The sequence below is a fragment of the Epinephelus fuscoguttatus genome, linkage group LG7 (genome assembly GCF_011397635.1).
Source record: "Epinephelus fuscoguttatus linkage group LG7, E.fuscoguttatus.final_Chr_v1".
Lineage (NCBI taxonomy): Eukaryota > Metazoa > Chordata > Actinopteri > Perciformes > Serranidae > Epinephelus > Epinephelus fuscoguttatus.
Genome location: NC_064758.1, coordinates 15,040,325 through 15,112,413, shown reverse-complemented (window position 1 = coordinate 15,112,413; position 72,089 = coordinate 15,040,325).

Sequence of the window (72,089 nt, the reverse complement as noted above, 5' to 3'; positions counted from 1 at the left end):
CAGAAAACATGTTGTGTGACTGATGGTGAAAACAAACTGAACTGACATCATTCCAGACAGAATGTTAGTGTGTCTGTGACTTCCTGTACGGACTGAAGGCTGCTGGAAACTGTCGGGAAACTGTCCGACTTCACTGCAGCTTTTTGTCTCCGCCCCCCGATGCAGCCACCTACTCTCGTCTACTTTTCAGGCGAGGCGCAGTTCATCTCGAACGTGCCTATAGACATATAGTGGGGATGAGCAGACCAAGCGGACATATTGCTGATTGAGTCGATAACTGGCAAAACTAAAACTAGTGGTTTGTATAAATTTAAGCAGAAGTCTGAGTGTGAAGTGATGGACCGGATCCATGGACCTGTGCGCCAGGAGTTTTAACAACTTTTGGCAGCGTCTTGGTGAGTTGAGCCGAGCTAAGCTAATGTGGCTAACTGCAGCTAACAATGGTAGCAGGTCTGCGTGCCAAGTTCAATGTGTGAGGTCCTGCAGAAAGTTTGTGTCCTTGCTAAAATGTGAACTTGACTTTCTATACACTACTATGATACGAAGAGTGTTAAAGCTGCATAATTTTTGCATTGGTAACCTGATAGAAAAATATACAATAAGCATAATAGGTCAATAATTTTCTGTTGATGGTGGATTAATTATTGTTTGTATTCTTTTTATGTTACACTGGGTACAATTGCAGTATGGCTGTCCTGTTATGCACCACCAGTGCTAATAATATGCGGTATGGTTAAGAAAAACTACTGTGTATAACATCAGTGCTGATGTGCTGTCATTCAGCTCATGATTGAAAAAAGATAGATACATGTCTATTTCATGGATAAAATGTCAAATAATCATAATTTAATGTGTGAAATGTTATGCTGAACAGTAATTCATGAAGTTGATCACTATTGTGTTACAGTAGTGTTTGAAGAATTTTGATGTGATTTTACTATGGCCATAAGAGACAGGAACTCAGACATAACCCAGAGAGTAATAGCCTTGTTTCTGCACAGGCTAGGTTTTGAGATTCCCTGGAGAAAACCCCTAGATTTGGATGTGGATTCAGATTCTCTTTGACGAAGGAGATGGCGAGTATCTCCTCCTCATCCGAGGAGCTAGAGTGACATCACCCTTGCCCCAAGGAGGAAACCCCCCTTCCTGTCTTTTCCCCTTTCACCTCTGTGGAAGGCCTAAAGGTCACATCTCACTACCTGACTTGACTGATATAAAAAGCGCTTGACTGAAATTGACTGTCTGACTGATGCTGATGCATTTTCTGTTATTTAAAGTGAACAATTTTATGTGATTTGCCTTACCTGTTCAAAAGGGTGAAATATTGTTGATTTGTTGCATTGAATGCGCTTAAAGAAGCAACAGACAGCATTTTTGCCTATATATATATATATATCACTATGAAAATAATGTGGGTTGCACAGGGTAGTATACACAGTAAAATCAGACTATCAGCGTTTACATAGGTTACTTAATGGCTTTGCAATCTTAGCAATAAGCTTCTGCCACTGGGGACGAATTTTCGCGGAAAAAATCTGCTTTATGGCAGGAACTGCGTCATGTATTGCCAAACTGGTTGGTCAGCCAATCAGGGACTGGAGCTGGTCCTTATGAGGAGTTGGGCATGAGATAGTTGAGTCACGAGCACAATGGCAGACGGACAAAGTTTGGAGATAAGTGAAAAACGGCCTCCCAAAAGAAAACAAGCTCCTCTGTCTGAGGAAGCAAAGAAGAGCAAAAAGGAGAGAGATAAAAGAAGAGGAAAAACAAGAGTAAACCTCAGTCAGGCGTTCAAGAGATGGAGGGAGCTCCGTGACCAAAGAGGCTTCACAACCGATGTCCAGCTGGCTTTCTTTCTAATGGATCAATAAGTAACACGGCTAAATGTTAGCTAGCCGAGAGAGGACTGTACTGTACTGGCTGCTAGTTCATTCCTAGCTGGCCAGCACCACAAATCGCCGCAACCAGGGAACGGGTAGCGAGTGTTGGTCAGCTGACATTCTCGTTGCCATTCTAAGGCAGCCCTCGGACAGTGATTGGTATCATTTACTGTGATCTGGAATTTTTTTTTCATCAACTGCAAACCTTTTTACTTCCCCCATGAGTTTGCTTCATTCATTCTGGTCGGTGTTTACATCCCACCGCAGGCCAGCGTGCAGGAGGTAGGCTACAGCGCACGCTCGCCGACCAGATAGGCTACTGTGTGTGGAGCGGACTCCTTAGTTATTGTCCTTGGCAACTTTAACAAAGGTAACCTCACCCATGAACTCCCCAAATACAAACAGTTTATAAAATGTCTGACCAGAGAGAAGAATATTCTGGATCACTGTTACACAACTGTTAACAACGCCTATCACGCCGTCCCCTACGCTGCACTGGGCCACTCTGACCACAACACCATCCACCTGATTCCCTCATACAGGCAGAAGCTAAAGCTCTGTAAACCTGTTGTGAGGTCATCTAAGAAGTGGATGAGTACACAGTAGGGCCGTCAAAATTGCTCAAAAATGACGTTCGAATTATGTCCACAAGAGGGCAAACTAATACAAGGAAACATACTTGTATATATATTAATACAAGGAAACATAACTACTTGTAGGTATTTTTATTTCAACATAAACATCTTTGAAAACATTTACATACCTACACATTAAAACACATAAAACAATTATCTATAACATTACGTTATAAATGGCTGCGGACCTCTCGCTCGCACCCCCTCTCTGACCCGTGGCCACACTGCCCGCGGAAGCGCTGCGAATAGCCTCGAAGCACCGGACCGTGACCAGCTCGCGCCCTGCAGCGATTGTTTCGGCATCTGGTCTCTTTTCTGCGCAAGATGCGAGCGAATGTGTCAAGCTGGGTGACGTGTCTGATGCCAACGCCCACTCACAAAGAGGACAGCTGCGGTGTTTTGTTTTTTTTTCCTCCACAATCGAATATCAATTTTTACATTCGAAGGTCCATTTTTTTTTTTCAATTCGAATTTAGAATATTTGTTGACAGCCCTAGTACACAGAGGCTGTGACATCATACATCAGCTTCTCCGGGGATTGCTGTATACACCATCACGCACTACAATGAGGTATAATGGAGTTAAATGAAATTAAGTTAAATTAAATGAAGTTTTATAGACATTCTCTCTCTCTCTCTCTCTCTCTCTCTCTTTCACTTGGGCCAGTAAGAATATACAAGGGGCCAGTAAAAATGTTATGTTGAACACTGCCCTCCTATGAATCTAGACACTGGTCCTAACTATTTAACTACTCTGTGTACCCTATCAGAAGTGGGTTACAGACAATTATATTATTGTTGCAAAAGATAGAAATTTTGAAACTGAAAAGAAAAAAAAGGCTATCAATCTAATTCATCTTTAACTTCGTTTTCTCTGCCTCGTGTCAGCCTGGAGGAGATCATATCTTTCGGCGTGTGTGTGTGTGTGTGTGTATGTGTGTGAGTGAGTATCTGTTTGTCCACAGCTAATCTTGCAAACTACTGTACCAATAAGCCTAATATTTTGTATGCACATGTGTGACTGCATGCTCAAGGACCTCTCATGGTTGCAGTGGTTTTCAGTTGTTGAAAAAACTGTTTTATTGACTGTTTCATAACTTCATTGACTGCTGATTCATCATTCTTTTTAACCTGTTGGTAGGGGCCACAAGTCATCAACAAAATCAAGTTGCAAAAGCATGGAGCAAAAACTATTCCTAGAAATCATCTTGGCTAAAAACAAGACTCCTTGCTATTTGTTGCAGGCCACATTTTGGCCTTTGTTGTGGCTCTATCTCACCACTTTGACACTGCCTCACAAATAACCAGCAGAGAGAAATAATGTGAAGTCCGGTGCCATGATAACTTAGCTTTAACACACACAACTAAGACCTTAATGTTAACATTTCCAGTTTCAGGGCTACCAAACTAAGGTGAAGGTTGGTGAACAGGTTGGTGGTATTTCCCCCTTGTGGTGGTTACTGTTATGTGTCCAACAAGCTGTCTGTTTTAAAGAATCCAAAAAAGTCCTACACTGGCAAGCTACCTTTTTTGGGTTAGGGAAGAGTGTCCTGGTCTTGCCTTATCTCCTCCAATCAGACTTTGCATAGCGGTAGTAGACACACACTGTAGTAACGGAACGAAACAGAAATGATTTAAGAGATGCTGGATTATTAACAGGATATTATCATATATACGTTATGATCATAAAGGCTGTATTTCATTTTCTAGATATCACAGTTATCATCAATAGAGACACCTCTAGTTAGCATGCTATCAATGATTAGAACCAAACAAAACCTCCAGCTGAGTCTAAAATGAATTTTTAACCTAATGAGAAGTCAGAGTATCACCAAATCAATAATATTTAAAGCTTTCTGCTGCGAGTGAAGGATTGACAGGGGAATAACTTTAAGTTTTCATCTGCTTCTCACGAAGAGGAGTCTCATGTTATCTTTGTTTGCATATGAAAACATCAAATTTACATATAGTAATAAAAAAAAGCAATAAAAGATGATGTCTTCGACCTCCTCCATATTTGTTGTGCTGGTTGCATCAACATGCGTTTTAGATTATTGCTGTCTGTTGTTTACAGTGTCTATTTGCTACCAGTGTACCCTGCGCAGAGATGGCCTCATACTCTCTTCCAAAATTACATTTTCCACATGCCTCTGTTGTAGCCACTCTGCAGTATTTTACAGGATCAGGGTTATCTTTCAGTATAAGATAAGGCCCACAAACACACTGTTAAAGAAATTCAAGAGTGATTTTATTAGCGGCATAATGTTGAATTCCCTTCTTGGCCCCAGTCAGCAGATCGAAGAGATTTCCTCGCTCAACTGAAGTACAACAATACTTGCCTCTCGACAAAAAGAAAACTTCCAACAAGTTCTTGAAAGTCATGTAGTGTAGGTATTTCCATTTTTTTTTGTCTAATCCCTAAATGGGACTCAAAAAATATTCAAAACTGTCCACCATAACTGCATCGCCATCTCTTTGGGTATCCTGAAGTCAGCTTTCCCCATGTGAGACGAATTACAATAACCCGTATCAGAAGTGTTCCTAACATGCACTGTTGAACTGCAACCACTGCACTGTTCCTTCAGTTTACCTTACCTTGGGAATCTGCAAAGGACGGATTAGTGGCTGAGATGAAGGGGGCGAGCAGGGAGGACCACAGGGAGAACGAATATGCAGTTCTAAGCCTCTCCAGGCCTCATTACAACAGAGTCCTCAGACAGACATACAGTATAGAGGCCGGCACTTAGAAAGTTCCACTGCCTTCAATTGAAACCAGAGTTCATCTGGGTCTGTGAAGGCCATTAATATCCCAGTATATCAGGGCTAAACATGGGCTGTAAATGCAATATTGTCAAGCATAAAGCTATGTATTACATTTATGATAATAAATAAACCTGAAATAAATAAATCTCAGTGCCTGTGGATACAATTTCCAGCTTTCTGGACTTTGCTGGACACTTGCTGTTGCAGTTAGTTAGTGCCTGTGCTCTCTCAAATGTTCACTTGTAGACTGAGTAGTGCAGAGGCGGACTGGGACTGATATTCAGCCTGGACTTTGAGATGGAGAGGACCATCATGCAGAACGATTTTGGCAGCAATTTTAACACTAATACAGTTTTTGTGGTATAAAGTGAATCTGATGATGCGGAAGACCTTAAAGACACTTTAGGATGCCTTGCTGACACCTGCCTCCTCAGTTTGGATAACAAGTCACCACTGCACTGACTCAAAACAAGACCAGGCCAGGCAAGCCTCAGTGAGCTGGAACACTAAATCACAGCACACTGCCAACTACTGCTAACTGCTCTACCAAATTGTGTATAGTCACTCAATAGAGTGCTAAAATAGTTAGTAATGCTCCCACATGCATGCACACTGAGATACTTAGTTTTTGAAGATGTAATCAAAAACTACAAAGCACTCCCATAAAAATAGAGCAAATTAAGTGTATGTTATTTTTTGTGATATAAAATAAAAACAAGCATATCATCAAAATATGTGCAGACTTAAACAACCAACCTCCAAGGTATACAGGCCTATACCTTCTCAAAACCCCAAAACAAAGCAAGACTGTCCTACCTCACATCCCTGGCAAGCCTTGGAGTAGTCCAGCAGCTCTCTGGCCTGGCTAACAGTGAACCCAGCAACCTTAGCCCTTCCACCACAGGAAAGATCTGTCAATTTGACGCATTTAGCTGCAACTTGCACTAACATTTTTTGCTTTTAAGCTCATTCATTTGCTGCCCCACACATTTCTTTTTCAGCTCCTGCCTTCATTTTGCTAACGATGTTTACAACAAAAACCTCAGAAATATGAAAACTCTTCACAATGAAAATGACTCAGCAAATCAGATTTCAACAATAATCTGGATCAGTGTAAATTGGGAGTCTGACAGGCAACTAGGGATGGGTATCAATATCTGGTATTAAACAGGCCCTGAGGATAAATTATTAAAGACTGTAGTGCTGATAAGCTCTGACATTACTGGCTCTTTCATCTGTATCTTTTAACATTTTTGTGTAATTTATTATCATGCTGCAGCCTCTCACGTGCTGTCTGTGTCGGGGCTGACCTTCTCCTCACACACACAAACAAACACACACACACACGACCAGCAGAATTCTCAGTCCAACCTTGTCACATATTGACATTTGATCATGGGCTTTCCACGTCCACATACGATGTGCAAGGTACCCTGGGTACGTGGGTTGTTGACGTTTTGAGACGTGTCACGTTGTGCTTGTTACATGCATTGTCTTCTTTCAAGACACTGTTTTCACAGTGTAGTATCTGACGTGCCACAGGAACCATTTACATACAGTCTCTTTCAAAAGAAACCCACTACGTCAGTACAACACCGCGATTGAGTTTTTTTTTTTTCCTTCAACAACAAACTCACATGGTTTGGTTTAGGCAACAAAAGCATGTGGTTGGGTTTAGGAAAAAAAGAACAGGGTTTGGCTTTAGAATTTTATGGGACTCGAACACAGCTCTCCCAGGTGAAAGCTGGTGTTTGTTGGACCCATCCACGACTCTGGCCACCTGCCCTACGCAGACTTTTGATGCCTCAGCTTTCGTTCTTGTCCAGCTGACTGTCCCACGACAGTCAGCTGCGCTACTGAACTATATTGGCAACCGGCTTTGTATCATACCAACTTTAAAGGGCAGCTTTTTTTGGTGGTATCTGATGCCACAACTTACTGCCCAAGCTTCGGATTTCAGTGACTTCAAAATGAGACTGGGTTGACACAACGCAAACAGCAGAGACTGACATGACAACCGCGCTTGTTACTGTGAGCAAGTAAAATAAGACCTTCGCAAGTAAAAAGCCAATACTTTATTATAGTAATACACATATTAAATAAGCATAAACATGTGAACATGTTAACATGTAGTCTCTCATCCACCACCGCTAGGGTTATGTTTTACACAAGCACAGCGCGCTAACTCGGCTAATAGCAAATTGTTACAAATAAGCTAAAATGACAGCTGTCTGTACGTTGTCTGTTTAGCTCAGTTTGCCACTTATCTGAAATTTGGGCAAATTCTCCAAAACTTAGCTGCTGGCTAACACTGACAGTACCTCCTCCTTCTGCCAGCAGCACCTGCAGGCAATGAAGAATGACTGATACATACTGATGAAAATTAACTTCACTCAATATTGATGGCAGAAATATTATTCATATAGTAACTTTGCCGGTGTAAACATTACTGTCGCTGATCTATAAATAGCATTTAGTCATATTTAAAATATTCAACTCCAAACCATCCATTTATTGATTTTCAACCGCTTATCTGAAGCCGGGTCGCAGGGGCAGCAGGCCGAGCAAAGTATTCCAGACATCCCTCTCTCCAGCAACACTTTCCAGCTCCTCCTGGGGGACCCCAAGGCATTCCCAGGCCAAACAAGATATGTAATCCCTCTAGCGTGTTCTGGGTCTGCCCCGGAGCCTCCTATCAGTTGGACATACCCTGAACAACTCTAACGGGAGGCACCCACACATCCTGATCAGATGCCCGAACCACCTCAACTGATCGCTTTTGATGCGAATGAGCAGCGGCTCTACTCTGAGCTCCTCACCCCATCCCTAAGGCTGAGACCAGCCACCCCACAGAGGAAACTCATTTCAGCCACTTGTATGCACGATTTCATTCTTTTGGTCATTACCCAAAGCTCATGACAGTCGGTGAGGGTTGGGACATTGATGGACCAGTAAATCAAAAGCTTTGCCTTCCGGCTCAGCTCTCTCTTCATCATGACGGTCTGGCACAGCGACCTCATCAATGCAGACACTGCGGCAAACTGCCAATCCATCTCACGCTCCATTCTGCCCTCACTCGTGAACAAGACCCAGAAATACTTGAACTCCATTGCTTTGGGCATTAACTCTCTCCCAACCCGGAGGGGGCAATCCACCTTTATCCGGCAAAGAACCATGGCCTCAGACTTGGAGGTGCTGGCACTAATTCAATTGCTTCACACTCGGCTGCAAACCGCCCCAGTGTATGCCGGAGGTCACTGTGTGATGAAGCCAACAGAACCACATCATCTGCAAAAAGCTGTGATGTAAATCTGAGGTCACCAAACTGGACCCTGTCCTCCCCCTGGCTGTGCCTTGAGATCCTGTCCCATGAATATAACAACATATTTGGAGACAAGGGACAACCCTGGTAGAGGCCAACACCCACTGTAAATGTGTTTGACTTTGTGCCAAGTTTGTTGTGTATTTTCTAAAAGACAAAATATTTAGTAATTAAAAAGAACCAGTAAGAGTATCCATAAAGTACAGAACTGATAAGGAGTATCGATAAGCAAAGTAGCATCGATACCCATTCCTACAGGCAGCGTTTTGCTCTGTGCTGTCTGCAGCTGCGAGGGCCATGCTGGCCCATATACAGCCAAGAACTATAACTAATCACATCAGAGATTGAAAAATAAAAACTCTATGACCGCCAGTATGTTCGGCCTGGAATGGACCAGCCATTTGGGAGTCTTCCTGAACTTCCCGATGGTCAGTCTGCTCCTGGTATAGTGTTCTGAATTTGTTTGTAGCTCTCAAATTTTTGTCATCAATATATTTGCACCAGTATCTGAAAAACCATTCCCCACCAGTGCAGCCCCTTTCGTTTTTAAAGCATAATTTTTTTTCTTTGGTCTGAATGTCCCCTAAGTAAAGTAAAACAATCCATTTCAATCATCAGCTAAACGTAGCTATATAAGTTTCCTCAATATTTGGAGGCTAATGAAGCATAAATTTCTTTCCTTCCCCTGAATACCAGCACATTCTGTTGGCAGGCCCTGCACTCCTGTGGCCTGAAAAGTGCACAGTGCCCAATACTTAAAAACCCAATAGCTTCACAGCTGCAACATAAGACTCAAACTTCCTTGCATAAATTTAAAGAAAGTTAATGTTACTTCTAACATCAATAATAATGTCAACAGAATCCAAATGTGAATCCAATAATATAATGCATTAGAATACATTTATTTAAAGGGCTTCCAACAGTGAAATGAAACAAACTTTATAACACTAATATAAGAGACAGACACTGCCCTGCTGATATCTGACTTTTAATAAAAGTTTAATTTTAGTATTACTCAGTAAACTAATATTGCAGTCTATCTCCAGCTCACATTGCCTTTACATTTAGAGAGCATTTTGAAGTGACTGCACATTACAGTGGCAGCAATAAACAAGCATACATCAGTCCACAGCGCCAAAATCCCACTTTTTTAGATGATTATTTATCATAACAAGGGGTGTCAGATATCTCTTGAACTGGCTCACATGCTCGCTGCTGTCTAATTGCCTGGTAATAAGCGTGTAATGAGTTTCTGATGTACAGACTGCATGTCTTGGGAATTTGAAGTATCGTTGCATGGGAATTTAAGCGTGACAAATGAAGTGATTGTTTTTGTGTTTCAGGGCATCGTAAACCACTGCGAGTTTGCCTGCCAATTTAACCTCCATTTTGAGGCCCGTCAGCACAGTTGAGAGTCACAGTATTCAGCTGGTTTCCAAATGGCTTTAAAAGTTGATTAAAATAAACAATAGATAATACCATTACATGACTGTTTTTATTATGATCAGTTGGCTTTTGAGGTCTGAGCAACTATTTGTTCCTGAATAACATGAAGACATTAATTTAGGATTTAATTTAAGGCATTCAAATAATTTCTCTTTGTAGATCCACAATAAAGCAAGGATAATTAAATGTAACCAATTTTTCAGTAATTAAACATAATGTTATTGTACCATATTAATTTACTTTAGGGTCCAGATTATGATGAATAAATGCCCGAGCTCAGTGGAATTGCTAAAAAGACTTAGTAGTAATAAATCTCTTTAACATTGCCAATTGATTTAATTAGATTAAAAAAAGAAATTACAGCTGGCAAGCAATCAGATGACGGCAAAGTCCTATCAGGATCCAATCAGTGGCTCGATGAGACTCAATTAGGATTGAAGCGAAGGAGAAAATCGGCTTACACCATCAAAGTCTTTGGACGTTCTTTCCTTATAACCTGCTGAGCACGTAATTGAAAAGGTTGAAACATATTAACTTACCAAGACTGGACATCTGCCAAAGTCTGAAGTATACTTATTAAATTCAAAGAGAAGTGTGAGATGAAAAAGTTATAGAAGACAGGTGTTTCTGATGTAGAAAATGAAAGAAAGAACCACTTCCATGTACAGGTTCCACATGTAAATCCTGGTTTCTCTGTTTACTCTTTCTGCTCAACATTCATTCCAGTTGTACTAGTTTACTGTTACTGTTCACTGTAGGATGGAAGGGATCTGAGGCAAAGTTGTGTTTACATGCCCAGCTTAAACCTTCCCAGGATTAATACCATTTTAAAGCTGCACCAGGATGTTGTGTGTTGACAGCCTCAGGTACTTAGTGACTCCTTTTCCATGCTTTTTATTTAGTAAACTTCCCCTAACAGTGTAATAGCTTCGGAATATGAAGGTGATGGATATAGCAGGATACAATTAACACATACCACTGGGTCATTGCTTATAAGATGTGCCCTGATTAGAAGGAATACAATAAAACAAGTCAGCTTCAGCTGGACTGTGAATACAGCCTACCAGAAATATTGTTAAACAAAAAAACTCAAACCTTTGACCCATGACTGTCTGTCCATGGTGCTGGACCTTGTAGTCATGTATACATCCTGCCTGCTGAAAGTCAGTGAAAACATACGGTAAGCTTTTCAGAGTGATCGAGACTATTCTGCGCCCTGCAGCGGGTGGCGAGGGTCACTTTGGGCCTTGAAATATGCATCAGAGTGCTTTGACTATACATTCAAATCTGTGCAATTCTTTCCATATGACTTTTGTAACCTTGAGGTACTTTTCACAAACATACTGATGTCACATATTGCATGAATGGAAACCAAGGTTACAGCAGATTATTAACACGCAATGTCTGTAGGCTGAGACAGCTCATTTATTAGTACCTGTGTGTAGAGGTCAAGGCCAATATGTTGCTAAATGGCAAAGAAAAAAAATGCACATGTGACACAAATCAACAAATTTAAACATAACATTTAAACAAATAACAGCCACATTGAAACTAATGCCAATAACATCAGTTTTGTTGCAAATTTTCATTTTTAGCAAATGTTAGCATGCTAACATGTTAAACTAAGAAGGATAAGATATTAACATTACCTGCTTAAACATCAGGTAATGTTTTTAATAATGTTACAAAGTGGTATTACTTTCCTACAATGGCATGTTAGGGCAAAAACAAACAAACAAAAAAAAAAAACAGATCAGGAGGAAGGGGGAAGTATAATGAGAAGTACTCAGAATTTCAGAGACTTAAGTTGTACATGTATAAAAAAAAAATATATATATATTCTGGGATATTGTGAGGTCATAAATTTGTGGGAAAAAAAAGATTCTGAAATTAAAATCACGAATTTATGAGAAAAAACAATATTAAATCTAGTGGTGTTTTATGTTAGGGAGCCACATCACTTAACATTGCAAGGTTGGATCAACCTCATCACACCACAGACACCGCCGCTTGCCATGTATTATGCCTGCAGTGAATACTTTGCAGTTGGATTTAGCAGTGCTTGTAGTTTTAGCCCAGGACAGGATCACCTTCAGGGCTCTCTGACAGAAAGTCAGATGACATAGTGTAAAAAGCAACAAAGTCAGTGTAGGTAAAATGTTTGGATGAATGACAGGGCCAAGCACAGGACTTACATCTAGGAAACTTGGGTTTGTCTCCCATGTGAGTGAATTTTGACTTTTTTCTTTTGACTTAGTTGACTTATTATTTTCAGTTTTAAGGATGTATAAATCTGCTGAATGCACATTGTGTACATAAACTTTAGCAACAATAGCTGAATAGACAACATATTCTCACTCTGACCTCGTCACACATCAGTGTTTAGTTATGGATTTGCCATGTCTAGATAAGTGGTGAAAGGTACCCTGGGTGCATTGGTTGTTGACATTCTGGGACGCTGTGTCAAGTTATGCCTGTTAACATGCATTGTCTGTTTTCAAAATACACTTATGTTGGTACAATATGGCAAATTGACATTTTTTTTCTTTCAACAACAAATGCACGTGGTTAGGTTTAGTAAACAACCCCTTCCAACAGTTTTGAGTTTTTCAGGGAAGGTGAATCAATTCCCGTAGTCAGCAAAAGACTACGAATTAGGTCATTTGTCACAATATACCTGCCTGATGCTGCTTTAAAATTCTTTAAATTCCTTTACACATTTTTGGGGCAGTTAGTTGCCGTGCAGCTATTTGTAAAAATATCTGGGGCAGAACTAGATTGAATCTCTGCCTTTGTGTCTTTGCTTAAAAGTGGTATTTTTCTCTATGTGACCCTGCAGTGCTAAGAGATACTAAAGAAGCTTTTACTCACATTATCATTGTTATTCATGTGGGTAATCCTCTATGTGCGCTATTAGTTTTCTTTGAAACTCCAAATCCAAAGCCTGAGATTGATCTAAATCTCATCATTTGAGTTCACCTCACAGAGATCTCAATTAAATCAATGTCAGTGAGGGATTCAAATCTGACACTCGGCTTCCCCCCCTCCTCCCTCCTGTCAGCTAACAGCAGGGTTCCCTTTGTGCCAGTTGATTAAAAAGACACTTGAAAGGGAAAAAAAGTCTCTCCTGCTGTCCCCTTTGACATCAAATCGTACTTGTATGCTGGACTTTGAGACAGCAGGGGAATGTTTGGGGGTATTGTATTAATTCAGATAGCATCTGTCATCTTTCTGATTCGATAGCTCATCCATCAGTGAGGCTGGAAGGCGTCACAAAAAAATCTACTGTGAGGTGATTATCATTCCAAAAGTGCACCGCTCTTTGAATTTCAGCCAAGTGGTCGCCTGCCTGTGAGGTAGACAGACTCTGTTGAAAAGAAGAGTACTTCTGACATCTGAGGATGTATTATGGAGTCTTTTTTTCCATCCTGAATGAAAGCAAAACAAGTGGCCAGAGAAAGAGGAGTAGATGTATCTTAGCGTCGAGAGCTGGGGAATACTCAAGCACAGCCGCGGTGTCATCAGATCTCCCTTTTGGGGGAAGAAAAAAGTTAACATCATTTCATCTGACAGAGAGATGACTGACAAATGCGTGGTCGTACTGCTAAACCTCTGGGCCTTGGAGATATGAATGACCTACCAATATTATACTGTCCTCCAAAACACCCACTTAAGCTTTAAAAGGAGTCTATAGATTGTAATATATATGTATATGTATATATATATATATATATATATATATATATAAACAAGCTGGATGCAACACAGTGCTTTCTTCAGGAACACAGTATTCAATTTGGCACCTGATTTTAATTTAATTTTAGTGGTGGTGTTATGTCATAGAAAAGGTCAACTATATCACTGAGAAAAAGGTAGGTGTTTCCTGTTTAGTTCTGGTTTGTTACATGATCAATTTGGATTTAGATTTTTACAGACAAACCAAAAGGAGCAAATGGGATGTGGACAGATGGGTCACTCAGTGGAGTGTTTTGGTGATATGAAACAAGAAAAGACAAGACCAACACTCCAATTTGACTTTTTAATGCTGCCACATAGATGTTTCAGGCAAGATGCCCATCTTCAGCATGTATTCTGGCAATTCATGAGACAGCACATTTCCTAAAATTGCCAAAAGCTGTAGAAGCATGGATCGATTACTGAACTACTGGGCATAGGCTCAGGGGCTCCCCCATGGCCTTCACCTGCAAAATGTCACTCAAATTAACATGTACAGACCAGAAAAAGATCACAAAGAGACCACAAAGAGATGCAAAGGAACTGTAAAGAAACACAAAATAAATACAAAAAAAGGACCAAAAAAAGACACAAAATGTCCTTAAACACAAGAAATGGCTACAAACAGGCACAGAACTACCACAAGGAGACACGAAATAGTCAAGCACAAAATCACCATGAGAAACAAAACCATAATAAGATGCATAGAAACTACTAAGGCTTGCAAAACAAAAAAAAAAGAGGTAAAACCATCACAAAATCTGTGTGTCTTGCTCCAACATAGGACAGGTAGTAGGGCCTTCTGCATATCTGTGCCCATGGGCCTATTGTCTCACGATCTGCCCACATGTAGAAGGGTAAGATTCATGCTTTGTCTTCTTTTTATGAATGGTTTTAGTGATCTTTGCATCATCAGTGCTCCACAGACCTGCTGATTCTGAGTATAATTACTCAATATCAGAGATGTCCTGAGCCATTTTCGATCCAGTCGGCATATTTGAATGTATCAGTATAAAATCTGATCCTTTCTTGGATTATTTTTGCTGTGTTCTGTCCACCTCAGCCTGCTTGTGTTTCAGCTCTGCTCTCCTTTAGTCTACGGTGCGAGCATTTTGCTGCACATGCGAGTGGAATTTAGTGTGTGTGAATGTGAGAAATTATTCGGGCAAACCAGTGTGAGCCACTCTGAATTCAGTTGAAGTTGGCAAACCAAGTCGCCACTTCAGTGCTAACGAAATGCACGAAGCTGTATATTATTGCAAAAAGTCAAGCAGCTAAATTAACTTCTGAAGACACTGGATGTTACTGCTATACCAATCAGGAGAATACAATGTATGATTCTGTGGGTGCAAACTGGATCATTAAATGAGTATTGCACTTTAACAGTAATAAGCTTATTTTTCCTGGCAATCTTTCACATTATGATTTCACTATATATGCTGACAAAAACTAATAACTTGTGTTAATGTTCTCATTTTTAAATTCTATTTGATCATAGCCTAGTTTTTTGTTGTAAAAGAAGGTCATCAACAAATAGTTGCACTCTTCAGAAGCAGGTTCTGTTGTTTTTACTTCCATGCCAGCAAATATCTGCCAAGACAAGTTATCTTTTTTTCCCAGTGGTAAATCTCCAGTGGTGATCTTTACTTCAATTAATCACTATTGCTCTGGGGCGGCCCAGAATTGTATGTTTATCACTATGATGGCTTCATGGCAGGATTTGACATACGGTATGCCTGAGCCTGGTTTAAGATAAATGCTGTTTTGAAACTAGTGCAAGGCCAGAGAGTAAGCAATACATCAGTGAATTTGAACTGTTCAAAAACTTTTCCAACACTTATCTCTCCTAGGTCTGATATATCATTTGTCTGATGTTCTGTTTCCCCTCAGGCACCACACTGCATCTGCCAAAATCTATTACAGTAAACTGGTTCAATATAGCAGAACTTCACAAGCTTTTTTAGTCCCTCATATTAACCTAAAAAAGTTTTGTGAAGAAAAACTGTTTATATCTTTATGACTTTTTCTAACTGGATTTGCAAGATCTGAAGATCTTGTATTGTTTTCAGGTAGGAACCAGGTTAAAACATGATATTATGCATCAAAGGAGTTTAGGTTTCCCCTAAAGCTGGGTGCAAACTATGGCTGCATGCCAAGTCAGTCAAGCATCCTTTAAAGTCCACATTTAAAGAACACATTACACTATTACAAAGGCTTTGATAAATACAGCCTTCTTTGGCCAAATTTGGTCGACAGTAGCTATGTTTCCATCCAAAAGTGATTCGAATCATTGGGAAATGCGCATTAAAAGAAATACGAATCCTGTGTGTTTCCATTAAATGTACGGACTTTGGTGAAAACTGCAAACTCGTGTGAGTTTTCCGCATAACCGGAAACAAAACAAGTCTTACATTCTTCTTATTCTACGTTTTCTGGCAGTTGGCAACCAGCTTGTAAATGCATTACCACCTTCCCGACCCGGAGTGTGGATATCACCATGGAGAGAGGTGCGCTACGTCAGACTTAATTCCAACATAACTGTTTCCATTCCCCGTTTGCGAATCAACATTTTTTCGAATCAACCAAAACCCAGCTAAAGCGAGCGTATTAGTTTGTGCGACTCAGGGGATTTTAATTCTAATTTTGCTGTTTCCATCATAATTTTCCGATGCGATACTTCTAGATGCGCATCTAAACAGACTGATGGAAAAATAGCTAGTGAGTCCTCTGAGGCCCTGAGTGTACCGTGGTCAACAGTGAACACTAAAGTCAGGAAATACAAAGCAAACACCTTGTACTTATCATGTACTTGGCTTCAGATGGCCATCAGAAATAACCCCGTCTCTTAACAAATTGCATTCAGGATTCAATCAGATTAAACACTATAGATACTGACAGGTTTCTCTAAATGTTCACTTTATTCTTTGCCAAAACTAGGGCACTTCAGTATTGTGTAATTGACCCTTTGCTAAGTCTCGCCCCTGGACGCAGACTGGCCAGTCATAATGGCTCAGACCAGTGTCTGACAACAACACAGCTGTGCTCCATTGATTCTAATACAATCGTTACAGACATCCTTCATTTTCAGGCTGGTTTTGTGGATTTAAAGCTAAATGTTGTGCCTGGGGCACGTTGTGTATTAATGATACTCGTTAGTACCTGTAGAGGGTGGAAAAAGATATACATTTCTTCCCTGTTCCAAAACCAAAATCAAACCCTGAAAAGTGTAGGATTGGCTAGCTAGCTACTGAAGATATAGCCTACTGAATGTATACACATGCTGCTTTTGCTTTGTAATGATTATAACTGTGAAAAAAAGACCGACCCTGCTGTACAGGAACCAGTGCAGATGACCATTGTTTGACTTTCCCCAGAGATCCCTGCCTGTGTGACAGCGGAGGTCTGGGTACTGGCAGTGGCACGGGGGCGAAGCCAAACACTGTTCATCTGCCCACACTGCGATGCCACACAGCTGGTTCAATATCGGCAAAGTTTCCCTTTATATTCATTGTCTTCTGTGGCAATCAGCAGAGATGTGGTGGTTCACTTTTAAACTGTGATCTGTAGCCTATAGTTCGGCTTTAGCTTCTAACTGGCTGTCTTTTTAACCTGTTTTTGCTGCCAAGTCAGTTTGATATCCTGGATATATCCTTCAAACACATACTGTAGACCCCTCTGTCTGCTTCTCTCTGGAGTCACTGTTTCATTTTTCCAAATATATGATAATATTTCTTCAGGGAGTGCAGTTAGTTACAGTGTGGGCTCCATGCTTACTCCAACAACTTGCCAGACCATCACAAAGGGGTGGGGCTTAGCGAAAGGTCAGTTTTGTGTTCTTACATTTGTTTTCTTAGCGTCACCAGCTTTATCAACCTATACTTGCCTAAAATGAGTTTTTAAGCTTCAAAAGAGCTGATATTAAGTTTTAATATTTTTCTTGTGAGAAGGTAACCATTTAAATTCCCAACAGGTGATTATCCACATGATGTACATTTGGAAATTTTTAGAGCTGGTGGCTTTGTAAGACCAGCTGGTGGGCATAACATTACAAAAGCATGTGTCAGCAGTTTTGTAATCTCTCTCTGCTGGCAAAAAATGTTAATGTTGAATGTCAATAAAAATGGTGATGATGGTCTATAGCTGGTTGCTATTATGAGTGTGAAAGCAGGCTTAGCTAAAGCTGGTGAGGAGGCTAAGTGGGCAAGGGTGCTTGGTGTTACCATTTGGCAACAGGCTAACAGCTGAGCTACATTTAGCTGTATGGTGGCAGTAGCATTAGTAGAAGCGTACAGCACTTCTCTTTGAAACCCCTGAATTTCTATGGGGAAGGAATCAGGAAGTCCTACACACTATCTGTGGACCAGATGTTGCGCTAGACTTTTTCGTCGCTGGTCATTTTGACCGACAAGGCTATAAAAATCTGGTCAAAATCTATTTTTACTGGTCGTTTAAATTTTCGCTTTTAAATGATAATAAAGATATTCAAAGACATTTAGTTTTCATTCATTCATTTTTAATAAATCCAACAAGGAAGTTATAAAGTCTGCATTAATAAGGACATGAACGAAAAGATGAACAGACATCCACACACCGCAGTGCTTCGGTTCGGCGTCTGGTCTATTTTTCACGCGAGCCGCTTCTGTCAAGCTGGATAGAGCGGATCGTACCAAACAGGAAGTTGGACACAGAAAAGACAAGAGAATTCAGACAATTTTCAAAATAAAATAACAACAGCATGCACGATGAACGTGAGGAGAAAATACCATGTTTATGATTTAAAATAACACAACGGTGCATAACCAAACACATTTTTCAATACCCTAATCACTTCATTACAATTTTAATTTTGTGTCACCGAGCCTACAGGCATAACTACATGAATTAAATGGTTAGAACAATATGCCCTATTCATTCAGTGTTTATCCAACACGCTCAATACATGGACATGTAATGACAAATTGTCATTAACTTATTACGTTATAAAAAACGATTAAAATATGGACTTACCCATGTTTAAAATGACCTGTTGAAGTGAAAAAACGAGTACTGACGGGAACAGACGAGTGGAGTCGATGTTTAACCGGAGCGGAGAGTGCAGGAGAAATGCGCTGCCTGTGTGGACAGTCAAGCGCACTTCTGCGGCACTAACACATCTGGTGTGTCCAGGCCGTTATGTTAACAACGCTACATGAAGCAGATGAATGACTTTTTCTCTGCGGTGTGAAAACAGCAGCCACTTAAACCACTGACTGTGCACTCCGCTGCCAAGTGGGCAGGGGTGGTAATTGCAACCGGTCCAAATGACCGACGGCCTTCAGATTTTCCGGTCGTTGTTGTAAAAAAAAAAAAAACGTCAGTGACCGAGAATATCCGGTTAACGCGACCCCTGCTGTGGACAATTAGCATTTTAACTCCTGTTACCAGTTGAGCTGAGATTGATTTCGGTTTCTCATAGCAGAGCCTCCTACACCAAGCCCCACTACAAAGTAAATAAATTGCCCTCATGCAAAACTGGAAAAAATGGGTGTGGTAACAAAAGATGAATACTGGTTGGATTTCTTCTTAAAAATCTGTCCCTGAAAAATTACATTCATATCATTTGCTATGGCAAACACATTTTGCAAGAAGAAGCTCTGTCTGCTTTTCCTAAAAAAATCAAAAAAGCACATACATACAAATTTGCAGGTTTGAAGTTTTCAGTACAATTCTGTAATTGTAAAACAAGACATCAGTAAACATGCTGTCCCTGACAAATGATGTCGTGCCAAGGATCATGGTGCATGAGTTATTACATGTGAAGTATTGAGAGACAATTAAAGAACAAAAAGCTTGAATCTTGAAGGAGTTGAGCTGGGTTAGCCAAATACTTGTGAATGTATTTAGCACAATGGCCAGTGGGGATCCCAGTGGGAGTGGTTGTAAAGAAGGAGAAGGGAAGAACAGGGCTAAGAGAAGAAAATTCATTATGTAGCACAGTGGCCATGTCATGGTCAGTGCCTCTGGGAGAACAAATCAGGACAGGAGGAAAGGAAGCAGGACAGGAGAGGATAGAGGGCAGCAACAGAGAGGTGTGATCTGAAAACGCAGGACTGCTGTGGGTGGGTATGGGGCTTGGTTTGCTGTAATTAGTGAGACAAGCTACTCAGAGGGTCTAGCGTCCACCCTGAGAGCACAAACACACACAGGAGAGCCTTCCAGGTACTTATCCCAGCTCTGGGCAACTCTACTTGAATTGTGAAAGTGAAGGATGGGCCCTGTGGAACACCATATGGCTTCAGCCAGCCTGAAGTAGATCACTCACTCTCGGTACATAATACTTATCCTTCGGCATCGAGTAGCAATTTCAGTTTATTTTGTGAGCAAAAGGATTAGTAGTTTTATCTTCGCCACTGGGAAACATCTTCAGATCCCTATTGCAACTTATTGGCTGAGTGCTACTGATACTTGGGGTGATCTAGGCTGGATGCAAGCTGGAAATGGATTCTCAGATCATCCAGCAGTTGAATAAAGCTTTTACTGAGCAATGCAGATTTTGGATCATATCAGGGACTCTTGCATGGCGAGCCGAAACGTTTTGCCACAGACCTAGAAGCCATCTGCCAGAGCAAGGGAGATTAGATCAATTTGATAGGCCGGAGGTAAAGAGAGTCCTGCAACTTCGTCTTTCATCCTGGCACTCTGAGCCTGTTGCAAGCTGCCGGAGCTGCTGTCTTTGATGTTAAAATGTCGCCCGTGTTTCCTCTTTGACATGCGTTACAACCATTATTACTCAGTATTATCATCATCGTTGATGCACACGATTTGATGGCCAGCCAACTGTGAGATTTAAGTTGCAGCCACCGATGCTTTTGATGTGCTTTTGAAGCTGGGAAATTATTTGAGACAGAGCACAAGGTGGGAGAAAAAAAAAAAACTTGCCTGGGAATAATTGTATTGCAGTGTAGCTTTAAGTATATTCCATGTGTCAACACAGGATCCATTCCCTTTACACTTCCAGCATGCATACCAATTAGGATATCAGACAAACTCAACATTACAGCCAATTAGTTTTTTTTTTCACTTGCTATTTACATGGGGGATTTTCTACGATTACCTCCTGCTTACATTGCCTTTGGGCTATTTATGTTTGCTGGATTATAAAATGATCCTGTTATAATTGATAACAGTAACACATCGCCATAGTGACCATCCGAAGCAGGAAGATATAGGACCTGCTGTGCCCACCTGCTGCTGCGCTTGTAGAGGCGCTCCTGCAGTTATGCAAGAACACCGTGACATTACTGCTCTCCGTTCACCTTCTTTTCCCCATTTTATACAATCTCATGAAAAATATATTTAAGCACTTCTGGAATGCTGGATGCTCTGTTGCCCTGGCAACCGAATTCACCCACCAGTATTAAGTGCCTGAGGCCTGGAGCTGGTACAATATTGCTTCACTTCTTTTTTTCTCCTACTGTTCTTTCATTTAGGGATATTGTTCTCTGTGCCTATACTACAAACCACATCCAGTGACATCACAGTGTTGTGTTATTTCATTAATAAGTCATATAGTCACAAATAAAGTTTATTGGGATGGTGCATTATAACTAGCCTGAGACAATATCGGGAGGCTTTGCAATAAACGGATGATGTGCACATACATCTGCACCCCTGGGTGAAATAAAGGTTATAGAAGTTACAGTTGCAACTGTAAGGTCACAGGTTCCAATTGTTGGTTCAGCTGTAAAAATGAAGGTGGGTGATGTGAATAACACCTACGCTCTGTGTCTCGCAGGTGTCACAGAGATGTTTGCGAGGCACTTAACCCCCCCGAACAGAACTAAGGTGTTCTTGAAGCGCTCACCCCACCAGCTGCCAATTCCTAGTAGGACTGTGTAGCAAGAAAGCTTGGAGGTGTGAATATATGGAGCTGCGTGAATGTGAAGCAGGGTGTTAAGGGTAAAAAGGGGCCCATCTTGTAGTGCTTCTTCTCTTGCAAACATCGACCCAGCATGCTCTTATGCCTTAATTAGGGACAGTGTGTCACACTGTGGCAGTCCTCAGAGACAGAGGGATGGAAAAACAAGCAGCAACACCCACATTGCCCCCGCACATAGCTCCAGCCATCAGGACAACATGCACTCTCTGAGAAATTTAGCACAACACTGAACACACACAGCACATCTAAAATGGCCTCCAACAAGCTAACGGTGCAAATGGACTGATGGCTGAAGATGTTTGTGGCTTTTAGAGGTTGGCTTGGCCATAGGCATGCCCCTGGAAAGCCCTTAAGTCAGGCAGAGGACATACAGTATTTAGGATAAAACGACTGTGTTGCTGTTGTCTTACGGCAGATGCAGTCACTTTGCATTGGCACACATGCACTCTGTCTTTTTAAAGAATTGAAAATGCTCCAAACAGCAAAAAGACTTCATCTTGTATCCAGGCATATCAAGCTTATTTTAGAACATATTAAATTAGTAAATTTACCTCACTGCACAGGGTCATATTTGAGCAAATTCAAGTGATTTTCACTTTGTTTGTGTCATTGAATGTGACTCATTCAAAAAATCCTCAAGAAAAAGCACAATGAAGTGCTTGTTTCCTTTTCAATAAAAACAAGGTTGGTAGTATTATTTTGTGAAATGGAGCATTATTTCTTTATTTCATTTTCATTTATAGCTGTAAATGGTAAAAGTGCCTTGCTTTGGTTTGTTGGTTCGTCGGCTTTATTGGGTTGTAACCCCAGACTGTGTAAAATAATGGAAGTAGCTACCGTAACATCACCCACTGGTCAGTGGACTGCTGTTATAAAGCCTTGAGTTTGGCATTTTGGCCGTTGCCAACTTGATTTTTTTGGAGCCAGATGTGACTGTATTTTGATAAGATGGTCAAGCTGTGGAGTAGCAAGGGGTTGATCCAACTGTAGCAACACCTGGAGACCATAATGTTTTTTCTTTGTTTATTTTTTCTTTTTTTGTTTCCTTTTGTATGATGCTGTAAGCATGTTTATTTCTGCTGTACAGCTGGGCATTTTAGCATGAGGGTCTGTTGGGATTAATTCCCTTCTGGAGGTAGCCTCAAGTGGCCATTCGATTCGAACTGCAGTTTGTGACACCTCACCATTGGCTTCACTTTTCAGTCTTGGGGTTGCCACTTCATTGTGATGGATCATAACAGTACATCATTACGCTTTCTCCGCCAGGTGTAAGCCTGGAGGGGATCATGCATTTGGTTGTATGTGTGCCTTTGTATATCTGTCTCTCAGTGGCTTATTTTGCGTACTACTGGACCAATCAGCCTAGGAATTTGTGGGTGTGACATCCACATATAACATTACAGGTGTCTTCTGCATTGTAGGGCATGAGAGCAAGCACATAAGCGTTTCCTTTAAACCTCGCCTCCAGCCACTTTGTCTTGGGCTCACTCACGTAAATGACAGTTCATGAAAACTCACTGCATTTACCTTTTAGTGAATTTTACAACTTTTAGGACATTCGTTCATTCTGTAACCACTTATTCTGTTCGGGGTCAAGGATGGGCTAGAGCCTATCCCAGCTGACACTGGGCAAGAGGTGGGGTATAGAGCCCTGCGCGGGACTGTTTTCTTCATCCTGCTCCTGCCCGCTCCTGCTGAATTTCTGACCATTACGGCTCACAACTGCAACGTGTGTGTTACACTCCCGCCCGCTCCCGCAATGTGTATGTCCACTCCCGCCCACTCCCGCAAACTCTGAGAATTTATGCCCGCACAGTAATAGAGATGCATTGATTTCGTGTCTTCTCCGGTCCCGCAGGAGAAAACACGTCATTTTATAGGCTATTAATAAAGAGATTCATGGGGTTGTTTGTTTCGTTTTCCTGGCCTGCATGTCTTTTGACGCACTGGTCAGAAATATTTCATTTTCATTTAGTTTTTAATGAAATAAATGCTGTTTCATATTTTATTCTCCTCCTCTGTATTTTATTTATTTTTCTATGTTTATATAATCACGCAGTGATTGAGGTTAAGGTCTCTTTTCTAATAGAGACCTGAATAAGAAACATAATGAGATAGATTGTCCAATGTATCAGATCAGCTATACAAAATTGTATTTACTGACGATACTAGTTTGTTTTATTCCCATAGAAATCCTAATGTAATTATGAAAGTTGTCAATGAAGAGTTAGACAAAATCTCCAAATGGTTCAAAATCAATAAATTGTCACTAAACATTAAGAAAACAAATTTTATTCTGTTTAGTTACAATCACAAGAAGCTCACCGAGAATATAACAGTGTTGACTGATAATGTTTCAATAGCTAATGTTGAATCAACTCGCTTTCTTGGTGTACTAATTGATAAAAACTCGATAAAAATTTGTTATCTTTTAAACACAAAAGTTTCCCTCAACCTTTATTATTCTATGATTTATCCCTTTATTAGTTACTGCAACATTGCCTGGGCCAGGACTCACCAGACAAAACTGCAACCAGTTTTCAGGTTACAAAAACGAGCTATGAGAAGTATTGCCCTTTCAGCTCCAAGAAGTCATTCATTACCTTTGTTTCGTAAATTTGGCATCCTCAATATTTATCAGATTAATAAGCTCCAAATTACTCAATTTGTATATGGTTCTTTAAATAAAACACTTCCTACTTTCTTTCACAATTTCTTTTCCCCAAACAATCAATTTCACAATCGTTTAACCCGAAAAGCATCCCAGCTCCGACCTCCTCATTCACGAACTATTTCATCCCAATTTAAGATCTCTCACAGAGGTTCCATGTTATGGAATTCTCTTCCTCCCCACTTTGTTAAACTTACTTATGAATCATTTAAAAAAATTGTGAAACATTTCTTGCTATATCAATAACAACGACCTGATCTCTGTATCTGTGTGTGCATGCGTGTGTGTGTGAGTGTGTGTGAGGGTGTGGGTGTGAGTGTGATATCATGCCTTTATGCTCATGACAATGTCTAATTCAATGTTTATTTAGGGAAGTCCTCTTGTCAAGCCCGTTGAGGATTTTTTGGACCTCCTTGCATGTTCCCCATTGTTCTATTTTATTTTTTTTTTTTAAATTTTTCTCAAAAAGAAGTTCTTACATCACCGACTGTTAATTGTTTTAATGGTAATTGTATTACTGATTGTCAATTTTTTATGGTAATTGTAATGTTGACTTTTTTTTTTTTTTTTTTTAATATGTGCTAAATAAACAAACAAACAAACAAAGATAAAGCCTATGCTCAATAACACCGGCATCATCACGCCTCTTTATGTAATTAACAAATAGCAACGAGAGTAGGCTGTGAGTGGCTCAAATAACACTAATAAATATCATAAAATAAACAAAGTTAACAAATGAAACGAATGAATTTAACAAATGAATCACTTGGCTATAATATTGCTGTGGAGGAAGAGAATGTTGGTGACCGACTGCGGTCCCAATCCCGTGCGTCTCTCTTCCAAGATGCGCCCACAGACACTATAAGGCCCGCTCTGAAGGTGCACTGGATGCGGTGATACTGAAGATGAAACCCGCCAGCTTTGAGAGCGCTGGGAAGTAGAGGGCTCAGTGCGCCTTCAGACCTTGTTTGAGCTTCTTTTCCACATTATTTGTTAACTCCATCCTGTTGCTATAGGCTACATTCCAATCCCGCAGTGTTTTTTTTAGCCGCCTGTTCCTGCCCACAGCAAAGTTCAAACCACCCGCTCCCGCAAGATTTGGGTTTGGTCCCATGGGACCCGGCGGGACCCAATCCCAATGCAGCCCTCTAGTGGGGTACACACTGAACAGCTTGTCGGACTATCACAGGGCTAACACATAGAGACAGACAACCAGCAGTCACCAGTTAACCTCCCACCTGTCTTTAGTCTGTGGGAGGAAGCCGGAGTACCAGAGAAAACCCATGCTGACACGGGGAGACCATGCAAACTTCACACAAAAAGGCTCTCTCACCCCAGGTTCACACCCCCCACCCCTGGTTTGAAGCAGGAACCCCTTTTCTGTGAGTCGAAAATGCTAACCACTGCACCACCATGCCTTTATAATAATGGGCAAATGGGCAAAAATTAAGGGCTATTTAAGAGTTTTTACTAGGAAGTTGATGATTTTAAAAAAAATCAGCAGATTTACAGATGTCTCTTTCACAAAGTCAGTCTATAGGAAAACTTGGTATTCCATGGTATGGTCAGTATGTCAAACTGGCCTCAAAGCCTGGCGCTGCTAGTTAGCAGCTAGCACTGTCCAAAGCCAACTACAAAAACTTGCAAAATAGAGAGAAAGGCCTAAATATAGCACAAATTTAGCAGAGCTGACAGAGAGACGACTAGAATCATCCGTGCATTGTCATTTCATGAGCACAGAGACTAGAATAAGGCATTTCAACCAATTACAGTTGTTAAAATTAGGGATGCTCCAATTGTAATGTTTTGGGCCAATGCCAATACAGTGCTTAAAATCACAATTTGGCCGATAGCTGATGCTAATGTTTTTTGTGTTTATCTTGTTTATTTAGATTTACTTGTTGTTTATTCCCCCGTTTGTGCCAGGGAAACAAACAAAAAACTCTTTATATAAGAAATTAACTGAACTGTTCTAAGCCCCTCATTAAACTATCTTTGAATGAGCACTCAATCATACAAATTTATGACACTTGTCACTTGAAAAAGATTTTTTTAGATTTTAGACAAATAAGTATGTTTTTTTTTTTTTTTTACCTGCTGTACAACTACCTATTCAATGAGAGGAAGTTTTCAGTACTTACACAGACCAACAAAAATATTCTTTTTGTGAAATATAATTGAATGTAATAAAATGTAAATGTAAAAGCAATTAGAATAGTTATAAAATATATATATAAAAAAGAGATAATTAATGGATGCAAACATATGTTTCACCGGAATACAATGTTCTTGTGTTTCCATTAAGCACAAACTCACAGTAGGCTGAAAAATGGGGCCCAACAAGGGCCTATTTTTCAAAATGAAAAGTATTATACAGTTTGCCTCCTCTTCTGAATATTAATGATATAAAGAAAGAGTAAAATACTAGTACACTGTGTTTTTTCTTAGAAAGACACCTGTTTTTCTATACAAAGATAGAGTAAGCATGCCTGCCATTTTCTCCTTTTATCCAAGAAAACGTGAGAAAAAACCACACCAGCTAATGGCAACTGTTGCCCTCTTACCAGAGTCATGTCCAGCCAGTAGCTTCCTGTCTGAATCGTCAGCTGGGCGTGCTGGCTACTGTTTCTTGCATCTGACCGCAAATAACCAACACAAAATTTAGTAATCACAAAAGGGATATGACACAACAGATAAACATCGGCCACTACCATTGGTGAATGTATTTTATTTTAAGCTGATGGCCCTGATGTAAATAAATTATTGTTAAAACTTAACCATGAAGGCAGTTACACTTCAGATTCAATATCATCAACCAAGAAAAACCAGTTGCTATAATGTTCACCTGTTCAGTAAGATAATTTGACAAATTTAAAATATTCTGCATCAGCTTATTTGAAATCTTCAACATTAACTAAAAAGACAGACTGTGCCAACTGCCCAGTGGCCACAGTCCATCTTGAAGGACCTTCAGAGAAGCACAAGTAGAGAAGAGTCAAAGTAAATTATGCAAAGTGACTCTGCAGTGTCATAAACACAACTAATATCTACCTTAAATAGGCATTAGCTGCCATGAGGTCATACCAGACTCAATTGTAGCAGCAAAATCCCTGAGTGTGTTGCGAGAGAAGAAAGTTAGCTCGTCTCACTTTAAGCCTCAAAAGAAGAAAACACTTTTCTGAGATGGATTTCTCTTTTTTTCAGAGGAGAATGATTGTTTGACAAGAAAATATGCTGAAACAACGAGGTCTGGATCCAGATCAAAGCCCTTTGCTCGGTATGTCATTAGTTAGTGAGTTTCACCATGTTTGAGAAGCTGCAAAAGTCTATTACACATTCTGTCAAGTCTGTTGTCTCTATTGAAATGACCAAGTCTGAAACACTGCCAGTATATCACTCAAGAGAGGAAGAATTGTTTGGTTTTTGGGGTGAAATGCTTTCCTGCCATTACCTATTCATGACATGGAATCAATAATCCCCTCCCGCACAGTGTGCACTGCTCCTGGGTCTAAGGGATTATTTTCATGTGCTTTTTCTTCTGTTTAGACACAGACTGTTACAGACTCAAGGAGAGAACAAGAGATAAGAAAAGGCTTAAGAGAAAGTCCTGGTTCGTTTGTTTATCCCGTGGTAGACAAAGCAGTTTACATGGTATTTTATTTACACTGAGAGTGTAAAATTCAATGCACTTCACCTACAGTGAAGTACTTGAAATAATGGACTAAAGCAGATGATTCAAACAGCAGAGCAACTGGGATTGGTGGACTCTTGACAGGAAATCCAAATGCTGCCTGATTCCACTCCTTCCAGTATCACTGGGACATTTATGTCTTGTGTTTGATCAGAGCAGACACCAGCCACTTCTCAGCTGAACAAAATGATTCAGCTCATGGTATTTTAATTTCACTTTAATTGACTTTAAGCAGACAATCAGTGGGCCTATAAAATATTAAGCTGAACAGAGCGGTCAGTCGGTTATCTGTGTCTCTCATTGGCCAAGCAGAAAGTGAATGTGTTAAATAAAATCATCAATGAGCCATGGCTCCCTATCACACGCTGCTATTGGATTTGTGTTTGCCCCATGCTCTCCAGCACATTTCAGTTTGTTGATGGGTCAATTCAAAAGCAATAACACTTTGATTAGGTCCTCTACTGCAATTTAGAAAGGCTTAGCTGGAAACCACGACTCCTTCAGGAATATGTCCATTAGACCGTTGCATTTTAAATGGTTAGATTTAGTTTTTCTTCCCCAAAAGATAATACTACACATTGCTGCTTTTCACAGCGGACCACATTTCATTTAAAAGTGGCCTGTAGAACAATTTCTCCATTTTTAAGAAGCACATTTACAGAATCATTTACAGACTAATCAGACCAGATACTAAATATCAGTGAAACATGACATTCATTTATTTGTGACAGCTGCCACACTAACAACATCTGCTGCCACGTATTGATTTTCTATCATTGGAGCTGGACCGTGCATAAGGGGCGCTGCTGGAATGTATATACTGTTCAGTTATTCATTGCACCACACTCTCAGAACACAGAGCATTCCTTAGGTGCAGGCAGAGCGGCAGAACTCAAGGCGCAGTAAAAGTAAAACCTAATCGTTCATTGTGCTGGGTCTAAAAGTTTGTTTTCACTCGCCTCTGCAGCAGCTGCTCCTCTCATCTCTAGATCTGATCTAATCAGTTTTGATTGGTTGACTGATCGATAACCCATCCCACTATTTAAACCCTACAAACTGCTATTGAGGGAAAAAAAATAACTCAGGAAGAGTTCTGCCTGCACTGTGCGCACTGACCCACCAAAACCTCTGGGTACACAGAATGATATACAGGGGCACACATACACACACAACAGAGAAAAAAAAGTTTTATAACTTGCCCTTTTCCCCAGTTAATGCAAATACAAAACTTCCTCCATGTTTACCTGCTGTCTTGATACATTCAGTGTGTCCTTTTCGCAGCACTAATACCATCAGTGCAGTAAGTCATGTCAGGCACTCTACTTTGGCCCTCTTCTCAAACCATATTAAGCTTTACATAAGTAGACTTCTAATTTGAAAACAGCAGTGTTGACTTTTCTTGAAAGTATTACTGAACGGGTCTTTATTTATTTCAACCACAGAGGGCACCAGGCTTTTATTTGAAGCCCAACATATATTAGAGAGAGACCATTATTTCTAATTCACTCTTACACTGTTGAATTTGTTGAATTAAAGTAATGGAAATGTATGATATTTTTAAGGTAGCATGCACATTTTGTATTGCAGGCACTAGGAGTTAAGCCACCATTGTATTCAGGGCCAACTATTATTTGAGTCAGACTGGATAAAATCCTGTCCTCTTGTCCTTCTCATGTGGTCCAGAGGCAGTGTCTGACATTTCTGCATCAAGCTAGCCCTCACTTGCATCTCCATGGTTAAACCATGCTAAAAGTGGACATCAGCTTTTCAAAATAAGGTGGTAACAAAGAGTATTAACAAACTACACATAGAAATATTGTAGAAATTGGTAAAATGGATTATAGTCACTAGAAGTATAAGTTGTGTTAACTGCGTCCATTGTAAATTAAAAAATCCCACTAAATTGTGATAGAAACTACATGGGGAAAAAATCTTGACAATTTAATTTCAATCAAGGACAACTCTGACTGCATGCAACATGAAAATTAAGCATTTTACTATCAAATTGAAAGATTACCAAAATTAAAGTCCCGCAATTTTGCACCTTGAAATAGCTACACAATAGCTGTAAACATTGGTACATTTTACTTTAAATGAAACAGCACCTTGTTATTTCAGTAAACTGTCTATAACCAAAGCATTTATCAGTAATACAGTAGGGGTGGAAATCATCAGGCTCCTTAAAAAAAAAAAAAAAAAAAAAGTTAAACAATTTGATTTGATTACAATTAAGAGGGCAATGTTTCGATGATAAAACTTTTATCAACTCATCGTGGGGCAGCGGTGATGTGGTGGTTAGCACTGTCACCTCACAGCAAGAGGGTTCCCGGTTTGATCCTGGGTGTGGGAGCCCTTCGGTGCGGAGTTTGCATGTTCTCCCCGTGTCAGCGTGGGTTCTCTCCGGGCACTCCGGCTTCCTCCCACAGTCCAAAGACATGCAGATTGGGGACTAGGTGATGACTCTAAATTGTCCGTAGGTGTGAATGTGGGCGTGAATGGTTGTTTGTCTCTATGTGTCAGCCCTGTGATAGTCTGGCGACCTGTCCAGGGTGTACCCTGCCTCTCGTCCAATGTCAGCTGGGATAGGCTCCAGCCCCTCCGTGACCCTCAAGAGGATGAAGCGGTTAGAAGATGGATGGATGGATCAACTCATCATGATGCATCAAACATTTTGATTTATATACAAGATTTATTTTTCTTACAATGTAACTTGGTACTTCTAAAACATATCATGCTGTATTCATAGTGATTTGTAATTAAATTTACAGATGAATTTACGTCATACCATCTGGCTTTTGTACAGGTCCCTTTTCCCTTTAACTTAGAACCAAAACGCTTCCATATCCTAGCTTTTAATGGATTGTATCCATTGTGGTTGCACACACTAATCTTTTGTGGGATATTTATGCATACTGTAATATTTCACTGAAATGATATTTCACATGAAATTACAACGTACTATTGAATAATAAATCATCTACAGCATTTTTATTTCATGAAGTTAACTGCATTAATTAATGAAATAATTCATTTGAAAGCACAGTACAGTCTCCTGATTGTACTGGAAAAGCAAAACAAGGGGGAGGTCAAGTGCACCACTGTTTTGTCTACGTTATGTCTCCAGCATTGGAGAACAGCCTCTCTCTGCTGCATATTATCTCCCAGAGAAGCCATGACCCTAAGAAAGCTGGGGTCAGGGTTTCTGAGGTAAAACAGGATGAGCAGAGAGTTATTTTCCTCACCACAGAGTTGGATGAAGTTGTTTAATGCTGCAGCATGTGTTGGCCAGCCGATCTCGTTTGTTAACATTAATGCTAATTTTCGTTCGGCTTCGTTAGCAGTCTTTGGGTGATAGCAGAAGAAGCTGTTCACAATATAAGTCACATACACCTCGCAATTGTAATTATTTAGACATTGAATTAAAACAAGCTTGCAACTGCTGACTTTTGTGAAGATGAATTACAAGGTAACTCTGCCTGTCTGCACTGTAGACCGTCTGGGTGCTAGACTCCTCTCGCAGTTGAGGTCCACCTCTTTCACATCTAAGAATCAGTTATTTCCTTCACCCTTGCATTGCAGTTAAGATGGAAAAAATATGAATGTATTGCATTGCATGTCGATTTAAATGGTAGGCCACTGCTGAATTTTATATTGGTGGACACAAGTGCTACTAGTTAACACATTTTCACTCCAACCTTGTCACTTTTTGCTGCTTGGTTGTGGACTTTCCACGTTGACATTTGACGTTCAAGGTACCCTGGGTGCATCTGTTGTTGACATTCTCAGAAGCCCGTGTCAACTTTTGCCTGATACGTGCATTGTGTCTTTTCAAAATACACTTCTGTTTTCACAGGGAGTCAGGGCCGGACTGGGACAAAAAATCGGCCTGGGCATTTTGAGCCTAGACCGGCCCACCAGGTATTGATGGAAAGACAATGAAGCCTATGAATGAAAACAAACTTTCTTGTGACACCACTTGTACACTGTCTTTTTGGTGTCTATGTACTTGTCTAATAAATTTAAACCTACACCATCCTCCCAGTCCCATTATTCTATACAGTACTTACTTAGAGGAATCCAAAAGGCTGCTTGGTTTAGTGAACCTGCTGAACAATGAACAACGTATGATGGGATCCTGAAAATTGGACGGTGAGGAATAGAGGTGAGACATGATCATTGATGAATATTAAAATGAATAAATGACAGATTTAGTAATATTTTCATAGACTATGTACTCACCACGTCAATAAACAGCACAGCAACACATAATACTTCCTCAAACATGGCAACCTTTAAAAAGTGAAGGGATATTTTAAATTGAACGGAAACATGCCCGCAGTAAAAAAAAAAAAAATACAGCTAATTATTGTCCATAAGAGTTTGCTGTTAAATGTCAGTAAAAAAAAACAATTGGATAAAAACACAACATATCTAGAATAAAGAGGATATTTATGTATAAAAGACAAATACATTTAAGTAGTTACTTTCAACTCCAAGCCACTTTTATGTTAATGAGCAGCATCACATCTCCTGGCAAATCCTAATTTGATTCAATTTAAATTATATCTGCAAGTGCAGTGGGTTTATGATGAATACTAGCCTAATCATTTGGTTTTACATGAACATTTTTGCTCTGTTGAGCTTTAGCTGTTTCAGAGTAAAGAATTACTGCATAGTGCACTTATATCAATTAATAGACACTGAAATATTTTACTACCTAACTAATAAAGACTATACTTAACTAACTAAATGAATAAAATAAAGTTACTGAAGCACTAAGATCACCATCACTAGTATAACATCATAGAAACAGCCCAGCAGTAGAGAAACCCCATCATGCTGCTCAACAGCCAGATAAATTGTTAAATGGCCTACTCATAACTATGCTGTGTTAAGAGCTAGCAAGCACAACGAAAATAAACTGTCAACCAAACTTGATTCATATCTGACCCAGGTAGACTGCTGTTCATCACTTCTTACCTGAAGTTCAAATTCCCCTCCAGTCGCACCACCTGTGCCGTCGTCATATAATGTGGCGGCCGCGGGTCTCCTCCTCCTGCCTCCCCTTTGCCTCATCCACCTGCTGACGGCCACCTCCGCCATCATTACCTGCTGTGGCTGCTCTGGATGCCAGTGCGGGTGCGGTCACTGATGCTGCCGCTGAAGAAGCTCCGCCATAGCCAGCAAACATCTGTGTTATTTTAACACATTTGGCAGCATCTTCCTAAAGGGCTTGTCTCTTTTTCTCTCTTATTTTTTCCGCACCTCCTTTGAGTTTCTTCTCAATTTTGTCAATCTCCTCTGTCTCTGTATGATTGATTGACTGGCAGCCGAGGCCCAAGTGAGAGGGGGCATCGGCCGTCGGCTGTAATTGGTCCAGCCCAGAATCAATCATGACTAATGGGCCGATCTACCAGTTTTGTGTACCAATAGGTATCATAACATGACAAAAAGTAAAAAAAAAAAAAAAAAAAAAAAAAAAAATCAAATCAAAATTAATGTACTTTGTCGGTAAAATTGATGTAAATTGATGTTTTCCCTTCAACAACAAAAGCACATGCATAGTTTTAGGAAAAAAACAGGGTTTGGCTTGACATTCATACTCGCAGCAAACTCTGGCCTCCAGAGTGAAAGCTGGTGATTGTTGGATCCATACACCCCCTGTTCACCCTTCTTACTCTGAATTTTTGCCACATTAATATATGTTGTTGTCTGGCCGCGTTTCCCCCCTGACACTGTCAGACACCATTACACACTGACGGCCCCCAGCCACATATCATGCTGACGTAAAAGGACGGCTGTTTTCATCGGTGTGTGACACAGAAGTCACTGCCCGAGTGCTGCTATTCAGTGACTTTGTAATGAGACTGGGTTGTACTGGTGGAAAAAGTTAGTCTGGTGCCCTGTAGGCTGCAGGTGATTTCTCCCCCTCAGTGTGTGTGTGTGTGTGTGTGCTTTTGAAACCTGGCCTCTATATGTTCATGTTGGACATTCCCCTACTTCATTACATTCAGTAGGTTAGTGCACCATGTCACAAAGCACATTTCTGTAAACTGAGCACAGTCATTGTCAAGGTGGTTCGGAATCAAGCAGCATGAATGTGCAGCTGACAATCTGCAGCGACTGCATGAGGTTATCATCTCAACATGGGCCAGATTCTTTCAGAAATATTTGCAAAACCATGTTGAAACCAAGCCACAAAGAAATCAGGCTGTTATATTCAGTACCATAAAGATGCAGATAATGTGATGGCCATTGACTGAGCATGTGGACACTAATTAATAGGTTCAAACAATGACTTGAACCATTCCTTGTCGATCTTTAAAATGTGCTGCCATTTCTCTGAAATCTCAACCAGCAAACAGGTGAAGACTGTCCGTGTACTCTGTGTTCAGAAATAATAACCCTCCCAGACGTCCTCTGTCTATATGCAAAGTGTTGCCTAAGAACACCGCACCTGGCTGCATAGCCAAATGTGAAGACATTAAGAGAGATTCATTCTACAAGTTTGGGCAGTATGTGGAGAAAGAAAAAGGCAGAATGCGAGCAGACAAAGCCCAGCAGCTTACAGTCGCTGTTTACTTAATAGAACTCACTGAGAGAGAAAAGCTGAGACACTCCGAGGTGAGAGTGTGAGTGTAGAGTGTGTGTGTGTGTGGGCTTGAATTTCTAGTCACATACTGAATGCTGTTAGTTCACTCAGTGACTTGGGGGATTCATGGTCAGGGGTTACAGCGGGCCACACTGAGTCTGGCTCTGGCTTGGAAGAAGGGAAGTGAATCAAGGTTCAAAGTATGAAAATCTATCCAGTGACTTTGAGAGGAGTTATGAGTCCGTATGACAGCAGGGGTCGGTGTGCGGGCCTAAAGGCAGGCGCTTCTACCAGTGTGAGCCATGATTTGAATCTCAGACACATTTTCAAGATCATAAGACATTCTGTTATCTTCCAGGATGTTAGGAGTGCTCAGTTGTCGCTACATACTTAATGTGAGATGGTAGGAAAATTGTGAATCAGTGTTACACTGGTACAGAGGGTTTTTACCAACTCTAGCAGCATAACTCTGAGAAAGTCAATGCCAGTTGGTAGATCGATTCCTTTGTTCCAGACTCAAATATCCCAACAATCAGTTTTCACATAGCAACACCAGCAGGTTCACACTCTTGGTTCAGAGCAAAATGTCTGGCACAGACATTACTGTTCTCCTCAGGAATGAACTATACCCACTTTGATGATTCTTTTTCATCCAGCGCCATCATTACATCATCATTTCAATGTGACAAATACCTACCAAATTAATTCCCATCAACCTCAGCTTTTACTTTTTGTTTAGTGCTAATTAGCAAAAGCTAGCGTGACAGTAGTCTGAAACAAGATGGAAACATGACAAACATTTTGCCTACTAAGCATGAGCATGTAAACATTTTCATTGTTAGCGTGTTAGCAAGCTGACTTTAGCGTTCAATCTTAAAGAACTGCAGGCATGGCTGTAGTGGTCATGTCAATATGTTTCACAGGATATACATATATTGACTTACTAGCATTTGGTAGTGTTCACCAGCAGATTTTACCATACTAACTCATTAAACTAAGACAATGAACATTATTTGCAAGACACCAGCATGTTAAAATTTTCACATGTTGTCATGCTGATAATAGCATTTAGATCAGCTTCATAGAACAGCTAGTATGGCTTTAGACTCTTAATATTGCTAAAAGAAATGAACTACCTGCAAAGAGATTGAGTGAAAGACAGATTTCCTACCGTCTGGGGGATCATTGATTTCACTTTATTTCAGTATGTTATTAAAAACTCATCGTGAAACAACATGAATTACGTGACTTATCTCGATTAACATTCAGTCACTTTCTGGGTAAAACTTAATCAGTTTGTTACTCATTCTTCTTTTTTTTTTTTTAACTGCCTATCCTGTTGGGAACTGCACATTGGTTTGACAGCCCATTGTTCCGACCATATTAAACTCATTGTTCCGAAGTCCGTTCCGAAATCATCATGATGCCCTGTGGTTAAGGTCTGGTTAGGTTTAGGCACAAAAACCTGGTTAGGTTAGGGTCAGGAAAAGATCATGGTGTGGATTAAAATGAAAAAGAAAGTGACACATAAGCCGTGAGCCTGCTCCGCCTCAAGCCGGTCGCGGCGCACCATACGCCCACCACGAGCCGTTCAGCACCGCGGACAGTCGGACTAATGGGATGTCGAACCAACAGGCTGTCGAACCAATGACATGGACCCATCCTGTTAGGGGTCGCAAGTGTGATGAAGCCTATCCCAGCTGACATTGGGTGAGAGGCAGGGTACACCCTAGACAGGTTGCCAAACTATCACAAACAGACAGCCATTCACGCTCACATTCACACCTACGGGCAATTCAGTGTCACCTGCATGTCATTGGGCTGTGGAGGAAGCTGGAGTACCCGGAGAAAACGCATTCTGACATGGGAAGAACATGTACAGTAAGCTCTGTTGGGAGAGGCTCCCCCACCCCAGGGTTCAAACCCCTCACCCTGGGTTTGAACCCTCTTGCTGTAAGGCAATGATGCTAACGACTGCACCACCATGCCACCCAGTTTGATACTTTTTCGACACAATGTTGATTGTCCGTCACTTTCTTGGCTTATTTGTTGTGTGCTACACAACAGTAATGGACTGCATGGCAATTACTCCGGGGACTGCCCATTGTTCCAATGAGCCATTACTCAGAAACCCTGATTGTCTGGACCAAAAGCTCAGTTGTTGGACAGCCTGTAATACCACAAAAAACAAATGCCCATTGCTGTCTGACAAAAAACACACTCTCCCAAACAGATCATTGGACCTTCCTGAGTGACATTTTTATTCCCTTCTATGGTGAAGGCATGATCTGCCCTACTCTGCCTCTGTTTGGCCAGTACTCATTGTCTTAGTTGGTTGGATTGGTTAGGTTTAGGCATGAGGGGTAAGATTTATTATGGTTAGGGTAAAGATATTGAGTAGACATTCAGAGGAAGAGTAGGGCGAGTCATGCCTCCTCAATAATAGGAAAAATTACAGGCCATTAATCCTTCAAACTACATGGAGAGTGTGTATTTTCAGAGCAATTGGCGTTTATTTTTGGGATAACAGGCTGTCGGACAAATGGGCCTTTGGTCCAGTGAGACATTTTTAGCACTATTGAGGTTTCAGAATGGCAATGGCATGGCACCATGACTCCATGCTGGGATGTTCACTGATTGAGAGGATGTGAAAAGAAATCCCCAAATTACATAATCACTATCTCATGTTGTGTTCACTGTTAGGATGTAGAAGAAGTCTCTCAATGTGTAACTACCCCCTGATTGAAGATGGTTTGGTGTGTGCTGTTCTCAGGAGTAAATAATATGGTGTAGATTAGCATTATTCTGATCACTGGACATGTTTATCATCCATGTGTGTGCAGTAGGTACTTACCATTAAAACCACAAGTTCTACAAATCCTTTGTGTGTACACAAATGGGTAAGTAACCTGAATCATTTGCTTTCTTATATATGTTTAATTTGTTGTAAGGATGAAGAATTGTGCTTGGTGATGTAGCCAAATGATTCTGCCAAATACCTCTGGGCTAAACAATCACAGACCTTCTTTTCTCCATATTTTGGAATCAACCTGGCAATGCTTCATTTCTCTGCTACTTCATAAAACAATCTCTCTGTAAAATGCTTTCCTCGCCCCACCTCAGACAATACAATGTTTTGTCTTTTTTTTTTCCAAAAGGCATTAAAGAAACAACTGTGCTGTTTAATCTAAATAAATTAGCCCCAGTTGGAAGCAGTAATAATGGAACACAATAAGCAATAAGCTGCTGTCTCAAAGCAAAATGAAAGCAGTAAATATCCCATCTGCTCCTACCTCCAGTCCTGTGGTGCGGGGAGAAACGGGGTTCTCTCTGTTTCACACCAAAAGCATTACACCTGATTTAAAGCTACCAACTGTGAGTTTGAGGGGAAAATGCCAGCAGAAGACTGCTAATTTCTCCATCCCAGTACCTTTGTGATTTCTCCGCAGTCTAATTTTACACAGGGCTTTGTTTTGTCATATGACAAGCTTAATGGCATTCTCTTTCTGCCATGTGGCATAAATACATGTCAGCCACTACAGGAGACGACACCTTGTTATCTCCGAACAATTCCACGTCTTCTGCTGTCTTCTATAATTATGTGTGCTATTATGCACAACAGTAGCCTGCCTTTCCACATCTCATATGCTACAAAAAGACAGACATATTGGGCTTTTCGCACAATACTGGCACATTGAGCTATTAGAACAATTAGTCCTGGCTGGCATATCTGCACCATCATTTGCTATTTTGTTTGCTTTTTTTTTTTTTGCTGCACAGACTTTGGTATTTAATCAGAGATGGACTGGAAAAATTCTTTAATACTTTAATCAAGTGAAAAATCAATACTAAAGTGGAATAAGACTTTATTACAATAACAATTTAGTCATTTTGAAGGAAGGTTCGTTTTATGTCAATTAACTGTGTAATAACAGTCATGCCACGGACTCACTTTCCCATAAAAATCATGATGGGAATCTTTATCCATCTGAACTAGAAGCTCCTCCAGCATGGTTTAAAGGAGCAATAAGCAAAAGTCATCATTTCTAGATTGAAGGAATTAAAAAATTGCTATGTGAAGAACTAGAGGTGTAATTTTATCTGGAGTATAGCATGACCTCACACACCCTCTCTCTGTGTTGATCTCCACCCCCGTGTTTACAAGCCCGTCCGGCTGCGCGTTCATGTACGTTCATGTGAATTGCCGCCTCCTCCCTCCTCCTCCTCCTCCTCCTCTCGGAGCCCTTGGCCCTCCCTCCCTATAAAAGGCTACAGCCAGTGAGCAATGGCAGCGCGTATTTTCAAAGCGAAATGGCAGAGAGCGAAACGAAACATTCACCTGAAGACGATCAGGATCTGACATTACCTCTAAAGAATCAACGTCGTTGGCGAAGAAGTTGTTGGATAAAGAAAGGGACAGGACTCAGATTAACATTGGCCTTGCATTTCCAAGGTGGAGAGCACTGCGAGAGCTAAAGGGACTACAATTTGACTCAGAGCTAGCTCTTCTTCTCCTGGACAGGTAACGTTAAGTAACAACATAATGTCAAATGTCTGTTTTAATTAGTGTTACAGTAACGTTAGGCACATGTCGACACACTTTGTTTTGGTCTACAGGCAGTGCACAACAGTGAACCTAGCGGTGAAACGATTTCGCATTTTGCCCCTTTAAGTCTGATTTGAGTGATGTCACGTTAACAGAAAGGCTACAGCAGGACAAGGTTAAATAAAGAGCACATCTTGTTCTGCCTTCTAAGAAGCACTGTAATAAATTTCTCATGTTCCCTCTTATGCATCCGGCGCCAAAGCATTACAGCAAGCATTTCAGCTCTATCCATAATGGCCCCATCATGTTTGAATAGAGCATTATAGGACATTCACGTACTTAAGACCTATATTTGAATGCCAAAAAGCCATTATGATGAAGCCAGCAATGTTAAAGATCCCGTGTCTGAAAAGAGATGACAGCAACCCTGACACCTTCCACAGTTGGCTGCTTGTAGATGGATGGGTTATCTCTTCAATCCAAATGCAGTTTACTTTACTGCTTGCTTTTATGGTTGTTGTACTTTGGGTTCACAGGTAAGAAAAGTTGATTGAAGCTATATGTTAGCTGTAAAATGAAACTGTACAATTTATAGTTACGTGCATTAATCATGCAAAAATTGGTTGTGTGACTGGTACCAAACCACAACCTGTCTCAGGTCGTTCGTTACTCTCCATGCCTCCTACTTGTCCCCTGCTGTAATCCTCGAGTGCCATAACTCACTAACTCTCTGATGCGCTGTCTGTCGAACCTAAATCAGATGAATGATTCATAACTGATACATTATCTGAAGCCTAATTTTTAAACATTCATTTATTTATTCATTCATTCATTTTCCATAACCACCAAACCAGAGCTGAAACTCTGGCTTGGTGTCCTCCAATTTGTCACTATGGGAAACCCCTTTACATTTTCACATTACACACAGTCATTTGATCCATTGTCAATATGAAAAATGTACCGTTGTTGATCGAAACTTTGTATCTCCATATTTCTTTTTTAACATTTTCGCCATAAATCCATACTATTGGTAATCCTTTACACCTGTATGTGGGTTTAAGTTTAAGTATTTAACCAATGAAAAGTTTATAAAAAAGCTTGTGACTAAATCATGTAATTCTAGGTGAACTTAACTTAAGAGAAGACATTTGGCTAATCAGTGTATGTTGGTGAGTCTGTGCCCATTGGGAATTATAGGCTCTGACTGTTAATGAATTCTGAAGGCCTGAAAAGTTACACAAGTAGAAAAATCTCAAATCATCTCCATTTTTAAATGAAAATTGTAGAATCAGTTAATCAGTGTTTTAAACGGTTTTAAAATATCCTTTCATTTTGAATTGCCTTGTCTCTTTTATGTCCACTATGTTGATTTTTATGTGAGACACTCAGTGCTTGTAATGCCCTTTTTGTAAAGCACTTTGTGCTGCATTTCTTGTATGAAAGGTGCTTTAAAAAAGAGTTTATTAATATAGCATCGTTATTACATTTGACTTTAAACTGTTTGCAAAACAGTAATGATGGCACAGTGTTAAATGATTTGTTTTGTTTTTTTTCATTTCCTTAAAAGTAGCGGTTTTGGACAAACAAGGTTTTTTGTCCAACAGCAACAATATTGCTTCAATATTGCTTTATTACTTTAAGTGCACACTGATTAAAGTCTGCACAGCATTACTTAATAATATTTTGACTTGGGAAAAAATGGATGCAGAATTGATGTTCACTGTAATGACTGCACAACCCACCTCAACCTCCTAAAACATTTTCATTTTGTTTGGGTATTATTTAAAAAAACAAAACAAAACAATGGCTACCTGGAAGGGTGGAAAATGCATTATAATTTCTAAAACATGAAATTTCCAAAACACTTTTGCTGTTATGGAAATTGTACATGGTTTGTTGTAAATGGGTAAAAAGATGCTAAACCACAATTATGATCCATTGAATACCCCCGCAAGTATTATTCCTGTGTGCAAACAGTACTGTAGATGGATCCATAAAAACTTTTTGAAATGTAATTATCCCTCACAGCACAATAGTCTTCTTATGCCATGTGGTGTTTATCACTCTGTCTCTCTCTTGGCTGTAAACAGACACCACTAACAAAGAACTCAGACAGACATCCTTGGGTATAAAGTTAAAACCATCCCCTGACTCAAGGTGGTTGTCTGTTGGAGTGGCCAGACAGTTCTGCATTCATTCGAGTGCATCAACACGAGCTGTATAGCTTCCTCAACACTGGAGGAGAGCGGAGTCTAACGTGCTTGTCTAGATGCTTTAACAATACGACATGACAAACGCTTGCCGAAGCTCAAAAGTGTGATGTTGCTCTGCTGGAGTTATTATAAATGTATTGCTCTCCTGACTTCACACAGGGCAGACACAATTATTCAGCGATGCTCGGCGCAGGGTTATTTAGTTTGGATGGTTACAAAGTGAGAAATGTTTGGACACGGCTGGTCTGCGGGGTTTGTGTATTCTCTGTGTCCTCAGGGCAGCTGCATGCTCCTGTTAAAACAGGGATTTGGAGGGTGCTTTTTCACCTAGCCACATGTCACCAGTTGATACACAATGTGCCTTGTAGGCCATTCCACTCCCCTTCACGCTCCTGCACACCACAAACAGACAGGCAAACACAAGCTTGCATATGCACAGCCACACACCTAAACACATGCATACATTCACTCTTCATGTAAATTCAAGTGCATTCTGTTAAGGATTTTACAGCTGTGTCCTTTCCGATGTAGATATTTAGTGTTTGTCAACATGAAAGCAGAGTCCTCCTCAGTTTAGTTGGAAAAAAAAAAGCTGTGCAGAAAGGTCAGCAATGTGCCTGACATTGTAGCGCTCAGTTAAAGCGACAACATGCACAGCTAACAATATTCAGATCACCTGAAAATACAAAGTTTCTGTAGTAGCAGGGGTCTTGAGACCATTAACCTTTTGATTAACCTTTTGATTCTGGCAGCTGCTGTGGCCTCCAACAGGTGGCTGATGGGGTTTGACTATTACTTCAGTATATTTGCTGCTGATAGTCAACACTGTCCAAATAAAGGGGATAGAACAAGGAGTGCAGTGTTACCGTATGCACATACGCTGCAGGATAGAAAATACACAGATTCCACCTTATCAGTGAGACCCTGAAGCTCAACATCTTTACATTATGTTTTATGCAAATAAATAAGTATAGATCATTTAAGAAGTCTTTTATACAAACTACACCAGGGTTTAAAATAAAAAGTTTACATGCATCAATAAAAGATGAATGAGGAATACAGGGGATGGACATAACAAATGCAACAGCTGTACAATGCAGTGCAATCAAATACAACTGGCCTCTCTGCAGTAAAGCCCCATGCTGTGTTGTTGTTGGGTTGCGTCACACTGTACAGCTGTTGCTGTTATTTTATTCATTCCTCATGCTCCAAAGTGTGCAAATGAAATAAAAATTCACATCAGCCACTTTTGTCATTGTCACAGTTTATTCTGCTGTCAATTTGTAGCTGTTTTTGAAAAGATTGTCCTCACCAGAAACATGATTATAATTTCAGTTACTTTCCAAACTCATGGCCACTTCATGCAACAGTCGGCCAGGTGTGTGAGGCTGTCAAAGTAAGGCAGGGTTTGAACTTTCCTCTCAGGCTCTCTTTTTCATTCTTCAAACTAATTCTCAGCACAGTCGCAAGAAGAAAATGTTGGCGTTATACAAGCCACAGATACAATACCTTTGTACATTTCATACTTATAATATTAACGCTTCTAAAGTGATGTAGTATATGAGCTGACATTTGAAGGCATGACACCAAAATGCCTGTCAAGCTGCAGGTAACTGCAGACCACGGTTCACTGTTCTGTTTTTCCTTTTTTTAAAAATGAGTTATCACTGTATCTCTAGCGGCTTTTCAGCCACCAAACGTGGCTCTTTTTTAGTGACCCGTCCCAATGAGATAATGCCACAAAAAGCAGCTGTTCTTCTTACAAAGATGTCACTATGTTTCCAGCCAGAAGAATTAGCATGAAAAACTGTATTTTTTTAATAATACATCGCTATGTTTCCAGGGGGGATTGAGCCACCAAAACTGGGTATTTTATGCAAAAATACGATCTTTTCCCAACCATACCCAACAAGTTTTTGTGCAGAAAACCTAACCACACATTCATCACAGTGATGTTGGAAATGAAAAGAAACAAAGGTTCAAAGCATCAGCTGCACAATACCATAAAACTGTAACGTTCCCATGGTTTGCAGAAATGTACAATACCACCATTTTTTCTGGTGATTGGGTTGGTAGACCTACAGCAAGTGCGTTATCATGAATGCATATGAGAAGAAATGTGTACCAGTATCCTCATTTGTATGAGTCATTGTACCAGCACAACAGAAGAACTATTCGGATGGGATATCAGTAAAACTACAAGTGGGAGGGGTAAATCCATTCACGCACCGCCGTCCCCTCCTGTCGTCATGTGCGTATAACGTTGCTTCCTGTGCATAAAAAATAATAATAATAATAAAATAATATAGCCTACAACATCGAATTATTATGAACTGATTAGCCTACTGGTTGATTTTATTGCCATTTTTTTATTAGCCACATAGCTCTGCTACATTGCATACTTAATGAAAATCGTAATCAAGTTGTTTTTGTGTCTAAACCTAACTAAACCTTAACCGTAAAGGTAGCTGATAAGAAAACAGTGATACTACTGCAGTTGTCACTGTCAGAGTTGAGGAAGGCTGAATACCTCACTGATTCTTCTGATGGTTGTCTGTGGCCATGGTAGCAGTAGTGGTAGTTGTCATGATCAACCGTAGCTGTCTACATTTATGTCATCAGCTTGCAGAAAGCATTTGTTCAAAGGTTCTAACCTTAGCATGAAGTCAAAGCCTCCACTTAAAACACATCGCTCTTCATCATTTTCTTCCTGGAGGGATTGTTGACAGTTTGGATGGACGCCCAGCAGCACAATTGAGTTCTATCAATGAAGCCATAATGATGGAGGTCAGCTGTATTGTTTGTTTGTTCTCTTTAGTGCACAGGCATTTAAGCCAAGAGCAAGGTTTGTGGTCTGGCTTGTCACAGTTTACTGTGGAGGTTTTTTTGATAAATCTCACCTGAAGTGAATCCATAAATGTCCAGCAGGACAGGTAAGTCAGTAGTTATACTGAAAAATAGCTTCACTATTGCTTCAGGCATTGAATATGTTTACTGCTGTATGATGCAGCACATGTTGGCAATGTTTCTCTGTGTGCTCCACCCAGTTCTTTGAAGCAGACATTGATGTTCCCTTCACGTGTTGACATAGAGTATTATTATTTTAGGAAAATCAAGAGCATGTCTTAGGCCAAGACATCATTTAGTATAAAAATATCAAAAGGAAAGAAAACATCACATAGTTGATCATGCTGTTTTTAAGCAATGTGAGACATGGTAGTTGAGTAGCTGTTTTGAAGCTGCTGGCAGAAGTAGATAAAGAAAATCAGTTACTCATATTACCCCTTGGCAGGATGAGGGAAAAAGATCAGAAAAAAGTTGTAGCATCATGTCATGTTATTGTGTTTCAATTGAGCACCATTCTTACTACTCAGTGGTTTAACATCACCCTCAGTAACCCAGCACATCAGTGAAGATTTGCAGAGCATTGGCAGAATCTTAATGCCCCTGTTTGAGCGCTCGCTGCATCACTGTCGTAGCGCTGCCAACTTTACACATCTGCCAAGGAAGTTAGTAATTCCAAAGCTTTTTTTTTTTATTTGCCTTGAAGAGATCATTTAGGGCTGTCAAGTTATTTTCTTCAATACAGTACAGATAATCCCCATTCTAACAACTCTATTCACAAAACAACTGCATCAGAATCATTCTGAAGCAACAATTCAGGTTTCTATGGGACTCGGGGTCCAAACTGCGGTCGATGAGGCTGGGAGCACTTTAAAAAGCAGGGCCTTTAAGTATAATGCCAGGGTTTTTGTGGTGGGGAGGCGAAGTGGTGGCTGCTATTGATTGGCTTGCATTTGGAGACAATAATCAGGGAGGCTGATGTCAGGCACACAGTGGATCTACCTCGAAGGAATTGATTGCTTTGAGCTGCTGGCCATTGGTATTCTTGTGCTGGTAGACAATGGCAGACAGACAGAACAGGGCACTCTGTCTTTGAGGGTCAGCGACGAGGGGGAGAGAATCGGTGGAGGACATGGAGAGGATGGGGGCGGTAAATGGAGACGAGAGAAAGGGAAGGAAAAAAAAAGGAGACAGAAGAAGGATGGGAATAAGCCCAGCCGTGCTGTCATCTCCACATGTGACTTCTGACAGCAATCCTCAAAAGACAAAATGTTTCATTGCAAGAGTGGGTATATTCTGCTATGCACTCTGAATATTCAAGTCTTCAGGGGTGTATTCAAACTATAAAAAGAGATAGGGGTGAAGAAGGCAGTGGCAAGTTTATCCTTTGAGAACTCTCCTGACGGATCCTTGAGGGATTCCAAAATCCAGGTCCCAAAACCTGTTGAACCTTTTCATCCTGAGATAGAAAGGATCCTGAAGCATTCTTCCTTCTTCATGGTTTATAATTAATTACATTATAGTTTTAGCTATAAGACTTGTGTAAGAACTCTAAGCAATAGTACTTTGTAAGGGTGAGGAAGCCAAAATGCATTCATTTGGCCATCCGAGCAAAGAAAATCTATAAAACAAGCTGTCAGACAAGTGACCCCATGTGCCACTACGACCTGCAAGACATGGTCAACAGGGGTAGCCGAGCTTCACGACTGCTAGCAGGCTTGTCTGGAGGCGTGTTTATGGCCGGCTGATATGGGGTGCCGTTTGTAAAGTGTCTCACGCTGAAAATAACATCAACATTTTGCCACATTTAGCTTTAAACAATGTTTAAAAAAGTATTGTGATTTTTTTAACGTCACCTTTTACCACATTTACAGCAATATTTGTTAACTCAGAAATATATTAAACAGTTAAATCTAAATATTAAATGTGGCACCTAAATGTTAAATGTTAAATCTAAATGCTAAATCTAAATCTAAATGTTAAATCTAAATATTAAATCTAAATCTAAATGCTAAATCTAAATCTAAATATTAAATCTAAATGCTAAATCTAAATGTTAAATCTAAATGCTAAATATAAATATAAATATAAATGTTAAATCTAAATATTAAATCTAAATATAAATCTAAATGTTAAATCTAAATGTTTTGGGTGAAACTAAATATTTAGCTAATATGCAAATTCACACTGCCGGTCACCGGAAGTACCAAAATAAAAGCTTGAGATGGTCAGACTGTTTATAGAATCAAATAACGAATTAAAACCAACTTATCGGGGGAAATGGACACTTGAACATACATTAGTGTGATAATAACTACCTAAAATAACAAGAAACGTGTTTGGAGAAATTTTATTTGATGTGTACTTTGAGCTGTTAGTGTCCCTTCTGAGGGAATCACCTTGTTGTTTACAAATACTTCCAGGTAGAAAACCAGCGGAGTTTAGCTACATATATATATGCACATCTCACGTTTTTCACGTCACTGTATCACCGTTTAGACTGATCTGGTGTTTGTAAAGTCTATAAACACTATGACTGAACAAACATTACTATCACGGTCTGAAATTAATAACATGGTTATCGTAGATTAGCGAGGCTAACTGTTAGCTGTTAGCCCCGTTAGCGGTGTCTGTAATGACTCACTAACTCTAAACGGCCCGTGAAGAAAATATTTTTTCCAGCGGATGTCTTAGTTACAACATGATTGAGCTAACTGGAGTAGTTTAATGTCGTATGCGACAACGGAAGACATTTAACAGATGACGTCCTGATAGCTTTGCTGCTGCTGCGGCCACTGGTGCTTCCTAGACATCGTGATTTCCCAAAACTGAATAAATACCACGCATCGCAACACAAAACTGCTTTGCTAGCTCAATCATGTTGTAACTAAGACATCCGCTGGAAAAAAATATTTTTTTCACGGACCGTTTAAGAGTTAATGAGTCATTACAGACACTGCTAACGGGGCTGTGGCTAAGTTGTTAGCTTAGCTTAGGTTGTTAGTCCCTCCAAAGGGACACTAACAACTCAAAGTACACGTCAAATAAAATTTCTCCAAACACGTTTCTTGTTATTTTAGGTAGTTATTATCACGCTAATGTATGTTCAAGTGTCCATTTCCCCCGATAAGTTGGTTTTAATTCGTTATTTGATTCTATAAACAGTCTGACCATCTCGAGCTTTTATTTTGGTACTTCCGGTGACCGGCAGTGTGAATTTGCATATTAGCTAAATATTTAGTTTCACCCGGAACATTTAGATTTAACATTTAGATTTAGATTTAGATTTAATATTTAGATTTAACATTTATATTTATATTTATATTTAGCATTTAGATTTAACATTTAGATTTAGATTTAGATTTAGCATTTAGATTTAGATTTAATATTTAGATTTAACATTTAGATTTAGATTTAGCATTTAGATTTAACATTTAACATTTAGGTGCCACATTTAATATTTAGATTTAACTATTTAATATATTTCTAAGTTAACAAATATTGCTGTAAATGTGGTAAAAGGTGACGTTAAAAAAATCACAATACTTTTTTAAACATTGTTTGAAGCTAAATGTGGCAAAATGTTGATGTTATTTTCAGCGTGAGACACTTTACAAACGGCACCCCATAGGCTGAGCACCTGTGTAGGGATTCTCAAAGTTTTGATGAGTGCCAATTTATGCCTACTGTACACTAGGAGAATTTGAAAAGACTGAAGTTGGAGACCTTCTCACATCTAAAGAGAGTGTTTTAATCACACACATAAGACTTTTGCAAAACTGGGGATCATCTAAGAGGGTCACTGTTTGCAGGACTACAAATAGATTCCTTTTCAGATTATTTCCCATACTGCTCTTGGAGAAACAACATTGCATTCCTCTCATTTTCCACAGTTCATTAAAGAACCGAGACTTGCTCACGTTCTTGCAGGTCCCTGGAGTCCTCTATATGTTTACCTGGTTTGCTGCTTCTTGTTTGGTGCAGGAGAGAGAGTGCAGCTATAGGTTGCTGACAAGTTCACGTCACTGAATTTCCCTTTTTGCAAAAGCTAAGACTAAGAACATAGAATAATATCAAGCATGTTAAGTTATTGAAAACGTCAAGATGAGTAAAAGACTGACTTAAAGGATAACTTTGGTATTTTTGAACCTGGGCCCTGACCGATCTGAACCGGTCAGTGGCGAAAAAAAGCACTTTTAATGCGCAAACTTATACGGGATGCATTTGTTACCGTTTTAGCTCGTTTAGCGGCTGCCGGCTGTATCCTCCTTTCTCAATACTGAACCAATTTTAGAACGAGTTGTACCTATGGATCATACGCACACATACACATGGGGAAATAGGGCCCAGGTTGAAAAATACCAAAGTTATCCTTTAAGACAGCCCAGACTGTTTTATAACCATCTTATACCGAACAATCAAGATCAAAGGAATGTGAACCAACTGAGGTAAAACTCATGCTGTGCATTCCAATACCCATACTTCTATACCAAGTATGCCAGAAAAAGATTTAGTACGTCCCAATACATAGTATGTGAAATGTAGAATGTCAAAAAATACCAGGATGTTCTACTACATCTGGTCGCATTTTGCAGTATTCAAGCCAGCATATTCTGACCCACAATCCTCTGCGCATTGGACTATTCATCACATGAACTGAGCCATAAATAGATGAATTACAAATTAAAGTCAGTGATGACCAGTCGAATAGTAATAACAGGAATATTAATTGTTTAAATGAACAAAATAATCATAAGGATTACCACCAGCAATAGGACATAACAATGAAAATAACAATGACAGAGAAATGCATGTGTAATTTTACTGCGGTGAGCTTGCTAGAATCTACCTTGTATGCAGTCTTAACTTCAAAGTTAACACTACGTACATTGCAAAGTAACAACAACAGCAGGTCTGTCTGGGTTGATTGACGTCTCTGGCGAACTCTGTGAACGGTGTTTTGTTTTATCTCCAAGGTAACAAATATATGAGCAAGAGGGTTAAAGGTCAGGGCATAATGTTATGAGACAGTAGTGTGTCCTCAGTGTGTGCATACTGCATGCAACAGTACGTAATATTTAAAGGCAACTACAGTACATACTAAAAGTAAAAAGATAAAGTGTGCAAATCAGAATGCACCCATGATTTTGGAATTTTGCCTGCAACAGTGAAAAGTCGTTTGGTGTAAGGCCAGTGTGGAGGGCAGACATCAAGGAGCCAGCATATGATAGAGGACTACACAGGATAAATGTACACAAAAAACAAAATAATTCCATAATAATTGCAAAACCAGTCCGACAAACTGAGTTGTTCCATTTTTTCCTTAGACCTTCATTTCTTCCCAATCATACAGCATTTTTTTTTCTGGGGGACTTTTCCATCTCACTTCCACATTTAACTGCTGAGTTGTCCAGCAAAATGACTAACTTTAGCTAACAGCGCCAACACTGATGACAGAACATACTTCCAGCAACACTCACAATGTGTCACTAGTTGCCATGCAACCACTACCTTTCTACAAGTTGTCATTCCTAATCTGACAGATGCTTGCTAGGGATGCAGACTGGTGTATTAAATGTAGATTACTGAAAGTTTAAGTTTTGAAATGTACTGCGGATGATAAAAATATAATGCATGCATTTCAGGTTATATTTGTGTTCCACATGAAATGTTTCTGGGGGCCATTACCCAAGGTGTTCCTTGGCTTCCGAGGACCAGTTGGAGACTCGGGTGTGTTACGCTAGTAGTGGCTAATGTAGACTTGAGCTGCTAGCCTCAAGCAGTAGGCTACTGGCAAGCTCACTTCTTTCTAACTCCACACCCCCGGATTTTTTTTCGTTTCATTCTGAAACTTGTAGTCTTCAACGCTAACCAATGTTCACTTTATCAGACTTTCAGCACCAGGAACCACAGCAGGCTTTTTCATCCCCCCCCCAGCAGTACTTTCCAAGACCTGTAAACAGGCCTTCAAGTGTAAAACTGGTGAAGTGTCGCTTCCACATTAGAGTGTGGCTCATAATGTATGGATTGGTCTTCAAGTCGCCTTTTAACTAAGAATGCAGTGGAGAGATACCAGAGTAAGAACTGCTGACATGATCTTCTGTTTGTCCCAGTTAAAGCTCTTGTACTTTAAATAGCAAAGACAGCGATACATTTGTTCACTGCCAGAGTAAAGTATTTTCCAGCAATGCTAATGTGAGTTAATATCACGTGACACCATATTCTGTAGTTACTATGAAACAGCAAAACACTCCTGATTCCCCACCACCTTGCAGTTTTCATTGCAGAAAGCAGTCTCAAGGCAAGGCTCTGGTGACGAGAGACCAAGCTGCATGACTCATTTGTTTATAGAAGAAAAAAAAAAGATGGCGGCTGTCTGCCACAGATCTGTCAGAGCCCATGATCAAAGAGGAAGCAGGCTAATGTTTAGGAAGGAGAACTTACTTCATACGCTGGCACAGCCGTCAGCTGCAAAGCCCGTTGGCGCCAAAGCTGCTGTTTATTTCCACTGAGCACATGATGACGAGGCGGTGACAAAAAGCTAGTTTGCGGATGACTAAATGAGCATTAGTGTACCACTTGAAGATGCGTCAATGGGTACTGTATCCTCGTTTTCCCTCAAGCTTAATTTCCTGCCAGTTTGTATACTGTCAAGTGTCTATTTCAGCTAAGAAGAGTTCATGTAGTTGTTTTTGTGTTCAATACTAAGCAGGTTGCAGGCTCCTCTGTGCCAGTTGCCTGGTTAGACTGAAAGATTTTTACAACTAAGCAGTGATTGCTTCATATATTGCAGTGAGCTGTCTGCACTGATGATGCTTTTCCTTTTTTGGTTAAATCGTTTTACTGAGGGGATTCTTCTTGATATAGATGATCACAGCTTGCCTCCATTACACCTAGAGCCATGTCTCATCTCTTTGCAATCTTTATCCAACTTTTCCGACTTTCAACTATTTCTGCCGTTTTTTTTTTAACTTTTCTCCTTTCCGGTCGGATATTGTCTCTCCTTCATAATTCAGATTCATTTCTTGGGATTTAACCTTCCACCTGGGGGTCTGCTTATCTTTCTGTATTTGGATGAAATTGCCTTTCAAAAGCTGACCTACTACAGATTCCCCAACAGCGCCAGACTTCATATTGCTTTTTATTCAAGTCTTCACTAAAAGAGAGAAAGTATTTATTTATTTTGCTAAACAGCAGCAACTGTGGCCTCAAGTTGCAATTACAGGATAATGAGACCTTGAATTTTCCTCCATTTCCCAAGATTCTTTTGAATCAGTAGCTTTGGGCAACCTGAGTGGAAAGGAATGAGAGGGGGCGACAGCCATAAGACATAATTTGCAAAAAAACTAGTGTTCTTTACAAAACAATATTTATCCAGAGATTGTTAAAATTAGCTATCCTGAGTCACAATTAGCTACTGGTCATACCAGACTGATTGAGGCTGTTTTTGTAAAACCCCTGAATGCGCTGAATTGAGCAAGGGCTTGTTTTATTGCTAATGAATCAACTTTTCAATAATACTTTTGCTTCAAAACCATTTTTCAATCAGGCTTTAAGTTTGAGGAGATATTGGTTTAAAACACTGGTGATAATGCATAGCAATATAACCCCTCGACCATCGGCAGGCTGATGCTACTGTGGATGGAATATTAATCATCATTGGGAAATGGAGGCAGTGGACTACATGTGGAAAAAATTAGATTAGTTTAATTAAAGATGTAAATTGACAAGAAAAGTGTGGTTAAAGTGGTTAATATACAAGAAGAAGTCTCTTAGATTATTAAGACAGAAATTTGTGAGCAAAAAAACCCTTCTAAAAGATACTTACTGCTGGTCAGGTGATGTAGTATAAAGAGAATAAAGAGTGACAAAGTCTGTGTCCAAACAAAGGAAGTGGTGGTGGATGAATGGATCAAGCACATGACTTTTACTCAGGAGGCTGAGGTTTGTGACCTATGTGATTAAATTTATTATTTTATACCTAATTTACTTAATATTTTCAAGGCGTATAAAGCTTCTGAATGTACACTGTGTAATGTGTACATTAACTTTAGCAGAATAGCTGAAAAGGCCCTTGTGTCAACGTCATATTTTGAAATTGTTAAGAGGCCCGGAATGATGTCTAGCTGATGGCCAGGTATCATCCCAGACTTTGGCACAACTTTCAAACTGGAACTATTTTTGAACCAAAATGATACATCTTGATTGGACGTTCAAACAACTGTCATTCAATGTCTCAGTGTTTGCTGGGATTTCTTGTTTACTGGTGCTGTCTGTGGGGTGATGAGGTTGATCCAACCTTGCAAAGTGAAGCGATGTGGTTGGTTAACCAAAAAAAAAAAAAAAAAAAAAAAGAAGATGAACATATATTTTCTATTTTTTTAGACTTTTGTCTAAAAGAATTCTGAAGTTTCTTTCGCAAATTTATGACAAATCTTTGAGAGAATATTTCTGTTTTTTCTCACAAATATCCAGGTTTTTTGACATGAATTTAGCTCTTTAATCTCAGAGAATATCCAAGTTTTTGTCTAGAAGATTCATGACTTCAATCCCTGAAGTTGAATTTTTGTTTCATAATATTACTCCCCATCCTCTGGTTTCATGTTATCTTACTATATAATGATGAAAACTCTGTGGGTGTGTCTGTGTCTGTTCCATGTTTTTCTCCTCACTGACTTGGTCAGTCCATGTGAAATTTGGCACAGTGGTAGAGGGTCATGGGAGGATGCGAATGAAGCAATATTACATCAATTGGCCAAAGGGGGGCGCTATAGCAACCGATTGAAATTACAAACTTTGAATGGGCATATCTCATGCCCCGTATGTCATAGAGACATGAAACTTTGCACAGAGATGCCTCTCCTCATGAGGAACAAATTTGCCTCAAGAACCCATAACTTCCAGTTATATAGACTTTCTGCCATTTTGAATTTTTTGAAAAACACTTCAAATCGATCTCTTCCTAGGAAGTTTGACCGATCTGCATGAAACTCGGTGAACATAATCTAGGGACCAATATCTAAAGTTCCCTCTTGGCAAAAGTTGGAAAACTTACTAAAACTGAGCTTCTATAAGGCAATGAATATTGTGGAGGGTGTGACTCATCACATAAAGGTGTATAACATCTCAAGGGTTTCATCGATCACCACACAACTTTGTAGGCATACGATAACAGAGCAACAGGGCATAATCTGAGGGGACCTCTCCATTATTGACCCCATCAAACAAAATGGGGGCGCTAGAGAGCTACTTTCTTATATAGGCCTAACCACCATATCAATTTATACTAAACTTGGTAGATATGTAGAACAGGATGCCTCAAGGTGACTGGAGAAATGTAACTCTAATTGGCAACTGGGTGGCGCTATAACAACAGTAAAATGCAACAGGGCATAATCTGAGGGGACCTCTCCATTATTGACCCCATCAAACAAAATGGGGGCGCTAGAGAGCTACTTTCTTATATAGGCCTAACCACCATATCAATTTATACTAAACTTGGTAGATATGTAGAACAGGATGCCTCAAGGTGACTGGAGAAATGTAACTCTAATTGGCAACTGGGTGGCGCTATAACAACAGTAAAATGCTGAGAAATGGCTAAAATGCGACTGATCGCTGTGGCTCCCCCTGTGGCCAAATGGTTGGGTTTTTTTTCCCTAATTTTTGGTATGACTAAGTCATAAGTATGCTGTACATAATCACAGAAACTGTCAGTGTGTCATTCTGTCAGTCAGTCATTCTGTCTGTCCCACGTTTTTCTACTCACTGACGTCGTCAATCCATGTGAAACTGCACATAGGCATTGACAGGGGTGGACTGGCCATCTGGCATACTGGGCATCATCCGGGTGGGCCAATGACCCAATGTGGGCCGGTCCGGTCCGCTACTTTTTTTTTTTTTTTAAATTATTATTTTGACCTGGCCTATCAGACGGCCTATCTGGGCCGGTGCAAGTTTCTTTTTTTTCTAAACTCCCTCCAATTGGGCCGGCCAGCCACTCATCATTGGCTACAGAGGGCTAGCACTGCAGCGTGTTGCCAGCGGCCATCGACACATATTATTGGTCTATTGTTAATCATTGTCAGTCAATCATGGGCTGACAGGCTCAGAGAGCCCTGACAGTGCTGTCAATCAGTTCTCAAGCCAGGGTAGGGCGGGACCTCATAGGCTGTTCGCTAACTTATCTTGCTACGCTACTAGCCCAGTACTAAAAAGACGACGAAAATGGACAGGAAGAAAAAACGCCCAGGTGGCGCTGAGAAACAGAGGACTAAAAAGCTAAACTCTCTCAAGGTGGAGGCTGCTAAGTGTGCAAAATTGACGGACCTATTTGGCGCCGTTGTCACCACCCCAGCAGGTGCTGTGCCGGGAGACGAGCGAGGGGGGCTGGGTCAGACTCAGCAGTGGGAGCCGGTGGTGATCTTGTCCGTGACCGATGATGAGCGAGTGGAGGCAGACATGGTAAGTAACGTTAGCCTGGGGCTGGCTAGGCTATATTTTCGAGACATGTCCAAAACAAAGTAAAAAATGTTTTTACATTGAATGTGATGTTACCTTTATTGATAAAGTCAAGCAGCCATTTCTTCATGCAATGCTTTACCTGCAAAGTGACCCATGAAGCTTTCTGAGAGCAGAGTGTAGTATTTAGTCTGTTCTTACTCTTTTTTAATGGAGAAAATACATTTACAACCATTCAGTAAAGTATCCAGTTACATAAAACGACTAGAGCAACTAAAGCATTAGTTTTGCCTGATGATTTTGAATTATTAAGGGTCAAATACCTTAAAAGTATAATAGCTACACAGAAAATGTTTATACAGGTATACATATTTTGATCTGGAGTACAAGATGAGGAGAGATAGGATAGGAAAGGATGGTTATTGTCAGAAATTGTCCAATTTGAGGCTTCAGTAAAAGTGCTCAGGCTATTTTACAGCTCTCAAATATTATATTTTTTCTCAGTTGTTTTGGTGCATTTCTCTGATCAGAATTAAAAGTCTCATAACTGTTAGTTCAACCTCCACAACATTGAGTCATTTGTGCACATCATAGCAGCAGTTTCTCATTCCTTCTAACAAATTGCAAATGCTTCTGGACATGCATCAATTGCTTTCATACAATTCTCTGCTGTTTTATAACATTATCATTTGCTTATGTCATGTCAGTCAAAATGAACTATACTTATGAATGCTGAATAGTCATTCCCTATAAAACTAATAGTCCTCATTTAGTTGCTTGAGTCATTACATACAAACATGTTCAACTAGTTGCCAAAATCTGTCAAGCAAATTTTATACATTTCTTTATCACTTTTTTTCCAGACAGTGTCGCCTTAATTGAACAATTCCAATGGACTATAATATTGTTTGTGCACAGCTCTATCCAAAGGGACTTTCTAAGTGTGCATTTTTGTTTTGCACAATGCTGTGAAGAAATTAAAATTGTATAGAGTTTATAATTTTTTTTATGTTTTATGAATTCATACTTAATTTGTGATGATGAGAGACTTAATAATGTATCCATGTCTCTCTCAGGTTGACCACTGGACATATGAGACCCTGAGAAGTTGACCTCCCTCCGTCCATGCTCGAGGACTTGCTCTCTCTCTGCCTCCATTGTCTGCCTTCACTGCACCAAAGTTTGGCTGTTGAGTCTCCTCTGATATGGTGAGTTTATCATTTTTTATGTTTTATGAATTCATACTTAATTTGTGATGATTAGAGACTTAATAATGTATCCATGTCTCTCTCAGGTTGACCATGCACCTGACATATGAGAGCCTGAGAAGTGGACCTCCCTCCCTCCATCACTTTTTGAGGACTTGCTCTCTCTGTATTTCAGTATTGGAAATGGGGTTGTGAACTAGGGAAGATAGTATCAGCAGTGTCACTACCTGGAGATTGCATGAACGGAGCACAGGTTTAAGGTGGCATGCTGTTTTGGCTGCGTAGACTTCCTCTCTAACTCTCTGCCCAGATTTGTGGACTTCTACGTGGTGTCCACTGATAATGTAGTGGGCTGGTCTGGACAGAAAATGCCAGGGCTGAATTTTTGTCCCAGTCCACCCCTGAGCATTGAAGATTGGCATAGGTATAAGGTGACAAAGCTACCAATGGGTATGGACTAGTTAGGAGGCCAAGTCCGAGGGGCCGAGGGAACGCGTATGCAAGCAGACGTGTTTCCTAGGACCAGCGGTGCTAGGAACCCTATTGTTTTTGTAAAGATTTTTATTTTTGTTCTTCCGTAGGTAAAAGTGGTGCTGCAGGCTAAACCGTGCAAGGGAGGGTGGTGCAATTTGGAGGGGTGGTCCAGACCCCTGCACGTACCTCAGACGCAAAAAACTAGGTATATGTGCCTGCAGGCGGTGCTATAACCTAGGCCAATGCGTTTTTGCCTATAGCTCCCACACCGTATGTCGCACATTCAAAAATCTTGTATCCCCAGCTTCCCTGAATAGAGCTGAATCACTTTGCCGAGGCCACGCCCACTTGCGCCTAGGAAGTTTTTCCGCAAAATTGCGAAAACTGGAAACCTACTTTTTCAAACTTCTCCTTGGGATTTTGTCCAATCTGCGTGAAACTTGACATATACACTCTTCTACTGGACCTGATCTAAAGTTATCAAAAGAATTTTATTTGGTCAAAAAATGTGCAAATTATTAACAAACAAACAAACTTCTACAGCTGGCTATAAAAATGCAAACTGTTGGATATCTCGGTCAAACTAAATGCTATTAACACCAAATTTGAGATCATTGGTTGGCATAAGACTGTGAGCGTATGAGCAGAATTTGGCGAATTTTGGCAACTAGGGGGCGCTACAAATATGGTAAGTTTATATCTCTTGAACGGCTGCACCGATTTCTACGAAATTTGGTTGGTATGATGTAGAGCCAATTCTGAGGTCATATCTTGAAGGTGGTCATGACTGGTCAATGTGGGCGTGGCTTATTACAAGATAAACAACAAACATTAATTTCAGCCAAACTATTACGCTGAGGGCTTTGAAATTTTAAGGGTACATATAGAATAGGACACAGATTTTCCGTACCAAAAATTGCACATGTACTCCACTAGGTGGCGCTATAACAGATGCAAACGCATTTTTGCCTGCAACTTACACATTTTAAATGACACTTTCACAAACATTATATCCATGTGTTCCCTGGAAAGAGCTGGGTTTTCTGACACAGGCCCGCTTCTGCTGCACATTCTCTTTGCTAATTCGCCACATGTCCAAAACCTACTTTTTCAAACTCCTCCTACATTTTAAGTGCCACCTGCCTGAAACTTCGCACATAGAATCTCCAGATGTGTCTGATGAAAAGTTATCAAAAGAATTTGGGCACTCCAAAAAATGCGATTGTTACAACCAAACAATCTTTTTTGCTAGCTAAAAAACACACATTGTTTCATATTTCGCTCAAAGTAGATGTTTTCAACATCAAACTTAAGTCACTCGTTCCAGAGGTCATCCAGAGGCTTTGTGCCAAATTCGTCACAAATCGGTCTATAGGTGGCGCTATAACAGATGCAAAGACAGTTTTGCCTGTAACTTCCACATTTTAAATGACACATTCATAAACATGCGCTCGCCCAGAGCCCGTTGTCTTTCGGGGACAACTTCCATGGGCTCCGCGGAACACGGGGACCGAGTCGCACGGGGGGCTTGGCCCCCGTTCATAACTGCTTGCAGTTCTAGTTATTATTATTTTAAACTGATGGCATAAAATATGAGCGCAGGGAGATGAAGTAACACAATACAGTGAAGAAGAGGTTTGTCCGAAGGATGGAATAAAAAATGTCATGACAAGTGGCAGTGCCACACACAGTAACTGTTCAAAATATTGTTTATACTGTATGGTATTTTAATATTTTAGGCACTGAAGAAAAAAAAAGATGTGGTGCTGCACCCACTTCACTAAAATGGACCATTAATGACAGTAATGATAAACAAAACTGCTTAACTTTAGTTTTTTGACATTTCCTGTGAGAGGCAATTACTCCACACACAGAGCACCCACTCTTTGTCTAAAGCTCTGTGAACAAAAAAACTGCCTAGCATTTTCCCTAACTGACATAACAGCGAGGTAAACTAGTAAGTTAACATCAAGGATTATATACTGTTGAAACATATTGGCCAAAAAGCTGTATTATTATTCCAAGTGTCGGGGCTTTCTCGTCACCTAACACTGGATTGTTAAATGACTTATTCAAGCAAATAACTCTGACACATAGACCTTATAAACCACTGGTGAAAGTGCGGTCGGCAAGGCTGACACACCTTACCGTGTTACAACTCCTGCTGACAAAACAGCTTTAGGCAAACTAAAATGATGGAGGACCAAAAATAATCAGATAAATATCTCAAGTGCAACTCAGGTTTTTACAATACATATAACAGGGGGTCCCTGCTCTGTATTTTTTTGAGCTAAGGGTTTTTTTTCGGCCTGTAAAATGTCAAAGACCGCAGCCATAGTCACAAGTTAGTATTCTGTTGCACTGTTGAAAGGTTTGAGGAAAGCTTCCATAAATTCCCGAAACACTCGTATCTGATCAGATGATGCTGTCGCCACAACATTTTGCCAGATGTGTCACATTTGTTTATCTGCTTTCTTGCCCCTGTCTCTAGATTTGTTCTTATCTGAGCTGTCATGTTGGCTCCAGCATGGCGAGCAGAAGAAGGTTAATGTATATTGGAGGAATAAAGACTTTCTCAAGCCTGCAAATCCTCCAGCTGCCTTGGCTCTTCCTGTTCAGATTTTAATGAAGTGATTTCTGGAAAATGTGCTCCATTGCACCTCCTGCAATGTCATCCTCTAAAAGGGGGACACAGAGTAGGGAGTGAAAATTAGAGGGAGCCCCAGAGATGCTGCTCTTTAGTTTCCTGTCCCTTGGCTTTGCCATGTACTGCAGATTTATATGTTTTCTGTGAAAGAGAAGGGTTTTAAATTTGGCAGCAGAATTGGCTTCCAATGTGTTTAGGTTGTATTTTATATTACAGCACGGCAATAATTCTGAACTGTTCCAAAGTGTACTTGAGGTACTCTGTAAATCTTATTATGACACAGGCTCTTCGCCCAGTTGTATTAAGCAAAGCGACGAGAAGTAGAAGCTTATTATGACTTGGTATTTGCGAAAATAAATTGCCTTGCTATAAGATCCTGACCTTTACCTTCAGCTAATGGTGAAGAAGTGCAGCATCAAAATCTGATGCATTGCCCGAAGCCACAATGTCACTCTAAACTCAGAGCCCAAACTAGATTTTCACCCTACCTTAACTTTACTGTGATCCCTCTGCAGCCACCTGTTCTGTGAGGGTAAACACCAGAAAGTTCATTTTCTCTTTGAGCTCATATGACAAATCTCATCACATCCACAGAGGTTTAAGCTAAGACAGAATGACAGCATTTCAAAGGAAAAGTTCTGGCTCTTCTTTTTAAAGTTTTGGTTGTCATTGCTGGTGCAATTAGTCCATTCAAGCAATAGATATGTCCTGATACTTGAGCAATGTAACTGGCAAGAAAAATTTCATCATAGTCAAAACTGTATATGAAACTACAGCCATGTTCCTTCAATGTGTTGTAAGTAATCCGGGCAAACAAGTTGTAAATAGTTGTAAGTTGTTTAGGCTGCCCCCGACCAAGAATTTTCCTAGTCGACCAATAGTCGTCGTTTAGGGCCATTAGTTGAACAGTCACCCACATGTTTACCATATTAATTCAATTATTAAATTATATATTGTGGGTGGGGCAACACAATGGTTTGAGTTCAACATTGTTAACACTGTGCTACATTACAGAGAAATGCAAAACCGTACTAATGAACCTTCATTAATATAGGCCTATATTTTATCTACAAGTGCACGTCACACACTGAGCGAGCCTCCTGTTAATGACGCTGTCGGCAAATGGGCATATAGCTAACTATATGTTTCAGATGATACGTCATGTTTGTAGTCGACCAATGAAGATGAGTTTACATATCACCTTGGGTTCGTCCTTCACCTTCTCAAAATGATCCCACACTTTGGATTTCCTGCCCGACATGTTATTAACTAGCCTGTGGAATAACCGCAGGTACCAGCCCTGGAAATTAACCTGACTCCTGCCTGACTGCTGAGAGTGGCCACTTCCTGTGTCTGTCCTCAAATTAAATTCCTGCATGGTCCGGTCATGTAGGTTTCAACAAGCCACAGCTCCTAGTAGAGTTGCAGGTTTGTTTGTTTTTCTGCAACAAAGGGAACAATGAAATCTTGCCTACTAATGACCTTTCAGGTCGACTAACGTCTGGTCTTCTAGGGGGTAGCCCTAGTTTGGTTTGTCCATTTTGGGCTACTATAGAAACAACATGGCAGACTCCATGGAAAATGACCCGCTTTGTATGTCGATATAAATGGCTCATTTTAGGGTAAGAAAAACTAAACAAAACTTCAGGTGATTATACACTAATGAAAACATAGTAATAAATATTACATGTCTGCCAAAACAGCATATCCCCTTAAACCTTACACACAGGACCTTTTATTCTCAGTAATCTAACCTGGTTCTTCAAATGCAGTCGTAGGATTGTGGAATTGATTTATTCATTTTATTGTGAAATAATGGCAACACGGGTAGAGAGTCGCATCTATGATCAGCACTCATGATCTGCCACTCTGTGATTGCACTTACAGTATGTGAGATGGCAGGAAAATAGATAATGGATGTAGGTTTCATTCTTTGTCTTCTTGCATTGCTAATTATGTTTTCATGTTTTCCATTGTGCTCCACAATGTTTCCACACTTCCATTGTTGCTGCATATACAATTAGTAATTATGAATGACTGGGGTTAGACTATAAGTGATGTGTGCATGATTGGTTACATTCTCCCCATTGTATGTGCATACGGTTGTTGTTGCAGTGCTGGTAATGATGCTGTTGCCACCAATAAACACCCCCGTCTGCTGTGAGATCATCATTACTCAGCCTGGGAGCTCAAGCAAGCCACAGTGTCTCACCTTCATCATGTTCTAACTGGGAAATGAATCCTACAATTTAATTGTATGGCCAGTTTTCCTAGAAATTGTGTTTATATAGTAATACATTGTTGTCCCACTGGTGGAGGACTGTGACTCCAGAAATGGGGTTCACCAGAGTACCTTTTGTGATTATGTCATATTGTATGCCAGTATGTTAATTAACTACATTTTTCATTATGTTAACCCTTGTGTTCCCCTTCAAAAAAGTTACATCCATGACCCTTCAAGTGGACAAAAATGTCCATTTTCTAGAAAGTGTCCAACAAAAGGTCACAAGGGGGGTGATTTTTGTCGGGGGGGGGGGGGATCCCAACTTTCAGCATGAAAATCCATTATTTGAACCTGTAATGAATTTTTAATAGAGAACATTATCTGGTAAGCACAACAACATAACTCATAGGATACAGGGTTGCCAGTTTTGAGTGTGAGCACCTTAAGGACTTCAATTTCATGTTGGCATAAAATTTGAGGTAGAACGTTAATTCTTGACCTTTAAAACATCAGTTGGCAGAACAATCTCACCGCAAGGTCCACTTTTCTGTAGGTGTGGGTGTATGAAATTGTTCTGCAGCTCTAGATGAATCTTAAAGGTCCAGTGTGTAGGATTTAGGGGCGTCTATTGGCAGAAGTGGAATATCATGTTCATCACTATGTTTTCATCAGTGTATAATCAACAGAATCTAAGAGTAGTTGTAACAGTGGTGTTTTTATGACTTTAGGATGAGCTGTTTATGTCTGCATATAGTGTGGGTCCTCTCCCATAGAGTCCACCATGTTCTTCTACAGTAGCCCAGAATGGACAAATCAAACACTGGCTATAGATGGAGCTTTTGTGTTTTTGCAGCATAGTTCTCCAACACTGCTCTGCAAAATGACTGCTAGATGCCACTAAATCCTACACACTGGACCTTTTAGCCATTGTCAAAACAGAAAAATCATTCAAATCAAGCTAACTTGATGATCCACCAGATCTGTCTCTTCAAAATTCTGTTTATTTACAAGTAAATTGAAACAGCAAATTCATATTTTGAGCAAATTACGTTTTCTTTTAACATAGTGAGGAAAAGTTGTTAATTTACCCAGTCGACTGCAAAAATGTTGATACTGGATGTATCAGCAAAATGTTCATCAACAACTTAATTAATTTGATTTCCTGCCAAAGCAGGTAATCTTAAAATATTAACAGCGTTATTTGTTATTATTACCTTTTTTGCCGAAGTCACATACCTGTCCTTACCTTAACCAAAGTGCTTTTGTTGCCTAAACTTAACCACAGATGGGAGTCTGGACAGGAACGCTGCAACCACCTTTCTGCGAATCCAGTGTGGTGCACGAATGTTGTATTTCATTACAATGTGCAATTTCCTATGATGTGTATCCCAAACACACACCATGTGAAACTGTACGTGGGCAACTGTACACTCAATGGGTATGGACTAGTAATTATAAAAACAGTTTAGTAATACTCAAAGGTAATTTCTAGGAGACGAAATACAAAGAATTGTACCAAATTCAAGTAAAAACAAACATACACTTTCTTTTAACATGGGAATCAAACTAGCGGCCAGAGGCGGATGCTACTGCCTCAGACACCTGAATTGGCCTCATTTATTGTAGAGAAATGACCTTCGCTGACACTAACAACTGCTACACATCAACGGGTGAAGATGGATAACACTGGGGCACGGGAAAAGGTCACAGTAAACAAGCCTTGACTTTACAGGACACAAGCAGCCTGGATGACACAGCAGAACCCCTGCAATAATATTACAGATATTAGGAGTACACAAGTGATTTTGCCAGGAGTGACACAACAGAGAGCCACTTTTTGAAAAGTTTGGACTCGCGAAGTTTCTGAAGAGGGTTTGACATCAAAAGAGTGCCAGACGGATCTTTCATCTCTGTGTTTCTGTGCTATAAAAATAAGTCAGCATTTAATGCACATCTCAAGCTGCACAACTCGAGCACAAGTTGCTCTACCCTCTGTTTCCTGTATATGTGTTGGAAAGGTCACCTTGTGGGTGGAATGGGAACATCATCTATATGCATATGCCCATCAGACCGATGAATCCAGATTCTCGCCAGTTGGCCAGTCAGTCTCGCTCAGCAAAAAACAAATGAAAATGGGAACTGAGAGCAGAATTTACTCAGTGACTCAACATACAAACAAAGAACCTAAGATGCATAATTAGGCTGGAGTCCAGGCTGTGAGCAGAAACATGCCAGTTGGCAAACTAGGCACTTAGGCTCCTGCTGGGACGTCTAGCAGGGAAGCTGGGTCTGCAAAGACCATAAACAACAGGCACTGTGGTGACATTTTCTGAAACTGCTGCACTATAACCTGATTTGTAGATATACTTTTGTGACCTCCCCATAGTACAAACTAAAACCTCCCAGCAAATGTGTTAGCGTTTAATAGATGTTGATACAGCAGTGTGTCCCAATGGTGGAAACTGCTGTAAATACAGCACTAAAATAAAAGTCTGGACATCTGTCATCCAAAACTGCTGCATTGGTCATATTGTTTTTTAAAATCAGGAGGTAAACATTTTTCTAGTTTCCAACTCTTGCTAAGTATAAAGTTTTGCCATGCACCCAATAAACCTGACATGATTCATTCATTAATGTTAAATAACCAATAATGATTCAATATTCAAGGATCTAATAACACTGATGTAAAGTGAAAACACTGATCAATATCATCAGCTTAAGGTAAACCCTTTAAATCAGTGTCACCATCAAACAGCACCAGGGACATAATACAAGCAGCCAAGAAAAGACAATGAGGATAGTGTTATTTACTCAGGAGTAAACCAGCAGCGTGGACATATTTTGTATTTCAGAGAAAATATGGGTCAACAGACAACACATGCCATATGTAAACATACTCAGGAAACCTGCTAGTTTCTCACTACGGCAACACTAGCTGCTTTGTTTCGACTATGTTGGGCTGAAAAAATGTGTATGCATACTGAAATTCAACCATGCTCTCCTGTCAGGAGATGCAGTGACTTAATCCAGTGGTGAGTAAGAAAAAAAAAATTCAAGTAGTTTGGAAGCTATGAGTAGAGGAAAAGTCCGCCAGTCGCTAGGCTAATTTATGCAATGTAAAAGTGCCTAAGCTAATAATGAGTGACTAGAAAAAGAAAACAGTTATCTTGTCTTTGAACCTTAAAAGTTATTATTGAGCTGAATTTTATACCTTTGTTGAATGGTCTTGTTGTTAATCCATGTTTTACGGCTCTTGGGAGAAGTTTGCCTTCAGGGCTTTAAGTCAAAGGCCTGAAGTTCGAGGAAATAAGATCATGGTTTGGGTTAAAATAAAAACATTCTAGGTCCCCGATGCAACTATATGATAACATACTGCCTCAGATCCTTAAAGGGCCAGTGTGTAAAATGGGTTGAAAACAGTGACATCAGTGGTCAAATTCTAGATTGCAGGGCTCACTCGCTCACCCCTCCCGTCGGGTAAATGACGGTGGCCTTGTAAGGACAAAAAGCCTTGCGCACGACTTTTTCAGGAGTAGGTCTATCTAGTGACGAGGTGAATATTTATTTAGAAATCTAAGCCATGTTACGATATTGTAATGAATCCCTCACGAGCAGGAGTCCAGAGGAGCGTTCGGGAAAAGGGCCAGTTTATTTGAGCACTCCAGAAACTCCGGTAACACTCCACTCCGTCCCAAACTCTGAATCTTCTGGCGTAACAGACACACTTCATAACTTTACACACATACTCGTTTACCATACTGAGTGGGGACCCCCCTCCCCTCTCTGCTCCACCAACCTCCAGCCCGCACACTGACTGACAGCGTAGCCTGTAAACAGAGCTCAGCTGTTTATTTAGCCTAGCAATATCTCCGGACTATAGCAGCTGCACTGGACGACTTTGAACGCGATTTTGAAGAGTTTCTTGTGGCGGACACAGACCCAGAGCCATACCTGTTTGAGCCGGAGCTTACAGATGAGGAACTCCATGTGTTTGATGCTGAGCGGGCGAGAAGAGAGGCTGAATGCACAGAATGGGATTCGGTGCTACTGCTACCATCACTGGGGAGATATATCATCAGGAGGAAAAGCTGTCACAGTCCCTGTCTCTCATTCCCCTCCTGTCACTCTGCTGCAGTGATTTTCCACTCTCCCTCCCTCTGCTCCACTCTACCTGCCAGCCACGCCCACCTTATCAGCCCAACTCTGCTCACCTGCCTACACAGCTGCAGCTCATCATAATCAGCCCTGCATATAAGCCTCTCCAGCACTCTCACTCGTTGCCAGATTGTTCTTCAGCGTCATGTGAGACTTTCCAGCATTCATCTCCTGTCTGATCTCCCGGTGCCGACTCTGCCTGTTCCTGACCTGCTCTCCTTGTCTGCCTCCCGGTAAACTCACCTGCCTTCTGTCCCTGACCTCGTGCTCTGCCTCAGCGTTTCTGGTATCTGACTGCTCGGCTGGTAACGACTCCTCCGCCTGGCCTCGTCTATCCACCTGCCTGCTCCCCATCAGTGCCTCTGCCTTCGCGGACTGCTCATCTGGCTACGACCCCCCCCAGATTAAAATCATTTAGAATTGTGTCACGTGACACTCAGATATCTACTCTTCTGCCAATGATTATTAACTTATTTTATCTTTTTTTTTTTTTTTTTTTGGTATTCTTTTAGTCAGTTTGTCTTAACATTTTCTACAGTCTAATTGTACAGCTGTGTAACCTCTAGTCCATGTGTCCTTGTTTTCTTTTCTTTTTTTTTATGTAGCCATATGTAGGGTACTTGATGTCTTTTCTGTTCAACAGAAACAATACAAATTGGTGATACTTATGGATAAACACAAAATGTGTCTTTCTGACAGAATGCCAGAAACCCTTTTGCACTTTAACGGTCAAAAGCAAAATAAAAGGAAAAAAGGTGGCAGCTTCACCTGTTCATTTAACTGTTAAATGAGCATACAGTATGATCATCTGATATCCATCTCTGCACCTGAATCAAATTAAAATCATACTTAGGCAGACTTTGTGATACCTGCAAATATCGTATCACATTTTCCTACTCATGGTTGAAAACCATAATCGTCTGTTGCTCAAAATATCTAATCTATAAATGCAGATGAAAACATGTCATATTTTCTAGGAAGATGCTGTGAATAAGACAGTAAAAGAACAGTGGCATTTTACTAAAGATGTAAATACATTGTTCAGTATTTCAGTGACACTGATTATGATATCTAAGCAGTGTTAGTGCTGTAATAATGCAGTAGTTATGACCCTTTATAAGTTGGTGGACGGCTACTGTTGTGGACAATACTAACTGATTTCATTGTTATCTGATATAAAGGTGTATATACCGTAAAACTTCACTTAATAGCCAGGGCTATTATTTGCCTAAATCACTTAACTCAAGTCTGTTAAAACTGAACCAGGAGAGAACGGACTCAAACACACAACTCAGAATGCAGTTCAGGTAAGTAAATGAGTCTTTACTGGTCAAAAGAGGTTCGGTACACACAGGATGATCAGTATAAGCAAACAAATCCAAAGGGACAAGGCAGAGTCAAAAAAACAGGCTAAGACCAAGAAACAGGCACAGGGTAACAAAAGGCTGGAAGGTTAGACACACAAGGAGCTAAGACGAACTGGTACAGAGAGAGAAAACAAGACACACACTAAATACTGTGGAGAGGGGAAGGATAACAACGCACAGGTGAGGCTAATCAGGGTGGGGCAGATAATCAGACACAGGTGAACCCATCAAAAGGGAGGGAAAACACACAGGGGCAGGAGGAAGTGAAGTGATCTGAAATGAGAGGAAATGTGAGTTTCAAAGTAAAACAGAAAACAACATGAATGAATAAAGACACAACCTAAGAAACTTGAGCTGTGACACAGTCTTATATGTGGGAGAGGTATCTATATGGAACAGGCTTTTAATTCCTTTTACACAAAACTGTTGTTTATCTAAGATGGGAAATATGATCCAGTTGTTTATTTGGACCAAAAAAAATTAGGTTTCAAATAACAAATCAGTTATGTGTTATGTTTCACGGCACATCACCACTTTATCCTGTTAAAACAATATTAATAACTTGGATTAATATTTGTGAAAACACTTGATTCTTTTGATTGGTGGAATATGAATGTGAATAACGTACCAGGTAGTAAAGTAATGGACACAGGTTCTGACTTTGTTTTCTAGTCATGCTGGTAAGTCTGAATGGCATATGGTCTTCTCTGGTGCTCATGATTTCAGTATAATGAAATCAACCAAGCTAACAATGTGTAGCATCCCCATATTGACAAAACTTTAAACATTTGTATTTGCATGTGCGATCTATACAGCTAACTAACCTCAGATAAAGTGGGTAGTGAACAAGCCGGTTTTATACATCCAAAGAACTTCATTAAAAATGAACTGCTTGGCAACCAGAGAGGGTGTCTAACTGAGACAGGCCAAAATGTATAGATACACCTGGCTAGAATGGGATGGGGTGTTAAACTGGGACTAAGCTTTTGACTGAAGTTTTATTGTATTAAGATCCCTGCACTTTGTATCTTTCCCACTCCTGAAAGCAGACATACACTGTTGGCTAACTGATTCATTTTTCTGAATGCTTATAATTCTGTTCAAGCCAAGTGAAAAGCACAATGAATGGCTCTGCCTGAAAACTGTTGGCTGACTATCCAAATTACTAATGATGTTTCTCAGAATGTTATTGTACATTTATATCTGCTGAAAGCAACATTACTCAACCTCAAAATATCATCACTTCACTGAGTCATTCAGTGAAATATTCTGGCAGTCCTGCGGAGTCCTACACATTGCTCTTTTGTAAGCAGAGATCTGAACACCAGTAAAGCTTAGAGGCCTATTTATAAAGCACATTTTATATAACTTTGGATTATAATCACTATGACCAGGGTTTCAAGGTCACAAATGGAGGATGTGAGTAAGTATAACAGGAAATAAAGAAGTAAAAATGACTGTTTAAACAATAAGAACAAACCATGCATCAATAAAATGCTTTCAAAATAATAAAAAGGAGATTTTTAAACATTCAACAGAGTTTGCTGACCTGACGTCCGGCTCATTCACCACAACTTTTGAGCAGGGTGCATCATCAGCAACTCACTGATATATAATGGAGCCAAGCTGTGTCAGGCCTTGAAGGAAACTATAAGGAATTCAGTCCTAAGTTTTGACAGGAAGCCAGTGAAGCAAAGCCAGCAGCAGGGTAACGTGGGAATGCTGTGAAGTCTTCGTTAGTAATCATGCAGCAGAAGTTTGAACTAACGGTAATCTCACTACAGCTTCTTGGCTTAAACAAGTGCATTACAATTGTGGAAACAAAAGGAGACAAAACAATGGATGATTTGTTCTAGCTGTTGGAGAGACGGGGATATTCTTTACCAATGTTTAACTGAAATAAACAGGACAAAATAACTAACTCGATGTGTTTCTCAAAACCTGGGTGTGAATCAAAGATAAACCCTAGACTCCTGGAAACCAGCGAAGTAGCCAGTGAACGTAAGTGTTGAAGTTTAACTCTTAAAATGACAGCATTTTTTGTCAGGGAAATATGTGAATAATGAAATGTTTTATAGAGGCATTTTGTGCCATACTTGCCAGGATACATCTCAGCAGCAGCAAACACTTTAATGCTGTAAATGAGCTGGATATTGCAGTTTATGCAACATTATGACACAATAACCCTGCTACCCATATGCTGGAAATGGTTCAAATTCTCAAAACTGCCACTTGGCCCTTCAGGGCTCTCTGAGCTGCACAGTGTGGTCAAAAGGTGATGGAAGTCAAAAGTTATCCAAAGTCCTTGGTACTTGAGAGTAAATGGACCAGCTCAGGTTCAGTGCTGTGTGTGCAGAGCCAATGGAGCTGTCCAAAGTGCTGAAGACACTGTGAGGCAGCGGCACTGTCCATGGTATCAGAACTGCAAAGCCATTAGCACTATTCACATTTGCAGCCCAATGCAGGAAGCCATAAACATTTTCCGTCTGCTATAGTACCACACATACACACACAAGGAACTCAAAAGTAGCCTCAAAATGGTGTTTTGATGGCCAATAACATTAAAGTGGTCTCAGTTCAGTTTATATTCTGACCACTATTTTAAAAACCCTACTCAAAAGCAATGGCGAGTGTCAGAGCCTCGTATCGCTCGCCCAGACTGAGGCCAAGCTACTTCATTCCAGATTGGAGTTATTACCACAACCTGTTTTGAATAATATCTCACTGATGCACAAGCGCTATGGTTTGTGCTGATGGCGGGGTGCTTTGGGTAAGTATAAAAGGAGAGCAAGTATCGCTTTAGGGGCGAGCGGAAACTGGGAAATGAATGCATCAATCAAAATGTTGGGATTGGTTATGAGTCCCGAAGGACAAATGAAACCCACAACGGGGGGATAAAAAAAGCAGCCATACAACCACACAATAACACAACAATGCACAGCGAACGATTAGATACATTTGATAAAGACGGCAATCTCCAAAGACTCCTTGGGCCATGACTAAAAGATCTTGTTCAATAGAAGGAAACAGAAGTCGGGGAAGGAAGCGAGGTAATAGAACAATAAACCTTGTCCGCAAAGAAGAACAACAAAGCAATAAAGCAACTTTTGTGAAGTTGTAAACGCTAATGACATAATTTAACATTCGCAAAGACTGGTGTGCATTTCTGACTCATTCAGTTCCTTCAACATTCCCAAGGGTGTGTATATGGATACGGCAATTTGCATCAGGGCCTCATTTACATTTGAAAACACTGGATCTTGATTGCTGCTGTTGATATGCTCCGTGAATATTACTGGTTCTGTTTTACAGCGCGGGGCTACAGCGTATGTCGTAGCAATAATAGCTCTCACCACTTTAACCGCTGTCATCAAATATCTATATGGCTGTGGAATGGAGCTGCCGGTTCATTTTAACAGTGTTTGTCGATGGACCAGGTAAATCTTTGAAGGTCCCTTTTGGAGAGGGCTGGGGATACGAGCTGCTGGGGGGGGGGGGGCGTGCACGCCTTGGTCTATAGGCAAATAAAGTAAAAAAAATTCAAATACTGATAATCAATTGTTGCACAGTTCTGAGGACATGATGTCGTCTTAGTTAAAATTGCATTCAATTTTTGGTTTTTAATTGTTTTTTTTTTGGATGCAGTGGACATATTATCAGCTTATAACGGTAATGTACTTGTACGTAGCAACATTAGCATTCATTTGGAGTTGTGTTTCTGTCCACCTGAGGAATCTAATTGTAATTTTCACTCTCCCTCTTTAGCTCTGAGGGAAAAAGCTGGCTCTTTAGCTGTAAACTGCGCCACTGTCTGTCTGCTGTTTGATGTTCGGCAGGTAGTGTGCAGCGGGTTTATCAGAATTTCATTTTATTTTCCTACTAAATAGCTGCCTGCTGCTGCTGGAGGTTGATGAGAGAAGAGTTTATGCACCAAACCAAAAACAACAACAAAAAACAATGATCCTACAGAGCTGAAAAAGGCTGCCTAGAGCTGAGAAGAACTGCAGATTTGAGTGAGAATCCTCTGTGGGTTCATCTCAGTTAGAAACTCCTTTTTTGATCTATTATTAATATCAAAATATTGATTTGTGCAGCTTTGATTAATTTTGTTCATTTTATACTGATAGCTGCCTTGATACGGCCCCTTGATTTTTCTCTTCTGAAAAGGTTAAGTGGTGCCTTCACAAACACAACCAGCTATTCAGAGACAACCTACCAGAGCATTCAAGGCTTCTGCTCAACCCACTGAACAACGTTCAAAGTTTGAAACAGAAAACGTGGTAATGTTACGAGGAACTTAATATTAGTAAAACTCTTGGTTCAGTTTAACTTCATTATTACTTGTCCATACAGTACGGCGAGTACAGAGAGTGATGTCAGCCTGTGGCTTGACTTACTTTAGCTTCATCAAACATTTAGGAGGCTCATTAAACCTTTAGGCCTTTAGGACCCCCAAGAGAGACAGGTGAGAATATATGGACAGATATAGCTGTGTTCTCATATTGAGGGCTCCTGTAACTACGAAGTGAAACTACTAAACTTAGACAATAACCTGTTGTTGCTGATACTGCTGCTAATGTGTTTCTATTTTTTCTAGTCACCAAACTGCTTTCAGCTGCCTGAAACATGAGGCATTATGAATTTGTCCCCCAAATAACTGCTTTAAGATGTATGAATGTCAAACTGTAGGAAAGCTGAAGCTCATGGCCATGAAACAAAGAGTATAGCTGACTGAAACCCCCCTTGGGTTTTTACTTTAAGAGTATGAATAATATTGAAATATGTTTAAATTGAAATATAACATGCTTTTCTTCAACAACCTTCACATATTAATATCCTGGGTTAAGTAGAACTTTAGAAATTTAATCAATTTTTCAGTGAGTGAAATGTCAGAAATTATTCAACAAACATCAGTTTATCCCATTAATTCCTACCTTTTTCAGTAAGTAAGTAAATGACCTCTCATTTTGGCTCGGAGACATACAGCATAATGTGCTGCATTAGGTATGTGATATGAATTGGACTTTTCAATGATATTTGCTGTTAATGGTGGTCTGAATGCGTGTCCTTCATCCTCACTGGGTATTTAGTTGTTCACATGTCCATCATTGTCAGCACATTGTTAATGTGTGATTAGGTTTAGCACAAAAAGCACTTGGTTAGGGTCAGGAAAAGATCATGTTTTGGCTTAACATACCCAGTTTAGTCACCACAAACACGGCTGGAAATGTTCCAATGTCTCGTTAGAAATACCCAGTTTGGATGCAACAAACACTGCTGCATATGTCCTGATGTTAT